Consider the following 68,209-nt stretch of genomic DNA (forward strand, 5'->3'; position numbering starts at 1 on the left):
TGTTCTCATTGGGGTCTGGAGTGTATGACAGCAACTAAAACAAGCTGAACAAGACCAAAACAGTATGGATAACTCTTAAATTCTCTCTTCTTAAAGAAGAAAATGCTTTCATGGAAGTGTTCCCTGCCACAAAGGCAGAATTAAACCCTTCACCATCCGATTTCTCCTTATACTTCTTTTCACTTCTTTAGGCTAAAAGAGCAGCACAAGAACCAAACAACAAAACCAGACCAAAGAGTTTGAAAGCCTTAACTCCAGCCCTCACAGGGTGATACAACAAAGCACAAAGCAGCCCTGCTCCCCAGGCAGTCACTGCTACCGGACTCGTGGGAGAGATGCACGGGACTGCCAAGGGTACATCCCACAGTTAAATCAATGCCTCTAAAGGAAGAAAGAAGCCAGATGGGTTAATGTGGAAGAGCCAAGCTGCAGAACCAGGTGTGTAACCCAAAACCAACTCCCATTGCCAAAGGCAGAATGGGAAGAGAACAGAGGCAGTTTTCTCTTTTAAATTTGGAAGGGAAAGGGAGAACGTAAACTCTTGTGGAGCCTGGGGATGGGGTGAGGGCGGCAGGAGAGACTGGTGCAATCAGTTTTCTTTCCTCTGCAAATTGCAAATAAGCAATTACAGCTGAGAATATTTTAGATCAAGTTAGTGGAACCTGTCATCTGCTGCTTGACCTCTGCAGGGATGTCATGTTAAATGAGGAGCACAGCTGAAGTTGTGGTGTTATCAAGCACCGGTCTATGCAGCCTCAGAGGGGGGTACAGATGACCTGTGCAATGCAGAGATACCCAGCTGACAGCACAGAGCAGGGGTTGTGTGAAGAGGGAAACGCTGCCATGTTCACCTTCCTGCTGCACTGCTAACCAGAACATGCACCAGTGAAGGGCCGGCAGCAGAAATGCCAGCAAAGTTGACTTGAAGACATAACAGTAAATGGCAACTCCAGTGCTAAAGCCAGAGGGGAGCAGGGAAGATGACTCCCTGCAATCAAAGGACTGCACACAGGAAAGGTTGCAGGACTGCAACCCTCCATGCACGTGGAAGAGCAAGTGCTGCAGAGAGGAAGGGTGCAGGAAGGCAGGTTACACTGCACACCACCACAGAAATGATGTGAAAGAGAAGTGAAATGGCGATACCTCAGTGTTCATTTCTGTGATAGGAAATATTGGGTTTGCAAAGCCTGATGGCTCTATTTATTCCCCACTCCTAGACAAGCAGTTGCTTTACAGAGCGCTTTTTTCCACCAACCATAAATAAACTTCTGAGGCAAAGGAGGAAAAACATCAAATTCTTCTCTATCTGCTTGTGGACTGAATTTACAGCAGGTAATTCCAAAAGAGGCCGCCCTGAGCTTTTCTCTGCTGCGTTTCATGTCTCCAAACCTGCAGACCGAGTGAATAATCTGATTCCATTCAGTGGACTAATTTAGAGGTCAAAGCTGACAAGCCTTCAGACCACCCAGGGTTCCTCCTGGGAAGCCAAGCAGTGGAATGCGCCCATCACACAGGGCAGGGAAGAGCCTCCATCCCCTGACACCTTTCCATCTGCAGTCTGGGAGCTGGCAGCAGCTTTATGATGTGCCAACAGCTTTTCCACCTAGCTTAAGGCAACTGATGCTTGGGTACAATGGAACAGCATTACATTCTTACCCAGCCCCACTATATCTGTCCTCAACAGAAAGAGCTGTAAATAGGAAAGCTATTTCTTGTTTTACAGGAGCAAATAAAGAGCTGATTTCCATCTAGCAGAACTACTGCCCTACCTCCAAACCCAGCAACAGCACAAAACTGAAGAGTTTGGCTTCCTGTTCACTAAAATAAAAGCAAGCAACAGGTACAGTAAACATGAATACATAACCCTAATAGTGATAACCTGCAGTGCATATTTCACATGTGGAAAACACTGACTTCCTTTTCTCTATGAGTACACCAGCAGATGCATTTATAGGCTGATACATTCATCTCTATATTAAAAGCATGGCAAATAAAACCCCAAGCTTTTTACTTGGGACTGTGGGTAGTCACAACGCACACTGCTGCTAAAGTGCAACTCAGCACAGGCAGAAAGGAACACGCCAACCAACCTCGTGACCTGTGTCATAACCAAAGCAGCTCCACTTTGGGTCTCCAGCCTACCCAAGGAGCAAGCAAACCAAGGGGATTCATTTGCACTCCTTATATGGGAAACAGCATGGAAGAGCAATATCGTTAGCACTACAAAAAGACATTAAAAGGTACGTATAAATAAGGGACTCAGGGGATTTGCATAACACACCAGGCAACTCGAGAGTCATTTCACACCTATTTCCCTTAGCGCTGGAGTTGGGATGAATGCACGGAAGCACTTCGAATGCCACCTAAGAGAAACATAAAAGCTTGGTTTTGAACGGGTTTCTTGTAGCCTTAGAGTGCTTTGAAGCAAGCGCTGCTCGGACATCCCCTCCCTATAGGCGCATCCCTGCGCACGGCCGGAGGAGGAGCGCAGGAGACGCGCAGCGCAACGCGGGGCGGAGCGCTCAGTCGTGCTTTCTCCATTGGCTGCGCCCGCAGGAGCGCGGAGCCGCCTGAGCAGGCGCGCAAATAAAGACTGCACCTGGGGCCACCACCTTAAAGTGGGCAGAACTTTGCTCTCCTGCTCCAGCACTTTTTTTTCCTCCCCCCCCTCTTCCCTCCCCTTGCTTTATTTATTTATTATTTATTTATTTATTGGGGGGGTGAATGAAGCGCACCCTCCACAGAGGAGCTCCGTTCCTCTCTCCTCTCTCCCTTATAACACCCATTTTTCCTTCAGCCTTGCTGATAGGGCACGACAACCCTTGCAACCCCACTGCAGGAACGCTGGCATTCTGCTGCTGTTCCACTTGATCTGGAATTCTGTTCAATGGAAAGAAGAACAAGAAGAAGAGAATGCATAGGCCCCGAAAGTGCTTCTTAACCAGCTGGGCTCAGTTCCCATCTCCATAACCCTCCCCCCTTTTTTTCCAGGGGGCTTAAAGTTCAGTAAAACAGTTGCAAGCCGGGAGTTGTGCCTAATTAACAGAGGTGAGTACACAGCTCATGGACTTAGAACTTGTGGGCTTTGGGGGGGGAATATGGCTGGGAAGCATGATGGGTTCACAGGAGACTGCAGAGCTGCACCAACCCTGTTTGGTGGGAATGCTGCAGCACTTGCCCTTTGTGCTTTGGAAAGCAAGGCCAGGAGATTGGTTTTAAAAGGGAAGGCTGCAAACGTTTCTTGTTGTTAAGTAATAGCGAAGGTTTTTGAAGCATCAGTTGATAATACATGGAAGGATCCCTTAAAAAACACTTCCTGGACTGGCGAGAATTAAGCACTGTAATTCAACTAAAAGCCATGGAGTTACTCTGGCTTTACACCAGTGCAATGAATACCAGGCTTGAGCTGCCTAGAAGTTCAGCTTAGTAGCCTATAGAGAACATTTAATTAAACGTTAGGTTGAAGTTTGCAAAGTTCTTTGAAGTCCTGAAATCGTGCAGTGCTCTGTGGGGTTATAGATGCTGGAAAACTGGGGTAGCTGCATCCAGCCCTGTGGTCAGAGCAGTCAGGGCACTGAGCTTGTCTCCCCTACTGAGCGTATCTACTTTTCTCCACCTGTTGGGCACTGGCAAAGGAATCTGAAGGCCTTCCCAATCCCTCAGTGCTGAGCTTTGTAACAGACTTCAGCTACTGCCTTAGAAACAGGTTCTTCTCCAAGAGCAGACCGCAAATTTAACATGCAAGTCCCAAAACTGGCTCAAAATTAAGAGAATAAAGGGTCATTGCCAGACCTAACAGCTCAAATCAGGTACGGGTTGCAGATGTTTGTTACTTTGGGAACTCGTGCCCAGTTTCAGGCCTCACCTGGAAGAAATAATTTCATTCAAGCTTGATTTTGAATGCATTCATTGTAATGAAATAAGTTATTTCATACTTTTCTGGACAGCAGTACCATTTTCAGGCACTTTTGAGAAAGCTTCTAAGGTTTGTAATCACTGGACCCAATGCAAAGTGCTTTTAATATAGCAAAAGTGCTAAGAGCTTCGGTCAGTGCATCTATCTTTATCTCCCTGCAGACAAGAATATAGAAACACTGGCTCGCATTAAAGTTCAGAGAAGTCCAGTACAATCGTACCTGACCTTTAGCTAAAGGTCTGCCACTGCAGGGGAAGCAGTGGACCCGTGCTGCAGCTCAGGTGGATGCACAAAGCCCAACTCCCATGACTTCTCCCCAGCAAGAAGCAAAGACCCAGCGGCGTCTCATTAGAAGGCAGAACAAAAACGATATCGTTTTGGGTGCAGGTCTCTAGAGCTTGTATTTCGAGTTATTAGCATCGTTTTTATGTAAGATTTTGTTGGTACTTGTTTTTACTTGATAGCCTGAACTGCTCCTGAAACAAACCAATGCCAGCCTTGCAGCTCCTTTTTTCCTCCACCAACAGTTCCAGGCACGGAGTGGTTAACAGCTGGAAGCTGTGCATTAGGTGTTCAGGCCCCAAACCCGTTGCAACTTGCCTAATAAAAGGCATTTCAAATAAACCAGGATTGCGTGGAGGAATTTCAGTTGATGAGCTCCTGGTTCTCAGGACTTACCCAGAAGCTCTCAACGTGTCTTGACAAAGCAAAGGGAGGAGCCATCAATGCAAACAGGTTTAGATTTAAAAGGAAAAGCAAGAAAACACCCAAAGCTATTTGCTATGTTAAACCCTCTATCAGCACCTCCATGGCATGCTTTGGCTTTCCTACTGTAAGCACAGCCAAGCATTGCCATTTACCTCCAAGGCTTTGCCTCCTAACCAACCTTCTCCTAAAGCTGCAAAGCTCAAGCAAATTCAATCTGATGTTCCCTGGGTTCTCTGAGCACCAGGGAGCAACCAAAGCCCACCCTCAACATTCAAGTCCAAAAGCATATCCATCACATCCAAACTTTTGTATTAATCTTTGTTCTGTTTGCACCTGCTAAGTGGTAAAATGGATCTATTGATGATCCCATTCCTTCCTTAGAGTCCTAGGGGAGATGAAGGGTGAATATTTAACAGTCTTTCCCTTTCCTTTGCCTCACAGATGAGAAGCTCCTTGGAAGAGGACAGATATCTCCTAGAGGGTTTGGACAGTGCTTCGCTCAGGGTCTCAGATCTCCCCCCCATGATGCAGTTAACTCAGTTTGGCTGCATTGAGGTGCACATGAGCAGCACTAAGCTGGCAGTGCCATGTTTAGACACAGTTTTCCTGCTGTCTGCCCACTTGCTATGGGAAACCTCTGGCATCAGACTTCAGTTCTGCACCATGTTGGGCTGCACATGATATTCTTTCTGCCCTACCTAGGCTGGAAGAAAGCAGTAGCTTCATGTGTTCTCATTATTGCAAATAAGAGCAGACAGTTCTTTGCTGTACCTATCATCATTCTTATGGTTCTGTAGATTCAGATTCTCTGCTTAATACAGAACAGGCTAAAATAAAAATGAATGAAAGCAGAGGGTGGGGGGGATGGGTTGAAATGTATTGGTGAATGAAAGTTCCAGCCTAGAGGATTCCCATCAGCACTGACTGTAGAGTTTCACACCTCCTATATATGATTTGAGCATCACTGATATCCCAGCTGCACGTCCCTGAAACATATTGTGAGACACACTGAACGTGCCTACATTCTACAAGAGAAATGAGGACAATCCATGGGTTCTGTTGTCCTTCATTCCACCGGAGTCTGTCTCGTACCCAACCAGATTTCAGTGGAGTGAAGCACAAGAGACATGGAGATGAATCAGCAACAAGAGGAACTGCTTCCCAGTGGCAGAGAAAGGAAACGGCGTGGATGCTGACACAGCAGGCATCCAAACAGAGGCCAAGCATGCTGGCAAACAGGAGCGGCACACCGAGCACTTTAATAAGTTGAATATTTCTTCTGAATCTCCACTAAGAGCCCATTTCGAAAACGTACGTACTTTCTGCATCGTATGCAGAGATAAAAAAGACGTCTACAAAGACCACAAGCTGGTTTCCTGGAGGCTTAAATACCTTCTTAGCAGGATATTAAACACAAATGTGGATAAATAAGATGTGTAACCTTTGCTTTCAGTCATCTTCCCTCTAGGATTGTATAGACAAGTGCAGGAACCAGAATGGAACTGTCTCAGGGTACAAACAGTGCATTTCCTTAGGGATCCTCCTCTAAGCATCCACCTTCACCTCCCTCCAGCATCCCTGCTGCTGTATCTTCAGAGCATGGCAGAACGCCATTACAACTGTAGGCCTATTTATTTTGGAATAAAACACATGTAAATAAGATCCAAGTCAAGGGAGAACTGAGAGATTCTTCAGGTTAAACACAAGACTTTTCTTTTAAGGTGTCAGTGTTGATTACTCAAGAGTTTAACACACTTAAATTTGATACACAGAAACATCACCTCCAAACCCAATCACCTGCCAATTATAATTGCCTTTTTAAGGTCCTCATATCCCAGGGTTCAGTGGCCCCCCCAAAAAACGAGATCTAGCATATTTAAAGCAAAACCAATTGTGTACTTCCATGCCCTGCTTGGGATCCCCAGCACTTCTCAACCCCTCTTTGGTGCATTCAGCTTCCCAAGTAAAACAGGCCTTTGTAAGGCACTGGGAGCCCTACAAGGACAGAAATACAGCTGGGTATTAGTGATACACTGAGGTATATTTACAGCACTGACAGTAATATAGCACCTAGCCAGTTGTTCCTTTCTTCCTGCCGATGAAGGACACTTTGGCTGACAGCTTTCCATGCATTAAAGCAATGAATATAGAAGACAGCAGACAAACTGCACATTGCTACGGACAAGCCTTTGTCAATACACCGCGCACTTAGCACAACTCCTTTAAGAGATGACAGGTGCTATGTAAATGCAAGCTCGTTATCAAAGAGACCAAGGCTCATTGCTCAAGTTGACGTAGCACCACAGACAAGAAAAGCCCTCAAGTTACTCTTCCGAGTAGCTAAAAAGAAATTCAAGCATAGTACAGCTGAGGAAAATGCATCAAAGAACCACAGCAGAGCAGGCAGTGCTTCCCCTCCAGCTTCATGTACTGGGCAGGACATGGCACGGGTCAGTCACAGATGCAGCAAGAACATAAAAGACCCTCCGTTATCTCTGTCAAAAGCTGGCACGAACTGAAGGATGCTCAGAATGCCACGAAGCCAAGAGAGTTTATCTTGTCAAAATCACTGTCCTATTTTGTTTCATTCCACAAGGACAAAGATGGGCAATAATACAACTGAGCTGAGCTGGATACGCAGGGAGACAGACAGCGAGGGAAAGCTAAAGTTGCCAACCCATTCAGTAGTTATTGTAGTGATGAATCTAAACTCCCTACCTAAAATTAGTCCCATTCAGCAGAGCTGAGCCTCAGATACCCTCCGCTGTCTGCACTACTGACCATACAGCCCTTTGTGTCCCCTCCCATAAGCACTGCCTTGTGTCTGGTGTCAGCTCCGCAGCGCTCTGAAGCAGAGGGGAGGTTTGGATGAGAGGCCCTTTAGAAACCCTTTCCAAATGTAGATTTGATTGACTGACTGATTGAACTTAATTGCAGACATTCTCTTAATTGTACACTTAATTACTGACACTGTGTCAAAAGATTTCTGATGCAGCACCTGGAGGACAACCTTACAAGTGCCAGTCAACACCAGCTGCACCAGGCACCGGGGAGGTGCCACGTCGCCTACAGCTTGGAATGGGGAAAAAAAAAATAATCATAATATTTTAATAATATACAATTAGGTTTCACCCACCCTCGAGCACACGCGTGCACACACACACATAATCACAAGCCTCTTTGCAGGGAGGGCATCTAATGCAGAAGGAAGAGAAAAGGAACAAAGAGGGATAATTATAGGGCCATGCAGCAGTCCCACCCTTCTGTGGGCTCCCCTAATATCCATGGCGCTGTGAGCTGCAGGGGGAGGCTGTTATGCCATGGGTTTTGGCAAAAGCAATACAGCTGCTGGCCACTCATAGAGGAGCTCCAAATTTCGCGTGTTAAACTGTGATCAGAAATAACCCCCTCTTCAAAGGTTAAAACACTAAACATTCTCAGCAGTGCTTTGGGGTCACTGCATGGTCTTCCTGAAAATAGCAAAGCAAATAACAGCACTATTGCTGTTTTATTACTAACTTACTGCAGAACTGCCTGCTTATTGGAGAGGTCCCATACATACAGGGAGCCCAAACATGAGGGCATCACTAAAGGAGCAGCGCACCAGGGCTGCACAGACAGCTAGCAGAAAGGACAGGAGTTGTTTGATACCCACAGAAATGCAATTTGCTCATAACACCTGGAGCCTCGTTAATTTACCTGTGACATGTTGCTACACTTAATTGCCTTTGACAATTAGCAACATTTCAACACCTCCTTTAATGGCCCAATTATGAGAACACTTGTCTTCCGTGCGGTAGATAGAAGAAAATAGATGGGTGAACTTCAGCAGCAAAACTTCCTCTGTGTGTTTTGTTAAAGAGCTTAAAAACAAACCCCAAGGAGAGCATTGGTTTCCCTGCTCAATGCAGGCAGACTCAGCGCCTCTGGTTGTGCTTGTCCCACTGAGAGCAGCTCCAAGGACCCCCCTGTATAATTCATTACAGAGAAGAAAGTGCTCAGTGCTGTTCCCTCAATTATTTCCCCACTCTCGATGCTTTACTGATTACTTCCATATGCTAAACAAAGCGCCTTCTAGGTAGAAGGCAACCTGTTTCCATACGGAGGCAGCACAAGGGGCATAAGGATAAGAAAGCATCACTTCTATCCAACTACAGCTGTTTTCCTTTCGCACCTCTGCAGCCACAAACCTCAGACACTGCCTTCTCCAAAGCAGCCAGGAGGAGCCCCCTGTGCTGAATGGAGTCAATGAATAAAACAATGTTTTATTAAATTACTGTTACATTTTGATTGAACAGCATTTGGGCTACACGGGAGCAGACATATTCCTGAAAGTAATTGGTTTTCCACATCTGCTTTCCTTACTAATTGGACTAATTACTTCAGTGTAGGATCATGTTCACTACTCTCCAGAAAGCAAGAAGCCTTGATTTACAGTGAGAAGAGCAGCAATTAGAGGGAATTAATTCATACAGCAACATCTAAATAAATCATATTATGAGAAGACAGCGATGTAATTATTGTGACTGGTGGCTCCCTTGTGCAGCAGCATCGTCCTTAAGCCTAAATCAAGCTGCTCCATTCTCCAAGGAACCCACCACAGCATCTCCAGTTGCTCGGAGGATGTACCACCATGTTTCTTTTTAAGACCTAATTGAAGTGCACTGTCAGAAGCAACAGGGTCTGACACTGCTCGGGCAGGTGAGAAAAGCAATCAAGTCTTTCACAGCTCTGTCTGCTGGATCTTGTGTGTTCAGTCACCGTGGATAACAAATGCCAGCAGCAACTTCAAATCCAAGGTGCAAGAACTTTATGGGGGTAGCATCCTCCATCACAACACTTTGTTCTCCAAACCCAGCCCATCTGACCCATTAGGCCAATTAAAAGGTTTCAAGAGCTATAGGGTTTCAGAAGATGATCCAGCCCCATAATATTGGTGGTTTACTTTCCTCCTCATGTGTTAGCAACCAGGTCCTAACTCATTGACTGAGATGGACATCTTCCCTTTGCAGGCTGTGAAAGCCATTTATGACACACAGCCTCAGTAAAGTTTTGTTCCTAGCATCATCCTCAATGAATCACTGGGATCAAAAATCTTCCCCTTTAGAACACACAGTTCCACTAACGTTCCTTCTCCAGCATCTTCCATCTGGTTCTCCAGCAAACCTGCAGCAATAAGGCATAGAAGCCTCATGCTGCCTCCTGAGCACACAGACTAGCTTTTCTTCACTCCAGTCTTAATAGCGACCCATAATTAGATGTAGTTCTACTCTATAAGATAGTATGTCTCCCATTGGGTTGACTTAATGTGATAAGCACCCTATGAACTTGCAGCATATGCATATTTGATGCATTATCCTGGCCAAGAAATAATGGGGTGAAAAAGAAAAGGATCTGATCACTTCAGAAGCACAGAAAACAGAGAATCCATTGATTTTAGCCCTACACACCCACAGCAGAAAGATGGATGCAGAATTACCATAGGGGTCCTAAAACCAAAACCACAGCAACCACATGTGTGCTGAAAACAAAAGACATGCAGTAACAAATACATCCAAGTATCACAACAGTGTAAGAACTGTTTTGAAGGTAAGCGGAGCAGCTAATAATTCACAGCCATTATTCCTTTATCTTCATTCAGCTGAAGGTTGAGAAGGCTTTAAAACTGCAATTATCAACCATAGATCTGCATTGAAATAAGCTTCTCCACTGCGTTTCTAACTCCTCTTACCCTCCTCCTAAATAAAGAGGAGGAAGCAACAAAGAAAGCAACGTCTTTAATACAGCAGATAAAGATTTGTCCCCAAAGATTATCCATGCAATCAGATACACCAAAGCAAAAAAGGAAGAAAAGTAGGGTCGGATCGGACTAGATCTGCTAGTCGGGTCATTTTTTGAGTCAAACCACTAAGTTCCTTGCTTGGCCACAATGGAAAAATGACATTTTGTTGCTAAAGAAGAAACTCACTGTAGGCAGTGAAATGTTCTTACATCTTTTTCTCTCTTTCAGCCAAGTTTTGATGATGAGCCCCTGTGGGAACATCCCTTGGGGCATCAAGAAGAGGAATCCCCCAACTTTAATCCTGCTGACAACCCCTTACACAGGGCAAGCCATCAACAATCCATTTTCTAACGAAGGTATCATAAACAAGATAGCACCCACTCCAGGTCTTTTTGTTTTTCCCTTTTCTGGTGCTTTCTACCAGGCTCTTAATAACCGTGGATTAATGAACAATTACAAGGCTTCATTCTTTACTGCCGTGTAATTCCAAGAAAGGAAGAGCATCTTTCTGGAACATTATGCTTGAAAAACAAAGGAGAGCTTTGACTGTCAAGTCACTGATGTTCCCTCTCCACTTAAAAGCTTTCCAATTTACTTACAAATTATAGTGTTTTTAATGCAAATTAAGCACTAGAGAACATTCTTTCCTTCCCCCAGATTAGCAAGAACCAAATTGACCAAGAAAACCAAACATGGAATCCGGACACAATGAATATTTTAAATAATGAGCCTATTTAATTATTCTGATTGGTGAAGTATGAGGTTATTAAAATGCCTGTGAACTGATGATGGGGTTTGAGCATATGGTTTTGCTTCCCGAACACAGAAAATGTTTTCTGATACTCTTGTGTTCCAGCATCCTTTGTTGAATTAACTACGGGGATGAAATACAGCTACACATGCTCAGAGACCTTTGGGAAATATCTTTTGCTTCAGAAGCAAAAAAAAAATCACATCATGGAAGGCAGAAGCACTGCAGGAGAGTGAATGAGCCCGGATTCAACGCAAATTACCTCACTCACTCCAGCTACTTAGGAATAAACAAAACCAAAGCTCATTCATTTCCTTTTTCCTCCAATATGTCACTGAATTGATGCTTGCCCAATAGGTTTTCACTTACACAGGTGGGAAAACCCTGAAGCAGAGGAACTCAGAGATACACCGTGCTGAATCTGACCACCAAATACACCAAGTCCCCTATTTCTTATTAGCATTCAGGGTGAGCGTCATCCAACTTTGTGGCTGTTCTTTTAATTTTAAGCTCACGAATGCCCCTTCAGCCATCAGAACTCCACATCTGCAAGTTCAAACCATCAAATTACACCTTCTGTGCCAGAAGGAAACCACTCTTACATGGCACTTCCCACCTGCCTCTTACAAAGGAGAGCACACTGCAAGTGCAGAGCATAAAACAGCTGAAACATGACTTGCTCTGGGTTGTGTCACCTGCACTCCAGAAGAGCCAAGTTATATCCTTACTTTTATGGTCAGACTCTCCCTATTCAGTTTTTGCAGTATCCATTTACACGCTCCATGTCAGCTGTTATCACATTGCTTTCCTTCCCCAATGCACAAAAAGGGAAGCTCCCCTCCTTGCTTTGTGGTTGTGCACAAACACACGAGTGTCCCTGCCCAGACAGAAGGGAATGGGTGAAGAAACTCCCACTGGAGGTCCTGATTTCTCAGGATATTGAGCATCTGCTGCTTCTGCCATTGCACGCATCTCTGGGTCAGCGCAGTCTGCTTCCTGACAGCCATCCATATAGGAAAGCTTATTATTCTGAAATAACGAGCATGCTTAGCACAGAACGGAGCCCAGACTTGAGACCCACTTGCCACCCCATGATAACCCCCAGCACTTCCCAAGCTTCCTAGAAGGTTTTGGTTTCGGGTCAGCACAGAGGTCTCCCTGTGCCCATCAAAAGGTTGTATGGGTGAAAAGTTCACATTCCCATGGCAGCTCATTCACATCCTCTTGATTTCTGATGCCATCTGCTCCTTCCTGAGCCTCTTTTCAGGTTTAATTCTGGATCTTCTGGAGGCTGAAGGGCATAGAGGTGAATGAGCACATCAGGTTCTGTACCTCCCAGCTTGGTATCCTGTACTTTAACATCTCTAACAACCCCGAGCACAGGGTGACTAACACTGTCCTCTGATACAGGCTGATACAGGTCAGAACCCAATGGAGATACCCACTGTTCCTTGGCTGTTTAATAGATTCCCATTGCCCTGGTTTTCTACCTTCTGGTTTAGTCATGAAGCACCTGAATCCCACCTGCATCTCCTGCACCACTGTAAGTCCCTACTACCCCCAGAAAGGAAATAATTCAGGGCCCTACCTACATGAGATGGGAAAGAAAAACAGCCACAAAACCCACAAAAGCCAACTAGGCAAACAAAAAGGGAGATAAAAGCAGCTTGCTTTAAAGCTGGAGCTTTTTCTGAAAGCCTGCAGTAAATCTTTAAGATTATCAATAATGAACACATTCAATGTCTTTTCTTGTTCTTTTAAATCACTCGTTCCAGTGGAGAGAAATCAGTCTGGGGGGTTGCTTGTATGCGAGCTGCATTTATTATCAAGGGATTGAGACTGCTAGGGATGGAGGGAAGCAAAATGAGCATAGACAAGGCTTAGGAAAAAAAGCACACCACCACTTCATAGCCCTCCCTCCACAAATTTATCACAACACCCCAATAATGAGCAGCAGAATTCAACTCCCTGATGACATTCACAGTGGTAGATGCTGTCCCAAATTTAGTCAAGTGACAATGCAAAGTCTTTAATATGCAAAGGAGTCCTTTGTGTAACTCACCCTAACTTTGGTGCCTTGTCATGCCTTAGAGAGACTCCAGGAGAAGCAAATTGCAATAATCACAGGAGCAAACAAGTTGGACAGAAGCTGTCATAGCAGTAATGAAATCTTCCATTGATTATCATGTATATATAGACATACATCACAGAAAACTACACGTAGTTCCATAAATTTCTTATAGGCTACAAGAATCCAGCCCTACGGAAACCACATACCCACTGCATGTCTGAATTACAGTGAACACTGATGTCACTTCATCACTTCTCCTTTTCCCACCTGTCTCAGACAGTCTATTTGTGCCACATTGTTTTCCTCAGCAGCATGAAAACCTCAGCTCCAGCTCTTTGCACGTGTCAGACATAAGCACCTTCAGTAATTAAGAGGACTTCTGCACCAGATTATTCCCAAGCCACAGCAGAAGTGAGGTGCCAACCCTTAGGTTATTTAAAGCACAAGCTGGGGCTCGCAATGATGGGATGGTCTGTGCAATCATGGAATTGAAACAAAAAATAAGCTGTGTTTTAATGTTGTTTTTTCCCCCCTTCTAAACTTATTCACTTCATGATTTCCATAGATGCAGCAATACCCCATGCCACCCTGCAGTACACAATGCATGCATCAGAAGAGCAGACATGAACTGTTATGGGGGCAAACCCTACCTGGAACAGGGATACAAAGCCAAGCAGACCCTCTATACAAGCACACAGCACTATAGAACCACACCATGCCACCTCCCTGCTGTGTGCCACCAGCACGAGAGAGAAGATGCTCCCACTGCTTTATCTCACAAAGCAGCACGAGGACACACAAACTCAGTACAGCACCCTGACCATCTCATGCAATAAACACACTCCCCAAAGCAAAACCTTGCGTGGGTTAATCTCACCTGCAAGGAGATGTCAATTGTCTGTCGAATATAATCAGGGAGGAGAAATCAATGGACAAAGAGCAGCACCTCTAGAGAACAATTCATTATGTCTTAAAACTTACACCTGCTGCCCTGCTGGAGCCATCCGTCTCTCCTTTGACTGCAGACAGAACCAAGCACAGACTTCAATCACTGCTGATGTCCACTTGATTCATCTCATCCTGGATGTTTTCCATCAGTGTTTGAGCTGCTGTCAGGTTATCAGTAAATATTTTACAAACACACACACGCTACAGACATACCCTGATAGCCGAGTGAGTGCAGTTTGCACTGCACGGCTACCAGCACATCCAGACCCATCTTTGGGTCATTAAATGCCACACTCATGCAACTCCCTCCACCACTGTTGCACTTTCACCTTCTCACGTTGCAAAGCAGAACACAGCAAGGTAGGACCTTTCCTCCTCTCCTTCAGCACAGAGGGGGATAAAGGACACACCACTTCCAGTCTCTAATCATGTTAGAAAGTCCTTTTGGCTATGCATGTTACTTTAAAAGAGTACGTTCTTTCCTCCTGGTGGTTTTTAATTGATCACATCTGTAACAGGTAGAGCTGCTTGGCTAGTGAAGGGCCATATCAAAGTGTCCCATTTGTTGGCGATTTCCCCAGGGCATCTTTTAAACCATTCGAATTTGCAAACAACTTTATTTCTTATTAACACACATTCTTAATTGCTTTCCTGGGAAAACAGTTTGAGTTGTGCAGCTCCAGGGTTTTCAAGCAAGCATTTAAGGAGAGCTTTGCAACAAAGCAAAGGCAGGATTCGCTGGTTCTGGAGCAGTACAGGTTCACATTTAGGTGACTGTCTCCCCAACTTTGGACACATCCATCAGGTGATGGGTGAAGCACGGAGCTCATTAAAGCCTTTGACTTCCTATCTGTTAATTCATAATGCTGTAACATAAAGGATGGGACCGTATCTCCTCGGGACACAAGAACTATTTCTAAACCACAAATCACACGCAGGGATTATGAGTCATTTGGAGACTTATTCTTAATCAATTTTGCATATAAAAACCTACGTATTTCTATTAAAAAGACATTAATTTCCTGGAAGATGAGATTTGCAATTCCTTTGTCCTGAAAGACAACGGTAAACAATGTTCCACTGACCTCCAGTGGGCAACGGGGGGAAATACACCTTCATCTCTGCACAGCAGAAACGCTCTCCAATGGCCTTCAGCACTGACATTTGCACTTGGATGCACAGAGTGCAGCACCAGAGCTGCTCTCATATCTCAGGTGTCACCACCTCCCACCATTTCTCCTTGCTTTCCCTGCGTTATCAGTTGTGCATTTTACCTGGTTCTTTTACGTAATGGAACAACTGAGATTTCCATATGAAACCGCTTCCCATTCCTCACTGAAATGGAACTTCACAGAAGGGCAATTCTTCATCATGGGAAGAGAACACTAACACCAGTGCAGAGTCTCTATTTGCTACCGTCTGCACAATATTAATGTAAAAGATAATTTATTGGCTTGAATCAATACCTCCATGACTCCTCCATCCATCAGCCCCCCTTCATCTGATAGAAGTCCTTCCACGTCTCATTCTCCCAGACTGATGAGATCACAGTGCCTCTTTCCAGCGTGACTGATGGTGTGTAGATATGCAATCGCCCAATAAATCACCACCTCTGGATCAAAGACCCCAGATCCTCCGCCACATGCCAGAGATACACACAAAACACCATAAAATACACTAAGTTAATTACAGCAAGGTTTTTTACCACTTCAGACATGGCTGAGCATCACTTGGCACATACAAATACCTTGAAAGACTCAGCCAAAGCCCCCACCATGCTGCAAAATCAGGGTATGAAACATGAACGTTCAGTGTAGGGACTGACCATTCATGGGAGCAATGTGGGCAAAGGGCTCAAGTGTTGCACTGCAAGAAGCCTTAGAGCTACACATAGAAGCTGTTATCCCACACAGTGCCTGCTTTGGGACTTGAGACAAGGCTTCTGGCTGTTAGAAGGCTGCTTACACCTTAGGACTTCCATCATATGAACTACAAGAACAGATCAAGCAAAGTCAGCTGCTCAGAGCATCAGTGCTACAAAAACATGCGTTTCTAGCTGTCCCAAGGCAGTGGGAAGAGTGCATTTCTGCTTGCTATCTGGTGAGCCTTGCACAGGTGCAGGTCTGTGCTCCTATCTTGGCAATCCAGTAGGAAGAGGCACAGATACATACCACACACCTGCATCCACAGCAGCAGGGCCACTAAGGAAACAAGCCCATTGAAAGCTCTCATTGCACAGCCACAAAGTTCAGGTGTTATTTCAGGAGAATTTGACACCATCAAGTTGCAAAGAACAAGGACCTTCCTGCCTGTTCCCACCCCCAAAGCCACAAAAACCCATGCACTCTCCAGCTCACACCAGTGCCAACAAGCACACAAACCCCAACCTGCTGACCTGAGGAACAACAGCACCCACAACCTCTTTATCCGTGATTACCCACTCCAAACAACAGCTTTCCTCCAGGCTCTTTTACCTCCTACACAGCACACAAACACCCAGAGATACAATAAATCACAGCAACGAAGCAGGAAAACAAAGCAGAAAGCCACAGTACCTCCTCTTGCTCAGCTCTTCCAGTCCTCCAACGCTCTCAACTGCTCCAGCTTTCCACCTCCACACCCTCTTTGTTAAGTAGAGCTTCCACAGGTGGCACTGATGGAACCTCATCATGTCAGGGCCTTCAGCTGTGCCCTGCCCAGCAAAGCTGATTGCACTCCAATTAACTGGGCTGTACCTTTCGTTCTTGCTGTCCCTGCTCTGCCCTTATGTTTCTTATTGATAAAGTGCTATGTGGACATTTGCATTTCTTGGAGGGAAGAAGAGGTGGAGAAGAAAATCAAATTACTTTGCTTAGTGATCTTAATTATCTGCAATAATTACCTTCAGTCAATTCTCAAACAAGAACTCTCTGGAGAGCAGAACATTTTAGTTTGGAGGGAGGAAATGGACTGGAGTCCAAAGGAATGCATTATGTAACTTATTTAGATGTACCTAATTAACCCTCTGAGTGAGGAATCCAATCAAAGCTTCCCCATTACGCTTAATAAAAGCAATTTAAAGGGGGGGGGGGGGGGGGGGAAGAATAAAAGAGGGGTCTGAAGGAACTCTCTATGACTCAAAGTTAAACTTGAGCAAGGAGCTGCACAAGAGCATGCACAGCTCGGTGTGCTCCTCTGCTGCAGCTTTTCCCAGCTTCCCAAGGCAGAGAACCATCCTGCATGCCAGCCAATGGCTACAGCACACCACGGGTCTCCTTGAAGGAGAGTGCAACAGCGGCTGCAGTACAGCTGGGATAGCTGCTCTGCACAAGCAACACTTTGCTCTTGCATGTCTTTGTGCACAGTTCAGCCTCCCCTCGTCAGCCCCCAGGGCAATTCAAGGACTTAAAAAGCAGGATCCTGTTTTAAGGGTTCAATCAAAGCAAACAAACTGCTAAAAATACATTGGCATCCCATCTGTTGCCAGGCAGGGAATTTAAAGCTCAGCAGTCAAGGGGACAGGATGAAAGGCTGCAATAAACACCTTGAAATGGATATCTGAGAAATTCTGCGGCCTGGGGAAAACGGTCTGATTTTCTCTTCCTTCCTTTGCACAAACACACACACAAAAAAGTTCTTCTTAATTTATTTTTCCTATGGGAGAAAAGAGAGCACTGAGCGCAGCCTTCTGCAGCACAGGGAGGGGAGCAAGCAAATATTGAACCTCCGTGTTTATCACCAAAGGTTTCATGGGCAGGATGGGAAGCATGGGCTGATCCAAGCAGTGCCAGCCCAGCACCCCATGACACCATCCTCCATCTCCTGACAGCAAAAGCCTTCCCAAAGGGAAACCTTGGCTCGAGGAGTAAATACTTTGCAAAGTGACGGCATGCCAATGGGCTGCAGTGCACTTGCATTGCTGCAAGCAGAACACACAGGCCTTATGGAAGTCTCTTTCCATGGGAGAGGCAGTGAGCAGTGGGAGCCTGCACTGCTGGGCTGTAGTTCTATGAGGAGCAGACGTGATGGGGGACAATTAATGAACACCTACTGTAATGTGATAACACTTAATTGCACAGAGAGAGGATTTGGGGCTGCTGGGTGATGCTCAAAAACCATCCTGCAGCCGGTACAGTTGGTGGGGCAGGTCTTTGTGCTGAACCAAAGCCATGATGAATAAATACCTCTCATAGCAGCGAGATGCCTGGGCAGAGCATCTGGGGATATGTCTGCAAACTCAGGAGTAGGTTCTGCCCATGGAGCTGCCATCGGCTCCTGCAGGACACCCACTGCACCAACCTATCACCCATCACCCCCATCTATTATGATTGTTTTTAGCCAGAGGAGGAAGACAACAGGAAAAAAAAAGCAGCATCTGATAAACTGCAGGCTTCATTTTTCAGCTATCTGGAGAAAATATTAGCATTTTACATCAGAAAAAAAACCCATGTGGGAATGGTTTCAGGGCCTCATTTGCATCTCCACAGGCCTTCCACTGCCAGAAGGACCCCCCCCCTTTCCTTACACGCTCAGCTTTCCTGGCCCTGCTCCCTGTGCCTCCTGCAGCTCCCAGCAGCTCTGGCCTTTTGCCTTTCTTCTCCTGCAAACCTGGTTTTATGCAGCACAAGAAACAGACAATCTGACCCCACGACTGTGGGGTTTTCCTATTAAAAATCTACCTCTGCTTTGTGCAGGAGGAGCTCGTTTGCTTCCACCACCGACCGCCTTTTGGTGATGCTCACCAATGGCCTCAAGAGAGATGCCCAGAGCCCGCATCACCATTCGAGCTGTGAGATCATTACAAACCAAAAGACTGAAAGCTTTAAGATGCAAAAGGAGGATCCAGGCCAAGAAACGCATTTGGGAAGCAAAATAAACCAGCTGTTTAAAGTCAGGAGAGCCTGACAGACAGTGATCAGCAGAGCCCTGTATGCACAGACAGGTTTGAGCTGAATTAAAGCACCAGGAGGGCTGCTGGTGAGCAGACGGGCAGGGTTCTGCCATTCCCATAGCACACTGCTTCTCTGCATGCAGCCCTGAGGGTCTGAAGCTGCTTCTTAGCACTTCACCCTGGCTCTGCTCCTTCCAAGGCAGCCCCGTGGGCAGCCCTGTCTATTACACCTTGCTCTTGGGTAGCGATGCTCACAAGGCCTCTGTTTTCCTCTCTGCGGTTGAGAACCTGAGGATGGACACCTGACAGCTATTTCTGGTACTTGGCAATATAAATAATGAATGGTTTCACACTGGGAGGAATCAAAAGGCACCAGATGACTCCGGTAATAAATCAGGAGAAAGGCAGGTGGTCTCTTGTCAGGCATCTCCAAACCGATGTGCAGCTTTATGAGGAGGGAGGTGGCTTAGGAATAAAAGCCATCAAAGTAAATCTCAGCTCCTTAGGAGTTGTGGCACTTTTCAGTGCCGCTGTAAAGCACTGCCGTGCTTCTGCTCTTAGAGGAACAGCCCTCAGCAAAGGCTTGGTTAAAGGGATACGCAGTGAATCAGCTGCTCTGCTCTGAGAACTCACAGAGGGGGGGAAAAAGAAAACAGGGGCAAAAGAAGGAAAATAAAAGACTGCTACGTGATGAGATGTCACTGCCTCAATTCCCAGCTCAGAGGCCGCCCTGCTGTCACCTGTCCTGCGTGCTGCCAGGTGGTGGGGAAGCATTTGGTGCTGCTGAAGAGCCTTGCTTGTCTGAAGATGACAGAGTACCTTCAGGGCAGTCTGTGTGCCCATAAGGATAACTGCCATCTCCTTAAACACAACAGAGAAAGGAGTGTTTCAATAGGCTTTGGATGCATTCCCCGTGTCACAGCAGACCTTGTTAGCTATTGCCAAGTGGCCAGAAAACAGATATTCTCAGTAATTACACCTAGCAGGAGCTGGGAAGACAAACACTTCTCCAAACATCACAAAAGCAAGGGAAAAGGCTTGGGAAAATATACTGATGTGTGTCTGCGGTCAGATTACACACACATAGGTGAGAAAAGCAAAGGCTATGGAGCACTGCCAGGGGCACGGGTTGCAAAGCAGCAGCTCCCTATCAGCAGAGCAGCTCAGATCAGCCCTCCCACACACCGAGGGATGGACTCATGAAATGTTTTGTCATTTAGCTTCAACTTATCAGCAAGCTGATGAAAAACAAAAAGGGAAGGAGAAAATAAGCATAAATCCATCAGGCGTGTTGTCTTACCAGCTCCTGATATGTTTTGGCTACTTATAGAGACTAAGAGGAGTCTTGGGAGCAGATGTGAGACGCAGATCTTGTTTGCTCGCCTGTCAACACTCAGCGAGCAAAAAACAAACAGTGCAGGAAGCAGCCCCCGCTGTGCACCACTCCGTGCTGGGGGGCTGCTTTGCATTCAGAGGTATGGGAGCACATGGAGCTTACCTTAAGCTGTGGGTCAGCAAAGCAGGATAAAGGAGCATCATGGTGGGGTTCTGCTTCCTTTGCTACACCTGTAATTGCAGATGGAACAGAGATAAGTGATGTGAGGACACGCTCTGGCCTGGGAAGGGAAAGAAAGCGAAGCATTAACACACACAACCTCAGGTGGGACTAGGCCCGCCGCTGCAGTTCCGGCTGTGCCCACCAGGGGGCGCCACGTGCAATGGTTTGCAAAGCACCCACGGAAGCATCCAACCTCCACCTGTGAATGAGCCTCCCTGCTGCAGCCAGCGCTGCGCTTTACTCTTAAAGCTACAAAGGAAAGCAAATAATGCTTGCAGATGCCACTTGGGAGCACCTAATTGCATTGTGCAGCTCTTCAAGGAGCTGGGATGGAGCAAAACCCCTCCCTGACCACTGCTGGGCAGTCCTGGCTGCGTTGTTTGCACGAGTCTTATTTAGGTGGTTTTGCTCCAAATCGGTGCTCTCATTGGCTGTGCTGCAGTGCTCTCTGCCGGCACCAGCTGGGGATTTCCTGCCATGTCACAGTTGAGCTGTATTTGCTTTCTGAGCTTGTATTTACCATTAGGGTGTCACGTCTCTGTCTGTCTCTCTGTCTGCAAACTGCTGTGCTGATGCCTCCTGTTTGCCCTCTCGATGACGATGTTCTGAGGCATTCATTTGCTCTCCACACGACCAGCAATGTTCCAGATCCCCTCTCAGCAGAGGACGCCTGAGCTGAGCCCCACCAGCCCATTCTTCCCAAGGCAAACCTCTGTGACACCACCCAGTGAGCAAACCCAGCACTGACATCACAGTGGATGCAATGCCCTCCCCAGGATCCTGCTGTTCCTCCAGGCCCCTCCATGCTTTGCTTTGTGCTCAGTGCAAGCCTGGGGCTGATGGTGCCCTCCCAGACCGTGCTGCTACACACCACACTGCTGCATCCCACCTCCTCACTTCTGATTCATGCCATTAAAACCAAGTTTGGTGCTGACTCGGAGCACCTTTGCTTAATAACTGCTATTTTAACACGAGCCCATGGAGAGCTCAGCACAAGGCCCTAATTTCTGTCCCAGATTTCCAGCAGGCAAGGTCAGGATTCACCACGTAGATGGGTTTCTTTGCAGAGCTCACATAGGGACGTGTTCCCTCTCCTTCCCTCTGACTGTTGGTGCTTTTCTCAGTTGCTCTGAAGGCTGAGTGCACCCTGAGTGCTGACTTTGCATGGAAATAGATGCTCATGCACAGATGGTGATTCATCCTCAGGAAGGGCACTGAATTATGGCCTTAACAGGGTGATTTCAGCAGGGGATGTGCTGCCCTGTCCTGGTTCTGGACTTTACACTTACAGAGTCTGCCAGCAAATAAAGGGAGGGTTCCAAACTGCCTTCTTGTTGTGATTAAACAAATGAAACAATCATATCCTAAGTAATGTGATCTGATGTTGCCCTAAAGCTGGTCGTTCCCGATAACAAACTAAACTTGACCACATAGATGGCTCTGCTGTGAGTCGTTTTAGGCCATGCTGTGAACCAACATTTTGCAGTCAGCAAAGTTGGCTTTGTCCTACCTACAAACTCCAAACTATAGGAAGGATTTAAGGTTTATATGGTGAATATTTCCTGTACTCATGTGCTGAACTTCTCAGGCAGGTGACAGAGGTTCTGGGAGTGAAAAACAGAGGCAATTATTGGTTTGGAATAGTCTAAAGTGCTGTTGATGGAGATTAATTAGAGCAATTAGTGTCATTTCTCTCTGGGGTTTTGCACCGTATAAGGATGGTGGAGAACAGCACCCTGACCTGCCCAGCTGGAACTGTCCCTCTGCTTGCAGCGCGCCCTGCAGCCCTTCAGCATCATGAGAAGCAAACGGGATGTTTGTAATCCCCAGAAGTCATCCGTTTGATGAAGGCTAATCGCATTTGCATTCCTCCCCCTCTCTCCCCCCCCCGGCTCTGTTTCAATTCCACACCGGCTGCTGGAGGGCAGCGGAGCAGCCCAGCACCTGGCCGTGCAGCCGGGCAGCGCTTTCCATCCCTCTTCCCTCACCAGGTAGCACCGCCGCGATGCACGGCGACGTGCGCACACATGCACACCCACAAGCTGCTTATTCTCGTGTCAATTGACTCCCTGTAAGTGCTGCCTAGCTACCGGCACGGCGGAGCCATCTCCTCTCCTCCCGCAGCCTCTGCCTGCTGCCACCAGCAGCCCCTAATCCCCCCAGAGCTGAGGAGCAGAGCGGCAACGCCAAGGTCCGACCGGCTTCGTTCCTGCTGACTTGGGTAAGCGAAACCTTATTATCTTCATAACCATTCCCAGGCTGATCCGTGCAGCAGAGCAGGCGGTGTGTGTGGCTGGCTGACCTGGCTGTGTGTTTTGAATGAATGGTGGCTCGGAATAGGAGGGAGGATCCCAAAGGACCTAAGAGAACCGGGCTGTTTGTTGGTCCGATGCCCCGCAGCGTTCGTGTGTGATCCTGAGCAGTTCATAGAAAGCTGCCGCTTGGCATTTTCACTTCACAACCACCGTAAGAACCCGAAACGTTCCTATTGATAGATGTCGTCTTGCAAGTGGGTCGCCGAGGAGTTACCGCAACTGCTTTTGAGTCGGTGGGGAGGTTTTGATGTGGATTTGCCTTTAATGGCGAGCTGTGTTTTCACTTTCTCAGTCTATTGTCCCCGAACACAGAGGCCTGGCAGCTAATTCATTCACACGCAGACTGCCTGGTGTATATTATAACAAACCCTTTGGCTCTGCGCTCTCCTCCCTTTTATATATATACACACATATATATATCGCTTTAAACTTTCTAATTCCAAAGGCAGAATCATGAGAGAGCCACATATCTTCCCCCTCCGCATGTAACTTTGTCACAAGACTATTAATCATGCCTTACAACCATTTCGTTAGTGCAGTGCATCCATTCAGGAGCCCAATGCTTGTCTGAGGAAGGATTTGTTACCGTGAGATATGGAGCCGAACACATTTCTACAGGAGATATTTAAGCAAGGTCATAATAACACTCGTTACATTCCAAGCAGCGACGTTGTCATTGCTGGATCAGACAGAGAATGGCAGCAGTTGTGTTTATTGACTGAGCCTGTGCTAGAGCCCAAAGGTTGGCAGTGATGTTAGAACTGCTGCTCTCAATGTGCACTTATCAGACCAGAGTCCTGCACGTGGTTTAGATGTTTATGCTGGGAGAAAGGAACCAAATGAAAGCAGTGTTATGGCCTTCTTATTCATCTCAGCAGGTCCTTTTGTACGTTAGTTTAAATGAACGCTTCCATTTCGTTGTGCAATCTTAACACCCTGCTGTTAAAGGTAGGTGGGAACGTGGGCAAAACCAGACCCGTCTGTGGGTCGGGAGCTGAAAGCAGCACCAAGTCCTGGTGTGTGCAGGGTGTGCTCCGTCCCATTCCCTCTGCACATCCCACTGCTGGTGGATATCCTCCCACAGGGCAGGGGTTGTGCTCAAGGAGGGGCATGGATGGGTCTGATGCACAACAGGAGGGCAGGCAGCCCCCAAGCACAAAGGCTGCTGGCCCAACTGTTGCTGTGATGCCTTAACCAGACTGAGAAAGATGGGAAAAGACAGGGAAAATCCTGCATCCCAAAGTGCAGAAACACGGCCAGGATGCACAAAGCCTCGCGCCAATGGGTCCTGTGAGCAGCAAAGGTAACAGTACTGAAAAGAAGGTGATCTAGTGCCAGGAAGGGGGAAGGTGGGCAAGTATTTATCGCCTGAGTACGTATGCAGCTTTACATCTTGGGCTATTCAAACATTGGATTCTTTTGCTCTCAAAATAGCACCACTTACTTACTCCCCTTTCTCTCAGCAAGGCAGCGAGGCAGGAAATGACTTGTTCACATTGCTAGAGCAAAACTGAGAAAGCAGGAAATCAAATACACGTGTATGAAGACAGAGAGATTCATCCAGCCCTCCCTGCAGACAGCAGCACAACCAAATGCTGCTTGCGTGGAGAGACAGAAGGAGAAACTATAAGACCAACAGATGATTCACGGGAGACTGAAGAAAACACTCTGCTGTCTTCCTTCTAGAAGGAAAATCCATTCTAAGTCAGAAACACCTTCAGTCTGAAGCTGGACATCTTTGCTCGGAGTCCCTTCAGTGTGAAGTTCCAGTTCTGGGTGGGTGGGATGGATGGGTGACTGCAAAGTGGGAACTCCATTGCTGAGGCTTAGAGGAGGGTTCTGCTGATGGGTCATCATTTTTATGGAGAACTTTTGGGTTTTGCTGGTTCCAGACGTAATGTTACAGAAATATTCGTTGTTCTGAGAGTTACTCACCTGTCAGAATACAAGTAAATAAAGGTCAATGCGCAGCGGCCTTTGGTGATTTCACAGACCAGAGCCTTCAGCTCTATAATGTTAGACCTGATCTTATTAAGAGTGCTCAGACACTTGTATAACATTTCATCCCCCCCAGGCCCCCTATAAGCTCTCTTAATTCTCCCACCACTCCGGTGAGCTCACACAGCATCTCCTCTGTGTGACAGCAACGCTTAGAGAAGGGAGCTGGGATACGGCCAAGGGCAGACAGCCCTCAGTGCATCCAAACAGAGCACACCTCCTGTGACATCCCATAGCCAAACCCCAATGATGGGTGTCCAGCCACCACCCGAGGGCTGGGGATGCTCTCACCCCACACCCTGCTCTCCTCTGACTGCCAGCACCAGTCACAGCACACAGTGGGGAGCAGGTAGCTGGAAGGTCATGACTCAATTAACAGCAATTAGACAACAGCGGAGTAATCTGCCCACAGCTTATCGACAAAATGTTTCCCAGCAGTTCCCTCTCCTGCAGTCACAGGCTCTTTTTAACTATTTCTTAAGTAATCAATTAGATCAGCGCTGATGCTTCTGAGTTGCTCGTTGCACCTAACTTTAACCCATTAAGCCACGGGTGCCTTCGTTAAAATTAGCAGCCATACTCATTAGTGGGATTTTTAGCACAGTAGGAACATTTGTGATGGGCAACATGCACCAGAGGAGGGCACTGACTGGGTGCAATGCCCAGCTGACCCAGTGTTATGCTGCATCAGCAGCTGGAGCTGGACATAGCAAGCAGGGCACCAACAGCTGGTAAGTAGCAAAAGCAGCATCAAATTCCACATACTTCAAAGGTGTTGAAAGGTCTTGTATGGGAGATTGGTAATCACAGCCTGAACCTCTGATTAATCAGCTGAGGCAAGTATGGGGTCAGCTGTGGGAGCACAGGTGAGAGTGATGGAGCTGTGCTCCCGGGAGGGGTGGAGCTCGACTCCATCCCCTCTGAGACCTCATTTAAGGGCTGACTCCCACTGGAGCAGTATCTCTTGGAGATTGCTCACCAGGGAGGACTGCCCCAGCTGCTTCAGCCAAGGCACCACCATTGGTGAGTTTTTCCTTTGCTTATTCACTTATACCTTCTGTACATTTTGTTTCCATCTGTACATTAAAAACCAATACAGGTCTGAACCCAGGTGAGTGCTGTGCATGGCACCCTGAGCCAGCCTTGCTTGCTGTGCCAGCCCCCACCGCAGCCCTCAGCTCTCTGCCCCTCTCCCTCACAGCGTTCCCTGCTTCCACTCTGGAGGAGATGGGTCGCAAGGAAGAGGATGACAGCAGCTCCTGGAAGAAACAGACGAGCAATATCAGAAAGACATTCATTTTCATGGAGGCACTGGGATCGTAAGTACCCCCCTTCCCCCTCAAAGGTGCAGCAGCCCAAGCCCTGCACTGCCCTCCAGTCACAGCCTGGCTGAGGCTTTGCTCTTTCCCTTGTGAATGCACCAATGTGCTGCTACTGCAAGGTCAAGCAAGGTCAAGGGATGGCTCTGAGAGGTTTAATAACGCCTTGTATTTATCTCATAAACCCTGAGTCACTTGAAGGATGAAATGAGAGCGTGGCTGCTCGAGTTGTACGATATTTCCCTGGGAGTTAACAGCTTAATTTGTCTATTGGTGTGAATGAGACAAGAAAGCATTTCCAAGGTGGTGGAGGAGGAATTGAATCGCCTCCAGCAGGAAATTCTGCCATGCCCAGGTTTTCCATGACTGTAGAACCCACAGCAAGGCTTCCAAACATAACTATGCCAGAGCTCAGCTGGGTTTTAAGTTATCACGTTCCTGGTCAGCCTCAGAAATAGCTTTCCTTATAGGATGAAGGCAGGAAGAAAGGCTTGGTTTCTCCTCGCCAACTTGTTGATTCATCATTTTTTTAATAAGGGGCATAATTATTATAAACTGTTTGGGACAGATTTATAGAACAGATGCCCCATCATCTGATTTGTAGGTTGTTCATTTCCTACTATTGCATTAATAGGATCGTTTAGTATTAGAGTTTAGGGGTTTTTTTTTGCCACACGCTCTGCTTCAGCTGGCCAAGGAAAGCAAATGGATCCCAGCACCAACTTCACCACCAAACCCATCTGTGCAGCGCCCTGTGTTCTCTGTTTAGGAGATCATAGGAGCTACAGCTATTCTGCCCTTGGTTTGTTACAATAGCATCCCACCAGCACACTTCCACCATGCTCACCTTCCTCTCTTTACCCACCACTTCCTTGCAGGGTTGTAGACTCAGCAGCTCGTCCCATTTAACCGCCATGAATTAATCTGTTGCTCATTTGATGAGGATTATTGAGGACTGACCTGGCAGAGCATGCACTGTCACTGTCCCAAGACACGTGTTCTGCTGCCTAAGTAAAACCTCTAACAGGATTGCAGGCTTAGGACATGTTGCAGATACCCACTTCTGGCCTGAACCCTCATCAGGATCATACCAAGCACTGCAGGCATCCTGAAGGACATCGCTTAATTCCATTGCAATTCTTTGTCCACTCCATGATAAACGATGCAAACATAAACTTTTCTCTATAGGGAACACTTGGGGGGTTTCTTTAGTGCAAAATCTTGCATTGTTTTTCCTAACTCTGGAGTTGCTGATGTACCTTCAGCTTTGCAACCAGCATCCGCTTGGTGTTTAAACCATTCCCAGGTTGTTTTCTTTCCCTGCTTTTCCTATCCCTATCTGCCAGTCTCCCCCCATTCACATTTATCTTTGCAGAGGTGCATTTTCCGAAGTTTTCTTGGTGAAACAAAGAAGCACTGGGAAGCTCTTTGCTCTGAAGTGCATCAAGAAGTCCCCGCTCACAAGGGACAGCAGCTTGGAGAACGAGATAGCAGTGCTGAAAAAGTGAGTTCATACACACAGGTTGTGATGTAAAGAACTAACGCCCTTTTCCCAAGGTCTCCGGAGTGAAACCAATGCAAATAAATAGTTCTTTCTGATCAATATGTAAATGAGTATGCTAATGGAGTCACTTCTCTCACCCACTGTTGGGTTTGTAGCCCCAGCACAGCCCCAGGTGTGGGAATGCAGCGGGTTGTGCAGGCACAGAACCAGCTATCACCGGTATTGAAAGCAATATGACTGTTGGGTTTTCAGCTGGTAAAACCGTTTCATCTTTGTCGGGTTCGTTTCTGACCCAGGTTTGTCTTTGCAGAATAAAGCATGAAAACATTGTGACTCTGGAAGATATTTATGAGAGCACAACCCACTTCTACCTGGTGATGCAGCTGTAAGTACAGCAGGGCTACAGCGCACTGCAGCTCAGCGCAGCCACACCAGAAGCCAAAGATTTGCTAGTAATGCTTCTTGGTGCGACTCAGGAGAGCCTGCTGGATGCTGAGCTGCTGCTTGAGAGCAGCTCTGCTGCAGGAGGAGCTGTGAAGGGCCTGAAAGCTCATGGCTTGTGTGGACGAGAGCACACGACCGCCTGCCTGATTTGCCACCTTTTCTTCTGCAATAGGGTGTCAGGTGGAGAGCTGTTCGACAGGATCTTGGAACGAGGGGTCTACACTGAGAAAGATGCCAGCGTGGTGATCCACCAGGTGCTGACAGCAGTGAAATACCTCCATGAAAATGGGATCGTCCACCGTGACCTGAAGGTGCAGTCCGTCCCTCAGCCGCACGCTTCCCGAGCTCCATCATCCCGTAGCTCTCTTTTTTCCACCATGAATTTCAACCTCTGGCTCTCTGTATTCACAGCCTGAAAACCTTCTTTATCTCACTCCCGAGGAGAACTCCAAAATCATGATCACAGATTTTGGCTTGTCCAAGATGGAGCAGAATGGCATCATGTCTACCGCCTGCGGCACGCCGGGATACGTCGGTGAGCCAACTGCTATGGTGGGCTGCCAGGAAAAGGGTTGTGTGCCCTTACAGCATGAAAGGGAAAAAATACACAGTCATCTTAATAACAGCACACCAGTCATAGAGGCACTGCGGGACCCCGCAAAGAGTGGATTACAGATGGGTTTAGGGATATTGTTTCATGTCAACCAAACTGCATTGCCTCCATCCAGCTTGGCAGAGTCTCCGGGTGCAGGAAGAAGTGCTCAGTGGGTCTTTCTATTCAACAGCGTGGATACAAAAGGCAGACAGCAATTCAGCTGGTATATAAGGCTGTTGCTGGCTCCTGTGCTGAACTCTCAGAAGCCAACTGTACAAGGATCTTCTCCTTTTCCCACAGTTTACCATTCCTTGCAATTTACATTTCTTTTTGCTTTCCTGCAGCTCCTGAAGTCCTCGCTCAGAAACCATACAGCAAAGCCGTGGACTGCTGGTCCATCGGAGTCATCACCTACATCCTGTGAGTAGCAGCAGGCAGCAGCCCTCCCCTTCTCCATGTTTCCCAGCTCGTGCACTGCCTCATGCACCTCTGCAGCATGAAAGTGTGACAGGAGGCAGTGCTGGCCCCCTCCTTCCTCATGACAGCACCTCAGTGTACTCCTCCTTCACACAGATCCTCCAGCCCATAGCAATGAAGGGGGTGGTGGGAATCAAGAACTGAAGCGGCGATGAAAGGAATCACATTTTCTCTATTATGTGCCTTATCCTTTGCTTTGTTTTTCTCCAGTAGCCTGCGACTATCATTCAGTCTTCCTCTGCACGTTTTGTTTCATTTCCTCCCACATCATGCAGCTCAATTCCAGCTGTTGCTTTGTCCTTTTGCTGCTCGGTTTTTAACTCTTTTCTGCAGCTTTCCCCATGTGCTTAGGGACAGATGGATCCTTTTAGGGACAGAGCCTCCTGTTACTCACTCCCTCATGTTGCACACACGTGCCCGGCCCTAACAAGTCATACCAAGCTCATGTGGATGCACAGCTGAAGGACTCATGCCCCTCTGCTCTGTTCCAGGCTGTGTGGGTACCCCCCTTTCTACGAAGAGACCGAGTCCAAGCTGTTTGAAAAGATCAAGGAAGGCTACTATGAGTTTGAGTCTCCCTTCTGGGATGACATCTCCGATTCAGGTAGAGTTCAGCAGCACATCACCTTCACTTTGGCTGTGAACAGACATGGGGACAGCCCACAGCAGAGCAGAGCGGCGATGCCAAAGCTGAGCTGTGTGGGCAGAGAGGGGAAAAAGGAGAAGAAAATAGGAGGCTGCTCTTTAGAGCTGCTTCTAAAGCTGCTCAGTTCCAACTTTTGCATGATTGCTATCAGCAGGGGAGACATTCAGTTCACATTCACCCCATCTCAGCTGAAATGAGGTACATGTGCAGGTGACATCTTTCCATCAGGAGCATTGCACCACGCACATCTCCCTCCACTGCTGTAATGAAGCGGTACAAACCCCTCTTTCCCACTCTGGCCTTTGTGATGGTTTATCTACGAGTGTTTGACCTCTGCTATTAGAATCGCATCCTGGAAATGGGGAGAAAATAACCTTTCCTCTTTGCTTCTCGTCCCTTTCCAAACAGCCAAGGATTTCATCAGGCACTTACTGGAGAAGAACCCGGACACGAGGTTTTCCTGTGAAGAAGCCCTACGGCACCCATGGTGAGAGGTGTCCCCCAACCTGGCAGTGCCATCAGCACACAGAACATAGAAAACAATGCATAATTAAAGATGCAATTGGCTTAATATTTGTCTCCTTAAACAGAGGCAAAGAAGAAATCCCATTCTGGGCTTTTCCGAGCTTTGAAGTGTGTGTTTGTGTTACATTTTGTTGCTGTTTTTCCTTTGGGTTTAATTATTGCTGATTGAATGTACAAAGCAGTTAGTTGCCTCCAGAATGTGGAATGACTTACAAATGCCATCTGCCTACGAGCCCATTTTCTTCTCTCCCCATCTGCAGGATTAATGGAAATACAGCCCTTCACCGTGACATATACCCATCTGTCAGTGCTCAGATCCAGAAAAACTTTGCAAAGAGCAAATGGAGGGTAAGTTGTTTGCCATTGGGAGCCCAGAGCCATTTCAATAGCAAACGCTACTTGCTGCCATCTAGCAACAAGCAAGGTTCCATCACGGCTAAGCACCCAAAATCCCCCTAAAGTTGCTTGAAAATGGTATGCAGCTACTCTTTATGGTATGCATGGACCAGTGTTCTCTACTGCAACCCACACTGGTCTGTCAACCATGGACATTACACTATAGTGCCATCGCAGAAGCCCTTGCCAACAAAACAAGGGCTGGGGAAAAGGGCTGGAAACCAGCACATCTTTTTTGTGAGCTTAATCCAGCTTCTCCTCCTTTCAGCCCTGGTACTTTAATCTATAGCAAAAGAGCTTTTCTAAGCATTAAGATGGAGAGAGGAATAGCGTAGGAACCACTTGAATCAGAGTGTTTTAAATACATTCAGAATTCATCTTGAGTCTCCGTTTCACACTGTGGGGTAATTTACAGCTGTTCCCCCCCAGTTTCCTTATCTAGTAAGAGTTGTAATCTTCAAAAGCATCATCAGTTTGTAGCCTGTGATATCCACAGTGTTTACACCAGGAATGAGCACTTTCAGCACGTTGTGCAAACATTCCAGCAGCACCAAACAGCTCAGCATTACCACCCTGCTGCTGCTGCTTCATATGGACAACGTCCATCTGGCACTGCTGGGTGCTTACTGTGGGCTTTTTCCTCTTCCTCCCCAGCAAGCCTTCAATGCTGCAGCCGTGGTGCACCACATGAGGAAGCTGCACATGAATGGCCACGCTGCAGCTGGCAGCACCCACCCAGTTATACAAGGCTCCGAGGCACCCAGACCCAGCACACCCAACGCCATGCAGCCAGCAATGCCCAGCAAGGATGAGGACATATCACTGCCCCACGTCCCCTGTCCGGTCCCTCCTGCTCTGCTGGAGCAAGGCACAGGAATGAGAGAGGACAAGCTGCAAAACCTCCCAGTGAATGGATTGCCAGACAACCAGAGCCCACCAGCCAGATCGTGTGGCTGCAGCCCAGTGTGCACAGGGCATGAGAGAGCCAAGGCATCCTTCTGCTCTGAGACGGTGCTCCTTAAAAAGCCTGCAAAATCCCAGTAGGTATCCACATCATCAGCCATAACTTCAAAGTGTATGGGGCTAAACCTGCTTGGAAGTTGCTGCCTGGCACATAAGTTGCCAGCTCCAGGTGGAGCAGAGAGGAAGGAGGATAATGACAGAAGCAAACATTGCACCAGTGCCCAGCTGAGTGTTTTTCAGTGCTTGTATGAGCAGCAGGTGAGGCACAGTGCCCAGGCTGCACAGCAAGGCTTGCACTGAGCTGAGGTGGTGGGGGGGTTTGGTTGCCATTGCCATCAGATGATCTACGGTTAGAGCTGCTGATGCCAATTACTCAGCAGCTGCTGGCGGAGTGAACCCTGCCTTTACTGCAGTGTTGACTTTTGCTCCAGCTCTACTTTGCTTTCAGCAGCTGACACTTTATATTCACAAACACAACTTCCATTCACCTGCAGAACGATCCTAAATACTGCTGTTTATCTTTTTTTCTCTCTCTCTCTCTTTAAATCTCTCTCTTCCAATTCTTCCATTTCCATCCAGCCATTTCAAATCAGAAGTTCTCGTTCCAATGAAGACAGGTAAGCACTCCTCCCACTGTGGCACTGGGCAAACTGGAGTTTGTTTGATCATGTGATGAGGAAGGCAGCCAGCGGGATCCCCCATTGCCAGCGGTAAGTGCGCGCCATCCCACCACCAGCTGCTTGCAATTAAACTCATTACAGCTTGCAAATGGGAAAGGCACAACTAGCAAAGTGACTGTACGGAAACAAATTGATTTTGCAGGTATTTTGTAACAGAAAAAGCCCTAATTAAACCATCTCTCGAGGAAGAAGTCATCCTTTGACTTCCATGTGGGCCAGCCCACTGGCTCTAAAATCAATTGGTTTCAAAGGCAATTATTGCCTAAACAACCCATCCCTGGCACAGATTTGATCCAGCTGGGTCAGTTCCAGTTGCTTTGTTATCAGGGAGCATGGCATGCCAATGATGGTTTTGTAGGTGAGCAAGAAATAGCAGAGAAGTAAGAAAATGAAAGTTTCCTCCCATATGGTCATAGCTCAGATTAATTCTGAAGTTAACATTTGAGACACGTTGTGTGTTAAGCAGTAGGAAATGCTGCCATTAGATTCTGGCTGAGATGTTCCATAAAGGTGAGCATGTGCCAGCATAAAACTACACCAAGTGAGCTGCGTCCTATCATCTTTTATGACCTTCTCTACTGCTGAGATCACACGAACAGAAGTGTAACATACAAAGGATCAATAGATGAGACAAATGCAAGTCAGATCTACTACAGACTCCAAACAGGTCCATTCCAGTGATCAGCCATGTAACAGCCCTTTATAAATGCAGCATACAAAAGGATCTAAGCTGCTCCTAACCCCCTGTGCTTCTGCCACCTATTAACAGAGCACATTGTGAAGGCAGCAGTCTAGTGAAACCACGTTCAATTCCCAATTGAAATTCTCACTCTTGCAGAAACAGAAGGGCTGTTTTACTCTTTTCTGCACTTCAAAGCCAGACATCAACAGTGCAAGCAAGAAGAAAGGATGTTGTGTCCCGCTATGGGCTGACGGGCAGCAGCGTCACGGCGAGCAGCGATGCAGTGATGAGCAGCACAGTAATGCTGGGAATCCATCAGCGCAGTGACCTCGGCGTGCTTCTGGATCGTTAATGCTGGAAGAAGGCACTTAAGCAAGGGAAAGTCTGAGGCTGCTGCAAGCATATTCAGTGTACATTATCCATACAACATTGCTCAACGCTGTAAGCTTTTGTTTTCTGTATACGGTTAAGTTGTCCGATGCATAACAAGTGCACTGCACAGCATAAATCCTATAAACCAAAGCCATGCAGAGTTTTATTCAGTGGCAGCTCAGTTTATTTTTACAACCTGCATCCTTCCCATTCCTTGGATTTCGGTTCCTCCCAGGCTTCAGCTCTTTGCAGCTCGGTGACAAGCAGCTGCCCAGGCTGCGTGGTTCTCACTTCAGCTACAAAAGGAGACAACCTGCTAGCAACCTCCGTATGTCTGATAATAACCACAGCGAGGTCTAAAATCCCTGCTTCCGAGTCTGTAATTGCACAATAAATACTTGCTTAATAAAGCTGACTTTTGTTTTGTAAAGTGCCTGTTGGTTATTCGTAGAAATGGTCTATTAAATCCCTTCTGAAGCCTCACTCAGGAGCAGCTCTCGTAGTAGGTGACTCGCTTATGGATGGCATCCCGGATCCTGCCCACCTTCTCCTGAAGGCCTGACAGCCTGGCTGACTTGGCCACCAGAGCTCTGTTGCTTTCCTGAATTTCTGTCTCCAAAGCTGAGGAGAGAGGGCAGGGAAGGTTTTTGTGACATCAAAACTGCATCAAAAAGGCATTGTGTGCAGTCTGCCTTCCTGGGCTGAGCCCTTCCTCCCTCCTGCACCCCCTTCTCCCCCCACAAAAACCCCAACCCCTCTGGCACCCAGAAGCCCCAGTGCAGCTGCCCATCACCTCGAGCTTACTTTCCATCCGGAGCATCATGTTCCATGTTTCCTCAAAGAGAGCTTTTGCCTCCAGGTCTATGCTCTGTACACGGCTGCCCTGTGCTCCCAGTGCAGGGCTCTCCCCCTGCCTGCTCTTCAGCTCCGCATACATATCTTTCACTTGTTGGAAAGCCTGAGTAAATTAAGCAGCACATGTAGGATCGAGCAAATAAACTAGTGAAGATTTACCAATGTTGAACCCATTTTAAATACTAAAGAGATACCGTGCTAGAGCTGTGCTAGAGCTCTGCAATTACGATAACATGCAGATGCCCAGTGGGCTCACAAAGATGTTTGCTGGCATCTGCATGGGCTGCTCTGCCTCTGGTGAGGTCTTCAAGACTGAGAAAGCCAGAGGGAACATGGTGCAAGGCCACAATACCTGCTGAGCCCCGTTGGCCTCCTCGCTTGCTGTTGCCGCTGTCTGCTGCGCATCACCAGCCCGCAGTCTGTTCTGCCCCGCTGTCTGCTGCAGCCCAGGCAGCCCTTCTGCCAGCACAGCCAGCTGGGCTGCCACCGAGCCCACGTTCTTCTCAGCTGGACCAAGCACTGCCTCAATCTACAAGCAGAATGCTCAGTGTTAAGGGGGAAATTGCAAACAACTTTTTCTTCTGTACAGCGAGGCCCCACAGATTTCCTTCAGGCAGCAGGCCTGGAGCTCAGAGAAGCAGACAAATGAGACCCAAAAAGGAACAGAGATTTTTACACAAAATATCCCGTTTCTCCACTTTGCTGGTACACGGCTGTACCACACTGCAGAGCAGCAAAGCAGCTGTGAGCAGGAAGCAGTGCTGTTCTTCAGGAAGTCACTGAACATCACTTACTTCCTCTATGCGCTCCTGAATGAACCGAAGGGAAGAACCTGAGCCCCTGATAGCCCCCTGGGCCTCCAGCAGCACCGTGTTTGCCTGCCTCAGATTCCCAACAACCTCTTCCACATTGCCTTCCACAGCATTCGCCCGGTTCCTGGAGAAACACAAGAAACAGCCAGGGTGAGTGTAGAGAACTGCATGGACTGGATGTTAGGGTTACAGGGGCAAAAATAAGCGAGCTGGAGAAGCAAGACAATGTAATGGAGAAGGCTGTGGTCACCCCACACACATCCAGACACAGTGTAGTACAGCCATAGTGCAGATTTCCATTCAAGAGAAGTGTTACTTCCATTTCACATCCCCAAAGAGAGAAAATGAACTGAGAAAGGGAGAGATCTAGAAACAACTGCTTTGCAATGGTGCACGAAAAAGAATTAAAGGGAAATTAAAGGGAATCAATTTCACTGAATACTATCTGCTTTTCACTGGGACTATTCAGACTGGGGGACAGAGCTTCCCATAGTGTCATGGCTTTTCATCAGTATTCCACATCATAACAGAAGCCAGACTGCTTTGTCTCATCAATTCCAGCAGGCTAAGCAGGTGTCAGACACTATAAAGGAGTTTACCTACTTATCCCACTCACCTTCTCACTGGGATATTGCTGAAAGTCAACACATGACAAAGCAAATGCTCCAAATTTGCAAGGGCGCTGTGTAATTGCCTTGGAAGGGGCCATGGGATAATCCTCCCAGCTTTCACCCAGAAAACAAATAGCCCATTTAATCCCCTCGTGCTCTCTTGTGTGATTAGAATGTGGGTCACCAATATCAATAACAGAGCAACCCCATCATCTCCCCTTATATGATCTCGAGAAACAGAGAAAATTCTCTGTTACTTTTGGTATAAAGTTTCTTGCACTAGGATCCATAACAAGACCAGCCAGATCCTCATTTGAATCAAAGCATCAGAGAAGCCTCTGTAGAGACTGCCAGTGCATCCCTTTAGCCACCTTACACACACAGAAGCACAGTTAGATTTCACCCCAGCTGAGCATCAGCACATTCACTCTGGCTCAATGACCCTGAGCAGCCAAAAGCCTTCAGCCAAGCTGACCTGGCCTGTTCTGCCTCCTGCTGCAGCTTCTTGGCCTTGGCAATGTCCTCAGCCGTCTGGGCAAGGATGTTCTCTGGGCACTGCAGCTTGGTAGCCAAATTTTGAATCTCCTTCATTTTTCTCAGGACTGCAGCAGCATCCGTGGGGAGACGTAGAGAGAGAACAAACTCACTGATCTCCTGGATTGTTGCAGGGTCCATGTCTTTGTCTGCATGCAAACAGAGGAACGATGTCAGACACAGAAGTGAAAGGCAGGAGGGTAAAGGCAGATGTCCAGCATGCTCTCACACACCATCTCTTCCTTACAGTCAGCTGCCAGAATCTACTCTGGTTCAATCCACCAGCTCATGTCCCCATCCTTAAAGACAAGCTCAATACGAATGTGATCTGCCCCGTGCTGATGGAAATGGAGCACCAAATGAAAAGCACAGAGGGACGAAGGCACAATTGTGCCCCATGTTTCTGCAGAGCAGAGGCAGGGCTTGCACCACTGGGTAGATAAGGCTGTGTTTCAACACAAGCCCTTTTTATTGCACAAATTAAAGTTAATAAACCTGAGGAATCGGAATCAGACAGAGCCCAAGGGACATTAGCCCAGTGATTAGCTCACAAATATCTTCCCTCATCATTAACACCAGGCAGCACCAAGTGACCTGATTTTCTTATTCAGCTAATGCTCGTGAGGCTTATTACGTTATTACAATCTGTCTGTGGACAATAAGTCATCCCACTGGTTTATAGGACAGTGAGGAATTCTCTCATGATCAGCAGTCTGTTCCAGAGAGATGCCCATTTATCTCCACGCTGTGAGATGGCACATTGCTACCTGACAAGAAGTTCCGAACTTTCTGGATGAATTGCTGAGCACGTCGGACGTCTCCTTCGATCTGGGTTCTTGTTATGCTCATCTGTTCCATGAGCCGCAAGGCATTGCTCTGAATCTGATTAGCAGATGCCTCCGTTGTTTTAATCTGCAAAAAAAAACACCAAAATCCTGATGGAGTCATTCCTGCTTGACCTGGAATCCCAACAGCCCTCCCTAAACCCTGAGTGAATTGAGCAGGTCACTTTGAAATCACACTATTTCCATTTCGAACGCGTCATGGTTTTCAAGGAGCGTAAATGTTAAAGACTGAGGGGCTGGATTCGTAAAGAAGGCTCCCTAAAGAGGCTGTACCATTTAGCTTTTGGAAACCCATTTGAAATGGATTTTGAATGACTTTGAAACCTCGTTTAATCTGCACGAGCCCTCGGAGGCTGTAGAAAAGAGGTGCAGCAGTACAAACACAGGCACAAAACATTAGGGCAGCCCTGCAGATTCCAAGGTGTTTTCACATCTCTCACCCTTCTGTCATGTTAATCCCAATGCTATGGGGAGGCCAAGCTATGGCTTCTTAGTGATATTCCCACACCACTCCTCGGACCCACCAGCACTCACCAGCTGTGCTGTCTCCCTCAGCCGTGCACTCAGGCTGTCCATCTCCCCTGCAGCTTTCCCAGCCACACGCAGGGCCCCACCGGCTAATGGCCGGGCACCACGGCAGCTGAGGCCGTCCCCGCAGGCCATGCCACCATCCTGTGGGCACAAAGAGCCCTCACATTGTGCTGGGGTGCATGTCTCCGCTCGGAAACCACCGCAGATCTGGAAAGGAAGGGGAGAAACAGGGTGGTGAGGCTCACACTTGGCTGTGAGGCCTTCCAAAGTCAAGACGGAGTCTCATAGGGCCCTCCATTTTGACAGGGGGCGCCATTTTGGCAGAGGCCGCCATTTTGTCAAGGGCCGCCATTCTGACAGGGGCCATCATTTTGATAGGGGCTGCAATTCTGACAGGCTTTTGCCATGAGGTTGAGGAGCACCGAGTGCTGTGCAGCAGGAGCTCCTCAGAGGTAGCCCAAGCAATGGTGGTAGCTGGAACACACCTGCTTGTCTCCATGTTCCTTTGCAGCATGCTGGCACACGGAACAACCGCTTCATTGACCCTCAGAGAGAAACCCTGCTCAACCTCTGTCATTTGCTTTTAGACAGTGGGTTGAGGAGGTCTTAGCAGTGTGTTTGATTGCCTGGCACCTTGTCATGTTGCCACCCAACAGAGAGGGCACTGCTGCAGGGCACGGGTAGGTGCACAGTCAGTGCAAGCACCAGCACAGCTGAATGCTTGGGAACATGATGGTGCCCTGCAAAGCAGAGGGGAGGCTGGTGGTCTCCACAGCAACCGTGCATTAGGAGGCACTGAAATGGATCTCCATGGCAATAACAAAGCAATGAAGGAGAAAGAAAAGAAACCTCATCCAGAAATTAAGTGGGTCTGTGAGACAGGAGAACTGACACGTGAGAGAGTCCTTGGAGGAAACATGCACATGGTTGTGGGGGGGATGGAGGGAGCGCTTGGGTGTCTGCTATCCACAGCAGGGGATGCTCTGATGGTTCTGCTCTGATGTCCACAAGCAGCACTTTGTTCAGAGACTTGCCCTGGACGGCAAAGTCTTCACTGAATCATTGAGACTGAATAAGATCCTCTAGTGTGATCCATCACCTCCATGCCCACTTCATCTGGGCAATTAAGAGCAAAGATGTGCAACCACAGGGTAAGACCTCTGCCCCTCGAGCTATACAAGACCCCATTGACAACTGCAAGCAAAGAGAAGCCCTTTCTTTTTCACCTTATTCACAGTAGGAGTCAGATTGGGAGACGAGGCCATCTGGGCCCTGAGAGCCAGCAGTTTGCTGCTGTGTGTGGCAGCTGCTGCCTCCAGCCCTGCTGCATCCCTGCGGCTCTCCCTGGACGTGGCCAGCAGTGTGGCAGCAGTGTCAGCAAGGCTGCTGGCGTTGGTGGATGTCTGGTGTGCAGATCGGATGGTCCCAAAGGCTCCTGCAGGAATAAAGGCGGTTAATGACACAAATGCCTCAGTGAGTCATAAATGCAGCAGAGCTACTGAAAGGAAGGCATTAACTATACCCTGTGAGTGGATGTGTGCACAGAGAGGAGGGGGACACAGCTAGAGTGGTTAGTCACGAAGGCACAAATAAAAAGCTCCTTTTATTTCCAAACGCCTTTCAGCCATTCCTGTACATCGAGCTGCAGAGCTTTGCTGAAGGACTGATCTCATGTTTAGGACTCTAAGACTGAAACAAAACTAAAGCAAAAGCTATGCTGATGCAGGGCTGTGCTGCAGCTATGTCCGAGCCCTTCACACCACCAGAGCAGAGCCCCATGCTCTGTAGCATGGCACGGAGGAGGCAGCAGAAGATGGCGCTTGGAGAGCCTTACCTTCTGCAAGGATTTAATGGCAATCTACTACCAGCAACATCACAGGGCATAATTAGCTCTTCTGAGCACCTGACAGCTAGCTGCTGGATCTCCTCCGCCCCTCCATCCCTTCCATCTGCACACAGACATTACTCCTGCAGCCAACCCCAGCTCGATGACACCTCCTCCCTGGGCTCAGCTCGTGGGGCTGCATACTGAGCTGCCCAGCCCCAACAACCACAGGAGAAAGCCCCAGATTGGTCAGAGATGAGGCAGGGCAGAAAGCATCTCTTGTGCAGGAGGGAGAGAGGATGTTTGTTTGCTGTTTGCTGTTCCTAAAGATGGCAGACTGAAAACTTCTCCATCTCCCCTACCCGGCCACTGGGAAACCACCAGGTACATGGTTAATTGAGGTTAATTGTCAGCCTCAAATGAAGAGATTTTAGTGTGTCAGTGCTATATACCTGACAGATCTGTGCTGCGGCTGGTTTCAAACTGGCTCTTCTTGCTCTGATATTGGGCATTGATGGTAAGCAGGCTGCTGTTGAGAGCTTCAAGCTCGTTTGATAGAGAGGCGGTCACATCCAGAAACTGAAAGTTGGGGTTAATGCCTTGCATTTGTTCCCTGAAAAAAAAGAAAAAGCAAAAAACGTGAATTTGAGCAGAGAGAAAACTGCAGGAAGGCAGAGAGCAGGACCATCTCAGGCTGGAATACTACAGGTGTGCCAGGTGGGACTGCAGGGCAGTCTTAATATGTGGAGTTATAGAAGCAAAGTGGTGCATCTCTCACCTGATGGCAGTGAGCGCACTGCCCAGCTGGGCCAAGTTCTGCTCATTGGCAGATGAGTGACCAAGGATGCCCTGTGCCTGCTGCAAGCTGCCCTGTGCCCTTGAGAGCCGGAGACCCAGGTGGGAGCCCCCAGGTAAACCCGTGCTGGAGTTGCTCAGGCTGGCCTGCTGCAGGCGCAACTGCAGCCTCTGGATGTCACCATCATAGATGTGGAAGCAGGGATGGCACGGCTCACAGCTGGGGTAGGTGCTGCAGTGGTCCCGTTGGCACTGGTCACAGCGAGGGCCGGTGATACCTGGGCGGCAGAGGCAGTGGCCTGTGGATTTGTCACATCCCACGTCCTCGGTGCCCTGGAAGTCACAGTTGCACTCTGGGGGATGGAAAGGAGAAAGGAAAGGTGTGAAGCCCATTGAAAAGGGAAAATAACAAGTAATCAGATCCTGCTAGCTGGATGGCAATGCAATGCGCAGTGGGACCCACAGTGCCAGGGACAGAGATGCTAAAAAACACCATGCCAAAAGTGAAGGTGATGCTCCCTACCTGTGCAGCCTACCCTGACGTCTCCAAAGTGCCTATCCGGGCAGACCTGCTCCTGCTGCGCGGCAGAGCACGTCCTCCCCGTGAAGCCTTCCCTGCACTGGCACTGTCCTGTGAACTGAGAAAGGAAAAGGACATCAGGGAGGAGTCTCAGCACTGAGTATGCTGCTGGGAAAGCCTTCCCTGGTGAGTGCAGAGCCGCTCCCCAGCCTTTCCATCACCTGTCAGCTTCATCTCCTACCTGGGGGCAAGAAAACCACAACAGGAGTTCCCAGCCTGGGAGAAAGGTGAAGCAGAGCAGAGGAAAAGCAGCACCTGAAGCAAAAGCAGCAGATTATGCTCCACAAAGCTTCTTAACAGATGCAGGGGCACAACAGGGAGCACAGCTCCGTGGAGGCGAGATGGAAATAAGGCGTTTTGTCACCAGCCTGCTGTCAGCCCATGTCCTTGGATGTGGCTGCAGCGATGCCAACAGCAAAGCCATGGGGCCAGGCCTGCAAACAGCCTCAACTCACGAGCGCTGCAAAGCTTTAGGTTTTGTTTCCAAGACAAAGCAATCGCCCACAACCAACCAGTTTTTGAGCTCAGGTCTCCTCCTTGTGCTGTTTGGAACCTATCTTTGGCTCTTTGCTTTTGTTACGGCGTTTTTACATTTAGCTATAATTTTCCCAGTTGTCTGTTAAGGCTGAAGTGACACACATGCTTTCCATTGACAAATGAGGATAATTAACTTGCCGTGCCTGTGTGAAGATCTCTCATTAGGATTTCCTTGCTAAATAAATATCAAGCCTTTTAGAGCAGCTTAATCCTGCCTCCATAATTACCACCTCCTTTCATTTTCCTGAGTAGCCTGTCATAGTGCCTCTAGGAAACAGGAAGAGGAAAACAAGAGCAGATTGTGCTAGGAGGTGCACTGCCCATTTGCAGAAGCTCCCCAAATTGGGACAGGCGCTTTCAGTGCTCTGAGCAGGCTGCAGTGCTGTCCAGCTTCTGTTGGCAGTGATAACCCAACTGCATTGAAGCAGGCAGAGAAAACAGTAATAGATATTGCTGGAATGCTTTCCAAAGGGAACGCCCTGGCATGCAGACAGCTGCTGATCACCAAAGGATGCTCAGAGCAGTACCTGGTTGCAGTGGATGCTGTGGGAACCACTGGGGTTGCACTCACAGGGTCGGCAGCCTCGACCACTCGCCATGTCCCAGTGCCCAGCTGCACACTGGTCGCAGTCAGTGCCCACCACGTTGGGCAGGCAGGAGCAGCTCCCCGTCTCATCGTCGCAGGGCACATTCTGCCGTGTTCCCAGTACGTTGCAGGCACACCCTGAAACAGGGAGAAGTTCTTTGGATTAAAATTGGGTGCTGAGCAGAGGACCGGATTCTCGCACAGCTGGGAGGCTGCTGGCTGAGACGTGCTCTCCCACTCCTCCTGTTGCAGCAGGGGTTAGCATAAAAGTGCATCATTCTCTAGTACTGTGCTGCCTGCTCGAGCCTAGCGGCCAGAATCAGGAGCCCCACAGACCTCTATTCCCAGTACAGTGTCCACCCCAAGCTGCGGCTGCCCTCTGCTGCACATAGCCTGGCTTGCCTGCATTGCATTGCCTGCAGCACCCCCTGCAGCTGCCTGAATCAAGAACAGGGCACAGCCCTGTGCATTGTTCTCCCTGTCTCTGTGGCCAGACACATCCTTGAGACAGGCCACAACCTAAGCAAGGAGCTTTACAACATTTTGCAAAGCACAGCTACACCTTAGAAACCCCAAACCCAAGCTGCTTGGGAAGCATGGCCCTTGCAGAAGACACTGAGGGCAAAGGTGCAGGGGCATCAGGGGTTGTCTCACAGCATACTCACTGCGGCAGCCCAGGGGGTTGGCATGGGCCAGCTGGGCAAAGCCTGGCTTGCAGAGGTGGCATCGCTCGCCTTGCACGTTCTCCTTGCAAACACAGCGCCCCGAGAGCGGGTCACAGACAGAGCCTGGCACCGTGCCGTCCGGGTCACACTCACAGGCTGGAAAGGTGCGAGAAGTGGCACTGCTGAGCTGCCTTCAGAGCAACCAAGGGGTATCAAGGGGGGGGATCACTATGCACTCACGCTGGCAGGCTTCTGGATGGGTGAGATCCTGGCGCTGGTTGCGGAAATAGTTGGTTTTGCAGCGCTCGCAGTTGTTCCCCTCTGTGTTGTGCTGGCAGTCATCACACACACCTCCGCTCACCCCACCGCTGGTGTGGAAAAGCTCCGGGTCGAAGTGACAGGAGGCTGAGTGGCCGTTGCAGTTACAACCTAAAAAACAAGCCCCAAACAACCCATCTGGTGCTGCAAGCGTGCAAGGCCCTCCTGCAGCATAGGACACGTTGTCACTAGAGGGTGCCCTAGACCCCTGCATGGCACCTCTGCACCCAGTAACAGTCCCAGTATGGAGCTGAGGCATACTGGGCAAAGCAGAGGAGTGCGAGTGCACCCGTGACATTGCCTGGCTGCAGCCTCAGTGAAGCAGAATGCTTTGGAAAGCCGTTCTATAGGGACGGCTCATACTCAGGAGGAGGAGGAAGAGGGGAAGGCTGTCACCATACGCTGGCACTCGTGGGGGTCGTTGTCCTCTGCAGGTGCCCAGGGGCGGTCATTGTAGAGAGCAGCACAGTGGCCACAGTTGGGGCCAGCAGTGTTGTGCTGGCATTCGCAGCGCCCGTGCACCTACAGCAGAGAGCAGTTACCCTTTGTGAGCTCAGAGCTCAGCTCCTGCAGCCACCATGCTCCCAAACTCCTCACAAAGCCCCTCCGCCTCCCTCCCCATACAGGACATGAGTAACAGCCTTCATTCTTGTGGCCACCATCCCAAAGCTGCATGCAAAACAGGCACTGCTCCCCCCCAGTTACATGCAGCATTGTCCCCAGGCTGTTGTCTACATCACGAGGCTCACCATGGCCTGCAGGTCCCTCGAAGGGATGCAGCGGTCAGCGTGGCCATTGCAGAAGCAGCTTCCCAGCACTTGCATTTCTGTCACCGCATAGAAGCTGCTGGGCGAGCGGTAGCTGTGGTGCATGACTTGTGGGAGCTGCGTGAAGTTGATCCTCAGGTTGGTGAACTGCCCCAGCTCTGTTGGGGACAGACACAGTGAGGGGACAGCAGCATCAAGCTGCCATCTGCAGAGATGCCTCAGAGGGCTCAGCACCAGCACCCTGAGCAGATGAAGGACCAAAGGTTGATCCTTAGCACGTCAGGTGCAGCCATTGGGCACACAGCAGCTCGAGGCTTTGCTTGAAGAAGAGCTGCTCCAGCCCAGCATCCTCCAGCACCCCATAAAAAAACCACAGGCTGCATCTTCCCTCCCTTTCTCGGACACAACAAAGGCTGTTCACTTACTATTGACAGACTGGCTGTGAGAGGTACTAATGGTAGATGCCAGGTCTCGGACACTGAATTTCACCTTAGAAGGAATAAAATAATAATAATAATTAAAAAGCAGGAAAAGCACTGTGGGGCCAAGCACATGCTGGAGAGCCTTCCATAACCCACCCAAGTACCCCAGACCTCACCTTGCCCCCATGCATGGGGTGCCCATGCTGGGCCTGCAGCGGCTGGCACCGAGCATCCCCCCAGCTCTCAGGGGCACCACGGGGGATGTGGGGGAAGGCAGCAGCACAGTCAGAGGCCAGATACTGGTACACCTCCCATGTCTTGCCAAAGTCCGTGGAGCGCTCAATCAGCATCGCAGCAGGCAGCGGTGACTGCAGCATCAAGGAGAGAGGGACATCTACAAGGTGGTGTTGTTAAACTGGTTCCCACCCAGGGTTGAGGAGATCTTCATCCTCATCATCATCCTCCTCATCCCTTTCCCTCCAAGACCTTGTGTCCCATAGGTCTCCATCAATTTTTGAACCACCAGGAGCCCAGCAATGCCCATCCACCCACAACTCCCTGTGAGCTGCATTACTGCATACTAACCCTAAAGTCCAGCACGATGCTGCTGAGCTGGAACTTCTCATCCAGATCCAGCTGCAAATAGACATGTTCCATGCCTGTGGACACAGTGAGATGGCCTCAGATATGCAGAACTTCAGGAAAACAAACCATTTGGCTGCATAAGCCGAGCCATCTATTCCCCTCTTTCCCCTAATTCAACGAACCCAGCACTGCTGAGGACCAGCACTCACCACTCTGGGATTGCCACCAGCGCGTGCGCCCAGCAGAGGACAGCATGTTGGTCACACGGTGCCCATTGCGGGCATGAGGCAGCCGGGAGTCACATTTACAGCATCTCATGTTCCACTGCAAAGAGAGAAGGCAGGTGGGATCCCAGACAGGACACAGCCCTGATGCAGACCCTGCAGGCACTGGGTAAAGAACCAGCACAGGGGGGACATCACCAAAGAGCGCATGGCATCAATAGAGCTGAGTTATTGGAGACCTGGAGAACCTCCATCATATGCCAAGTGGTACCCAGGATCAGAGTGGTTACCCTCAGACTCCATATAAAAAAGAGGAAGCTCGTGAATGAAGGAGTTAAAAACTAAAACTGAAAATTGCTTTGACCCAAACATATTTCAGCACCAGTTTGCCCCTCGCCCATGGCCGAGCAGCTTTGCTTGAGTGAGCAGAAGGGCTCTCCTCTCACATCCCAAACCCTGCGTGGGGCTCAGCCACCTCTGCACTCTCCCCTCCAAGAGCAGCAGCAGCAAACAGCTCAGTGGGTGGAAAGTCAGCGGGTGGGAAGTCGAGCGGCTCAGAGTTCAGCCCTTCACTTAAGCAACTCATTCAAGTAGCAAACACAGACGTGGCGTGGGCAACAGAGGGACTGGGGAAATCGGGATCTCCAGGGAGCAAACAAACACCCTGCTTTTGACTAACCAAGCAACACGCTGTGCTGGTGCTACTGAACGGCTGCCGGGTACGTGCAGCACATGGGTGGGCTCAGAAAGGGATGGAGAGGGATTGAGCAACAGGCAGGGAGTGGGAAGAGATGGCGAAGGGGGGAGGTGGCATGGAGAAGCAGATGAGCTGGGTGAGCACGTTACCAAATCAGGGGGTCCTTGCAGGTGGAGCTGGGATGGTTGAATGGGAATATTGCAGAGTAAGCAAACACAGACCTACAATGCATGATCCTGCAAGTTCCCTGGCTCTACCACCTCCTCCCAGCTCTGCCTATAGGAACCAGCAGCACCATCCTCTGACCCAGAAGCACCATTCCCTGACCCAGGCAGAGGAACTCACTGCAGATAATGACAGCTAGCAGCAAAACATCAGGAAAGCCAGAGCAATTATCCACTGAAATAACCTAGCAAACAACTGCTAATAATGATTAAACTTCCCAGCAGCTCTGACTGTGATTAGAACAGGGGGAGGATGCGTTTCTGCAAGGGGAAAGGTTAATGTCAGCTAAATTATTCATTAGGAATTACTCATGCGTGCTTACTGAGACCATTCACACAGCCACACACACAAGCACATCCCACAGCTACAACCAGTGCTGGCTGCAGTCACACTCAGAACACGGTGCTGAGCAAAGGGGCAGCTCACACCCACCACGTCTGGGGGCTGTGCAGCAGTATTTGCCAGTTCACAGTTCATCCCATAGGGCAGCCACAGACCTGAGTGTGGAAAGTTGGCTTTCCTTCCCTCCCCTCACTCCCATCCTCCACCTTTATTAAGGCCAAAATTAACACTGGAAAGCAAAAAATTATTTCATGTACTTTGAGCAAATTGTGAAATTCCTCTGTTGCACAACATGAGGATTCACTATTACTGGCTGTGCATGTGTCTCAAAGTTCCCTGGGGCAGAGGGAATGACCACAAACGACAGCCCAGCTCTGCTCTGAAGGAAGGTTTCCTAGGAGCACACCTTCCCTCAGTTCTCCCCCTCATATTTACCAGCACAGAAACAGCCTCAGTGGATTCATCAGAGCCAGGACTGGCAGGAATAGAGCAGGGCCGTGAGAGTATGTGACAAAATGGAAGTCAATAGGTCACAGTTTGTAAACTTGGTCCCTTTCCATCCCTACCCAGGAGCAAAGGCTCCCAGCTGTGTGGCAAACCAGAAGCACCAAGAGCCACAGTGAGTTCTGGTAGCTGGGTCTGATTAGAAAGTGCTCATTGACTTCAGTGTTGCCCTTGGAACAGCCCGAAATTCAGGTCATGGAGATCTTGGGAATGAAATCTGTTCCAGTCTTCAGAAAGGTAACTCATGAGGGGGTCATTTGAGAGGAAAAGCAAACATGCTGAGAATAGACAGACTCCTGTTTTCCAAGTGAGTGGTGGAAAACAAAATCAGCTACGCAGAACAAAACGGCTGCTGTAAAGATGACCATATACTACATGGAAAAGCAGAGCAAGACTGCAAATCGGGATGGAAAGTACATGTGGATGGGTTGTGCAAGTGGAAACACACACGTGCCTATGGGTGATCAACACCTGCAAAGTCCAAAGACACTCATGGGACATTCTGTATAGTTTGGGGATCAAACTCTTCCCCATCCCTGTGCCCTGCTGCCACTCTGCCTCATGCTACTCTCTGCTCTCACCTTGTGCTTGGGGTGTGCCTGGCACTGGCTCTCCTCCCACCCTTCCCCCTCCTCACATCTAAGGGCAAGAAAGCCTCAAATGATCTGGAGCTGATGGCCTCTGACCAAAGTATGTGAGGTAGCTGTAGCTGCCATTTTAATATGAGTAAAGAGCCCTTGAAATAAAACCTCCTGGCGGAGGTGCATCACTCAAAATAAACTGAAGCCATTCATCAGCATATATGAGAAGCTGCTGCTCTCTGGTCATGAAATAGAGACCTTTAGGAACTGTGGGACCTTGGTGGTCCTGTGCCAACACAGCTCTGTGGGTCAGAGCACTGTGCCAACCAGCTCCAGGCATGCAGCCTCCCACACGGCAGCCTCATGTCTCTTGTGCAATTAATATCCTATTGCGATAGTAATCACTGTCCCAATTCTATTTGGGGAACAGAGGGCAGGAGGAATTTATGTGTATACAGAGAGATGGAGCATTAATCAAAAATAGGGTTGGCAGCAAGAGTAAGTTATATTGGGAACAAAGACACCTGTCAGAGCTCTTATGCAATTCCCTTTTCCAGCCCCACTAATTCCCTGCTAACACCAGCACTGAGCACCAGGCCAGCCGAGCAGGGATGTCCTCCATCTGCTTTCCATGGGAAGATGTTATAGAAGGACCAATGGATGCGTCAGTGCAGCTGAAACCTCCTGTGAGCAAACTGCGTTCATAAAATGGGACTGTACTTCAATGATGAAGCATAGGTGTGTGCCTTAGCCATAACCCCCAATGTCATGCCCGTACTTAGCTGGTCATAAGCAACACCGTGAGCTGAAAGCACAGAGCATCCTGCCCTCAGCCTGGTGACCCCAAATTCATTAGTGATCACAGGGCTGGGACAGCAGCAGGGCAAACATCTTAGGCATGAGGGCTAAGGAAGTGAACTTCATTCCTCCTGCTTGAAAGCAGGCATGTGTGCTCCTGTTTTCCTCACCCACTCCGTCCTCACATCATTTCCCTTCAGAAAAGCTTCACTTAAAGCCAGCCATGATGACAGCCTGCAAATCTGTGCTGCACGAGCTGCTCCCCAGCCCACGTGTTGTAGAGGCCCTGCTGCCTCTGACTCTGTCTGCGAGGGGTGACGTGATGTCTGAGAGCACATGTGGGAATCTGCACTCGTGTGGCAAGGAAAGATACAGAGAATGGAGGAGGAGAAAAGTGGGAAGCTGCCTTCTTCCTCTGTGCACTGCTGCAGGTAGAGACACATCCCTGCACCAGGAACAAGGTGTGTCTGAATGCCAGAGCAGGATGTGACAGCACAGAGCAGCAACCCGTGGTTGCTGATATACCTTCCTCAGGGCAGGAATGAGAATTACTTGATGCAATGCATTGTGAAGCAGCACCCAGCACCAGAAGGTCTGCTTTGAGCTTGGGGATCTCCTCGGTCCCTATTCCAACACACCCAAGGATCCCAAAGGAGCAGTCAGCATGGCTCCGACCAGCACCAAGCCAACTCATGCAGGTGGAAGCAAATGTAATCATCAGATGGCAGCAGGAAGGCAGACAGAAGCATTACGCTTCAATATACTCGCTTTCACAAGCATCAGGCTGTGTTTTCTGGGAGCAGCCAAAACCAGCTCAGTGCTCAGGCACCATGGGGAGGGATGCAATATAAGAGGAAGGCAAACAGTCTCTTCCCTATCTTATGAAAGATGTCACAGTGATTTGCAGAATGGTTTGGCTACTACAACTGTAGTTCTTTAGTTCTGAATATGCCCTTCAGTTGAAAGCATTTCCTGGCCCTGAGGACACAGGCATCTCCTAAGCAGCATTAGCCCAGCCTGACACAAAGGCCAGGGCACACTGCTGCAGAGTGAGTGCCTTCATGCTGTCCTTGGAGGGGGTGGCCAGGCCAGGAGCTGCTAATCCATGTGAAAACCACACTGAGAGCCTCCCCTTGGTTACCCATATTGCTACCAAAGCGCTATGTATAGCATCCAGACAGAGAGATGAGCTAACCAGCCTTGAATCACACCTGTCTTAGTCTTTCCACACGCATCAGTGCCTTTAGGACATCAAATTCAGGGACGCCTATTTTTCTTGTTAGTTTTCCTCTTGCCTTGGCTTTCCCTGCCACCTTGAACAGCCATTTCCTGAGCTCAAAGTGATTTCCAAGCCAGGCCATTGGTCTGTTTGGTTTCCTCCCCCCTCGCTTTTCTAATCATCGCCGCAGTCCCTTGCACTATAAATGGCAATCCCGGGTCTCCAAGGGATGGAGCAATCAGTGGTGCAAAGTATAAAGGTTAGAGGGATCCAGAGCAGACAACGGAGCAGGGGGGGTGCAATTGAGCAGCACAGGAGGATTGCAAAAGAGCCTCCAGGGTGGCGGGCAGACGGCTCACACCAGCCAGCTGGCACCGGGCATCAGCACCCACAGCAACCCCTCATCCCGTGCCCTCTGCTGACATTGCAAAACCCACTCCAAATTTGTACCTATTTGGCACCAACACACGAGCCAGGCATGTAACGAAAAGAGTCAGAAGAGTCAGAGAATGCATTTGATTATTGTATGGGATGAGAATAGGGGGGGGAAAAGTGAGTTCAGGAGGCTCATTTTGGCTTTAATTAGGAAATGCTCAGCATGAGGATGTCTCCAAAGATAGAAGCTGGAGTATTCCTAACTTGTAGCAGCCATCACAGCTGCAGGACAGAAACGAAGGTCTCTGATTCCAGCAAAGGGAAGGCACTAAGTACACAAAGATCCTATTCTCAAAGCTAGAAGTGATGAATCCAACTCAACATACCAATGCTAACCATTCCAAATTCCTTCTGACCTCAGTACTTATCAGCATAAGGTGCTGATTCCACTGACAAACTCGAAGGAATACAAAACCTGGATGTTTTAGGGACCACTTCTCCGCCTCCCACCATGGGACCTCACCCACGAATTCCACTCCAAACAGGTATTTGTGCTCAGCCACGTTTCCAGACTAACACAGAGAGGTACAGAGAAGCACCCACGTCACAGACATCACACCCCCTGCCTGAGCAAAGAGCTAAAAATGCTGCAGAATGAGCCATTAGCTCCAACTTTGGATTTTGGTTACAGCTTTGGAGCTTGGGAACGTGCAGCTGCAGCTGTTACCCTCTGAGCACCACTTCCTACCCCCACACCATTTAATTGGAAACAGCAGCTTGGCTCAGCAGCTCTTCCAAGCAAAAGCTCTGGAATGTTCCCATTTCTGACAACTGAAGGATGAATTTAGCTTACAGCTAAGGAGGCTGCTGACTGGATTTTTGGTTGCAAAAGCTTCCATTCTGCCCATTGCACAGCTTGTTCCCTGCTTGTGCTCAGCTTCTCTGCCCTGATGTGGTACAGACCCCAGGGCTGGAGGGGGCACAAAGCATTCAGAAAGAGAGACAAACATCCCAAGTAGATCAAAGACATTGTAAAGGGTAGGAAGGATGGGTAAAGGCATCAGCATCCCCACACAGGGCTTGGAAGCAGAGGGAGCAGCACGTACCTCTCCATGCGGTGTGCAGTACGTCTCAGGCTTGGTGAGGCCACAGGTGGAGGAAGCCATCAGATGCTGACCCCGTCCCATCAGGATGTCCCCCCCGGGGGGGTAACAGGCCCCATGGGAGCAGGCTGGCTGTGCTACCTGTGGCTGTGGGCAGGCTGCAATGGCAGGAAAGGAGCACATAGTGACTCAGCCAGCAGGATGGCCTGGAACAAAGCTATACCTGGGCATGCCAGAAAGGGTGAGGGTTCATCCCTGAATTGCCTTGGTTTTTAATAGTACACAGTGCTTCAAATAGCTTTTCATAGCTATTGCTCCTGAAACTCTTCTTGTAGGACACATCTCCAGAATCCCAATGTCTCTGTTTCAGGGATGCTCAGTTCCCTGCTCACTGTACTTAACAGCCCACTCTGGTTTCCCTCCATGTACCCACAGGCCCTGCAGGAGGTTGCTCAGCACAGAGCATCCCTTTCCCAAAGGATTACTGAACGCCAATCTCCCAGCTGCAGTGCTGCTCATACAGTGCTTACCTTAGCAGCATTTCTTAGCCTCAAAGGGAAAACCTTCCTATCATTCCATTTTCCTTTACAAGGAGTTTAGCTATCCATAAACTCACCTTGCTTAAACCATGGCACACAAGGAGGCTCTAGGCAATATAACTCAGTGCGGTACTCATATACGAACCCAATTAAAAGATCAAGGCCATTTCCAATAGGTAGCAAACACTTGTCAGCTGACCCTCCTATTTTTCTATAAACATGGAATGTTGAGCCTTACCCAGGAAGACAAATAATGCCCACAGCCAAAGCTGGCAGCAAGACTCCATCATGCCAAGGACAAGGACACACCTAGAGAGGAATTTGCAGTGTAAGCAAAAAGACCAGAAAATACCACCTTAAGCCTCATCCTGGGCACTTTGCACTCCTTATCTACCTAATTCTAACTGATCTAACAGGTGAAAGTCAGGAATAACGTAGAGGGAACCCCTCAGACTGCACATTAGAACAGATGAGTACAAGGAATTGCAGCCCTTCACCAAACAGGTGAGGCACACACAGGGTCCCCCTGAGCTGAGTACAAGACAATCCCCTTCCCAGGTGCTATCTGTGGATCTTTATGATGTTGCTGAGGTGAATCACACAGACAAGAATGGCTCTTTGCTGTCTGCAGAGCTCCAATTTCTGCCTTCCTGGCTCTGGGGACTCCAAAAAGCCATAGGGATACACATAGCAGTAAGCAGTGCCCAAAGAGCCCACAGCTACCCCACGCTGCTGCCCTTCAGCCTGGCCATCCTGCATGCTATCTAACACGGCTCCAGTTGGAAGATCCCAATGGCTGTGAGCACTGATAAGGGAGCCAGGCAGCCAGCAGCACACTCCACTCCAGGAAGTTCCCTCTGCTGCTGTCCTGCATGACCAGAGCCCCATTCCCAGTCTCTGAGGTGCCCCATGTCCCCCACCACGTACCTGCCTGGTGGCGAGGGCTCTCCCCGCTGTTCCCAGCAGCTGATCCTTGCAGTCACACCAGTCTCCAAGTGCTGTTGCTGTCCTGTTTGGCTTTTAACAGGCGGCTCCCTCACCTGGAAGAGAGGTGCCAGTGGGTGTAGCAGCGATAAAGGCGTGATTCAGGCACTGCAGACATCCCCACCCAGCTCCGGGGAGTGCAGCTGCTCCAGACACAGCGTCACTTTGCAGTGTGACAGTGGGGTGAACAAGCAGGCCTGCAGGAAATGGCATCGAGTGCCTTAAGGGGCTTCCCTACAGCCCCAGGGATGTGCCCCAGGTATGCCCAGGGCTCAGGTGGGTGCTGCACCCAGGGGCTTTGCTTCCCTTCTCCCCATTGCCAGGCTGCAAGGCCAGCAGATCGAGGTGCCCACCCCTCATGCACAGGTTTGGTGCACCCAGCTCAGCACCCCAACCTGAGGATTTAAAGCCTGATGAGATTCTGTGTGAGCTGCTGCTGCTCTGTGTATTCACACACCAGGCATCAGCCCACGGATGACCTGCAGCAGGGATGGGGCTGTGCAGGCTGCAGCACGCACCTCTCCTGTCTCCAGCAGCGGAGCCCCTCGAGGCACGAAATAGTTCTCAACCTCATCTTACACAATCTACAGAACTACAGTACAGCAAACTCACCAGCTGTGACAAAATAAGGCAAAGAAGAGCCACGTTTTCCAAGAAGCACAATTCTCATTTGGGTACCGAGAGAAGTGCCACGATTTCCATAGAGACTCTGTATTTATCACACCAGGATGGCTTTAACAGCTCCTTGGGAGCCTGCAGGAAAGTCACCATGAGAGCAGCCCATGCATGGGGCCTAATGATGACCTCTGCTGTGCTTGGAGCTTCAGTGCTACCGGTGCTTTACATGGCACAGCTCTGGGCACCCACAGCACTACTGAACTCAGAGGTATAAAGTCCACATTTACCTCCTCAGATCCCCCAAAACCACGCAGACCTCCCCATGCTCTTGTTCTAACGATTGTTTTTTTATGGTCTAAGGAGGAAAACCTGCAGGAAGATTTGCTATTTATTTTACTGACTCAGCCCAATATCACATCCTGTGCCTCATCACACTGTGCCAGGTGACCCCGGAGCTCCGTGCCCAATGCATTGCTGGTGGGAGCAGCCTGCCCATCTTCACATGGAGCTCATAGAAAAGCCGTGCAACAGAGCTGGGAAAAATAATGCCCTACGGCTACAAAGTGTTCACTGTTGGTTCCTGCCGAGGTGTGCCCGGGTGCAGGAGCAGAGCTGGGTGTGCCTCCCTGAGCCACCGCTCAGCAATGCGGGGCCGCTGCATTCCTATGCCCAGCAACGCTCCTCCACCCCAGCAGGGGGATGGGGGGATGTAGTGGAGAACACCGGAGTATATTGCAGAGGACCTGAGAAGAAACTGCAGCATAGAAAACTTTGAACCCAAAAAATCACTGACCTAGTTTAGATCTAACCCAGGGTTACCCCAGTGCCCGTTTGCTTAGCCTGCACAGGGCACTGCCCCGGCTTTGTTTCTGCTCCAGTCTGACATGTCCTCTGTGTCCCCATAGAGAAACTGTCCCACTAAGAGGCAGGGAGGGACACTGCTGGACAGTGAGACCTCAGCACACCCACAATGGCAGAAGGTCTGCAGTAAAGGCAGGCTCTGAGCTGTGTCCCCTCTGGCACTGTAGGTGGTGGCTGCTGAAGTCACACTTCATTCTGCTCCTGATGGCCACTTTACGCCTCCCATACCAGGGACATCCCCATTGCATGCCATGACCCCACAATGGTAAACACCAGTATTTCTCCCCTCTTTACACACAGACCAAACCCAGAAGCACTCTAGCTCAGCGTATGGCCATGCTCAGGGCATCCCCAGCCTCCACACCGCCCCCCCTTCACACCATGGGATTTGGGTTAAGCCTCGGTGCTTACACTGCCCTGCAGAGCTCTTCCTCCTGATGACGTTCAACTCTTGTCGTTTTCCCGGCTATAATGCCCGCTTTAATCAAAACTGCAATTAAACCTGACAACCTCCCTGTGCAGACTCTCCTCAATAAGATTAGGGACCGGCTAAAATTAGTCTAATTTAATGTTAATCATTGATCTTTTTATCCACCCTTAATCCAATTTAAATGTCCACACAACGGAGACTGCATAGATGTCTTTAGTGCAGTTGCAAACAACACTGAATTAAACATTATTTAATTAAACCAGCACCTTGCTGCCATCAGAGCTGTTTGCAAGTGATCATCAACCACTCAGTTACCCAAACCATCACCCTGAGCTCCTGCGGCTCCAGGTATCAGCAAGGCGTGATTGCAGATATCTCCTTCTGCATTTAATATGAATACAAAGTTCCCGGGTTCAGGAAGCAAAACAATCCCTGCCTGCTTTGTTTGGTTGCTTTTCTTTCTGACTTCTTACTTTTTAAGCCCTGTGGCACCTCTCAGACCCTCGGCACTGAGCTTTGTGCCTGGGATTACAGCCCGCACCGTCCTGCAGTTTGCAGTACTGGGGGCAGGAGCACGACCTTGAACTTGCCCTGTCTAATTGCTGTCTCCTCTGGCTATCTTTCCTGCAGCGCTCGTTTGTCAAAGAGCTGCAGAAAGGACAAACGTGGCTCCAGCCGAAGAATCAGCTGCAACCTTTGCTGCCAATTTGGCAGAGAAGATAAGGGCTTTATTTTAAGAAAGAGGGGTGGAGGGGGAATAGACAGTACGAAGGAATAGCCTCTTTAGCAACTTTTACAGCCAGTCTTGCAATAGAATTTCCTAAGTGCGTTCAGAACTTGCAAGAAAAACCACCCCAAATTTCCCCTGAAGCCCAAGCACCTCCCAGCAGCACCACGGGGACGGCTGCACTCCTCTCTCTACGTGCGGGATGTGAGCATGGGGCTGACTCACTGCTCACACAGCCCAGGGATCAGCTCAGCAAGGAGGAAGAGGGAACGAAACCAATGCACCCAATGCTTTCCTTGCTGAGGAGCCCAGCATCCGCCTGCCACCCGCCCTCATGCGGGCAGTGAGTTGCACATCAGGTGTGCCAAGTAGAAAGGGGTGGAAAGCAGCATCATGCGACTGCAAACAGGCTTGGCAATGTGAAGGTCCTTTGGGGTCCTTTAACCACGGTGATTTTAGGACATAATTTAGGCACCTCCACCTCTCACCGTGGGCTTTACCCTGTATCAGCATCTCCTCCTGCACCAGCTCACGCTGCCCACATCCACACATTGCCCCAGCAGTGCCCTTCCAACCACCTCAGCTCTGCAGTTACCAACCACAGGGCGCAGCTGGGATGCTGCAGACGTGCACCAGCGGGGCCAGCAGTGCAGGAAGAGCAGAAGCAGCTGATGTGATACACTGTATGGTATTGATGCAATGCTATCAGGCAGTGAGCCAGGGAAGCAGTGTGACAGTGATGTGCTCTTTTTTTTTTCCCCTGTAAGGAAATAGGCTGTTCTTTCTGTGAATCATAAGGGAGGTTAACATTACAGTGTGGTGCTACAGAGTTTCAGCATCGAGCACAGGGAGGACAGTGTGATCTAACAAGCAGCCTATAGCTTTCACTGCAGGTGTCATTGCCATTTATTCCCTTATTTGAACAAATCAAGGTCCTGCCTCACACCGCATCTCACAGCTGTTAGTGGCTCCCTTTGCCAACCTGAAGTAGCCTTTAAAGTCTTTAAAGCATCCCATCCTGGGTCACATCTGTTGGGCTGTACCCAGATGGTTGTACTCAGTTCCCAGGTTGAATGTGGCTCTGGGCAGCCTGGTCTGCTGGTTGGTGACCCTGCACATAGCAGGGGGTTTGAAACCAGACGATCACTGTGGTCCTTTTCAACCCAGGGCTATTCTGTGATACTATGAATTCACTGTGAAAATGGGCAGCGTGAAAACATCAGTCCTGCTGAACCCAACACCCCATTTCCAACACCTTACATCCACCAGCTCGAAGATTAAGCACTACTGACACATTCAAACCCCTCAGCCCCAATAATACACATCCTTATAGAAGCAACCACAGAGCTGCATTGCAACGCTCACAGAAGAAGCCCTCCCGCAATGAAACGAGACCGGGGCTGTTGGGGGGGGGGGGTGAGGAGAGGGAGAGGGGAGGAAAGCGTTTTGCAGATGGGTTTTTTTTAGGCCGTCCAGGACCGCAGCCAAGGCCGGGGGGAGGAAGGGGGGGAGGCGGGGGTGCTGCCCGTGCTCACAACGTGCCCGCCCCCCCCCGGCACCGCCCGCCCCCCGGCGCCGATAAAAGGCAGCTGCAGCGGGCAGCGGGCAGAGCCGGGCGGAGCTGCGGGCAGCACGTTGAGGAACATAAGATCTGAGCACCGCAACCGCACCGCGGCCTCAGGTAAGGGGGAGCGACAGGAGCGGTGCTGGGACAGCGCGGGGTGCGGGCCTGATCCTGGTGCTGATCTTTAAGGCAGCCTCTGGCTAAAGCCAGAATTCTCCATTTGAACGTAATCGCGGGTGTCTGCTACGGGGTGAGCGCTGAGCTACACTAACGTGCCCCTCTCTTGCTCTCCTCTTGCAGAACGGAGCTCTTCCTACGCTGCTGTGCAAAGATGGAAACCATGCATGAGCTGATCCCCTTCGCCAAAGAGATGCTCAGCCAGAAGCCCAACAGGAAGATGGTGAAGCTGTACGTGCTGGGCAGCGTGCTGGCGTTCTTTGGGGTGGTCATCGGTCTGGTGGAGGCAGTGTGCAGCCCTTTCACCTCTGAAGGGAGGATAGAGGAGGAGGAGGAGAAGAGACCGACCCCATCTCGAGAGCCAGCGCTTCCTCGGAAGCAGGAGGATTTGGTGTTGGAGCAGAGCAAGAAGTCATCAGTGGTGCAGCGGGGGATGGTGACCAGGCAGCATGCATCCTAAGGGACCCACTGCTCACCTGAGCACACAGATCTGCTGCCCTGATATCCCTGGAGATGGTGATCCCGGTGATGGTGGTTCCAGTGAGAAGGACGAAGGTTTGGCTGAATGAAGGAGGCTGCAAAGTGCAGGACTTGAATGAAAGGAACGGTTTTATTTGCTGCCGTGCAGCAGTAGGAAAAAATACCTTTTGTTGGTATGAAAATGTGCAAGGTGCACAGCATGGTTTCTTATTTTTACTACAGACGCGTTTTACAACGTTTTGCAAACTCAATAAATGTTTTATATGGTACCAGTGCTCTCTGGCTGCGTTCATTTCATGGCATGGTTTGCAGATGAGTTTTGTGCTCTGCAGGAGCCCCTGGCCCCTTTGTGAACGGCTGTGGGCAATAAACCAGCCCTATCTATAGAGCTCCTTCCCCTGGTCCGCCAGCTCAGGGCAGAATGTTGGAGTTGCCCAACTCCCGTAGCTGCTGCCTTCCAAAAATGGGTCACTGTGTGGGGAGGAGTTGGCTCACAAGCCACGTTCCCAAAGCTGGAGGTGGGGATGCTCCTTCCGGGGTTATCTGGGTTTGATGGCATAGATTCAGGGCTATGTCCACGTGTACCCAGAGCTGCTGAAAAACCCATCCATCCCCCACAGCCTTCTAACAGGCCTATGGGCACAGCTAAAAACAATGCTCTGCTTTGGCTGGGATCCTCCCTGAGCCTGACAGCTGATTGTGGAGAACACTGTTTGCTCCCAGTCCTTCACCTGCCTGAAACCTTCCCGGGGTAGTTCTGAGCGCTACAGATTCTTGCTAAGTCACTAATGTTAAACTCTGCAGAAAAGTGCAGCTGAAAGATTCTGACCGTGCTACAAAGCAGTGGAGAAAACATCCTTGACAGGCAGAGCAGGGGGAGAAAACCCCTGTTTGCTCAGTGCCAAAGGCAGTGGGGCAAGGATGGAGGGGGAGGGAATGCATAGAAATTAGGAGCTATAAGCAAACAGTTGTTAGAAACAGCAGGAGGGGCTGGAAAACAAAGCAGCACTTTGACAGCCACAACAAGCACAGGGATCCTCCCAGAGCTGCAAGTCATGGTCAGGATCCAGACAGAATCCACACAAAACTCCTCAGGCTTTGATCCCAGAGCAAAGTACCTTTTCCTTGTGGGAAAACAATGAACAGGGTCCTGTTTAAAAAGTAAAATAAAAACCTTCGAGAATGATTTGATTTGGGCTTTAAAAAACCCTTTGGACTCTGGCGAGGCAGAGTGACCCAACACCTCACTGGCACCAATGGGAATGTGGAGGCAAAAAGGGGCAGAGGGTTGCAGCCTGCAGCACCACCCAGGCCAGGCTTCATCGTTTGTGTGTCCCCACAACACAGCCAACATCATGACATGGGTCAGCCTGAGATGAGGATCCTGCAGTGCTGGGGCTCACCTCGTGGGGCTGTCACACCACGGCCCTGTCCCACTGCATCCCGCTGCCCTCGCCGCCTCTCCATCGTTATCCAGTCACGGGTTTATGAGCTTAAAGCAAAGAGGTTTGTGGCACAATCAAAATAGCTGCTCCTAAGGCAGCTCACGGGATTAGACAGCTAAAGAGCCGTGCCGGCGGTGCTGCAGCCAACTTGGTAGAGCTTGTCCTGCTTCTCTACCTCCTATCTGCCCCCCAGTCCATGGGGCTGAGCTGTGTGCTGCCTCTTCTGCAACAGTGCTTTGGGCTTCAGCCAGGGCTGCAGATCAACCGAGCATCGATGTACAATGACCATAAAAATCCCTATCTGAACTACACGGTGACAAACTCAGTGTGTGTATGAGATTGGTAGTCCATTAACATCACTGTAACTGTGATGAATGGCAGACTCACCAAATGCAACAGACCAAAGCGCTTCTGCAGACATCCCAGCCCTTGCAAACCCCTCCAACAAGGCAGTTTCCAGCCCCATTCCCTGAGCCCTCAAACCCCCACCCTGATCCCCAATGGCACAACCCCCCAACAGCACCTGCCACAACCACGTGTGATCAGCAAAACGCATCCACGTGGCCCAGGTGTGAACTGCAAGGGGGAAACTGTGACCGGGATATAACCATGTGGGATGTGAGCTGCACAGCCAGTGCTGTGAGGACATCTGAGGCAAGCGGCTGCAGCAGCACAGGGAGCATCTGAGGTTGAGTTAAAGCCAGGCACTGAGGGATAAGCTCTCGAGGAGAGCCACGCGTTGCCCAAGGTGCAGCACATCGCCGGAGCCACCCAGGGTCAATTTCTATTGCTCTGTTTCCTTTAAGACCTGTCTGAACGCAGGTTGCTCTGACCTATAGATGGAGTGCATTAAGTCCTTGGGCAAACTGCAGCTGGCACAAGATCTGACACCTATCTGCCTCTGCCATCCTGGCAGCACAGACACGCAGATCTGATTTCAGCTCAGGTCCTCATGGCAGAGCTGGGCACTATGAACACAACAGCCCTCCTGGGCAGGCCATTGACTTCAAGGGCATGAGCTGAATGTCTTCAGCACGCTCACCTGCTATTTGAAGTATGTGCTCTGGATGTTTTGAGAGCTGCCAGGCTAAATTTAGGGGCCCAGATAAGGATATCATCCTCTCCTACCCAACAGCAAGGGCATCAGGAACATGGAGAGTGGCCAAAGTGCAGGGCAGACACAGAACCAAAGCAATGCATGGAGGCAGAAATTCCTGATCATTTGGTTACACAGGAAAAACAAACAAACAAATTCAGTGCTTAGAAATGACTCAAACCGGATAGGATTTGCTCTAAAACGGCACAAAGTCGAACCAAACTGTCCCACAGTCATCACAGCACATAATGGGGACACCCCTATCTGTAAAGAAAGACCTTTATTCATGGTAAAGAATGCAGGGAGAGCGGAGTATAAGGAAGAGTCTCATATCTACAGGATAAAGGAAAACGAGGGGAGAAGGAAAACAAGGGGAAAAGTTGGATCCTCTACATTTAATAAAGGTTTTCCAGTGGGTTAAAAACAGCCAAATATCCCTCAAAAGGAAGGGAAAAAAAAGCTGTATTCCAGTTCCTGCCAAGTGCCTTTGAGTTCCCATGGTGCGTGCAGGAGCCTGCCTCAGTCCCAGCACTGGAAAACACAGCTGCAAGGGGCTGGGTGATGCAGGAGGGACACACAGCAGGAGGGGATATGCAACAGGAGGGAGCAGGCAGGAGGATTCAGGAGGAGCTGATCCCTTTGCAATGCTTCCTATAGGGTCGGCCAGCAGAGCAGCCAGAAGCAGCTCCATGGGCTGAATTCAATGCCTGGGATCAGAAAATGACTCCGCAGCCTCCCTGCCCTCCTCTCACTTTCTTCTCTCCCCACCCTTTAGAAGAGGTTAAAAACAAGTTCTTAAGCAAAACAAACCCAGAATAAGTTCTGAGTGGGAGTGAGGCGCAGCGATGCCAGGTGATGAAGGGGGAGGAAAAGTCCCCACAGGCAGCAGAGCACAACTGGAGTCGGGGCTCAGCAGCATCCACAGCAAGGCTGGCAGCTATTGCTTACCACAGCATCCTCATGCTATGTAACAACAGATTACAACAGCAGCTCCCCCCACTCACAGCACGGATGAGGTAGGGCTGAGGGGTGAGATGAGTGCCCCAAGGGACTCAGGAAGGGGCAGAGCTTCTGCAGTGCTGTTATGGGACCAAATGTGGGCGAAGTGATTCTTATCAGGGGAAAGTTGGGTCTGAAGTTAAAGAGCAGAACTGGGAGCAGCAAAGGCTGCAGGGAGAGCACGGTGCCCACCTCCTATAGCACTCCCAGCCCTCTCACACAACATCAATGGCACGGGGTTTGCTGCTGCCTGGACATAGCAAAAGAGCAGCGGATGTGACATGTTTTTCCCTTGGACTGCATTCACTTAACAAATAACAGCAAAGCTCCCGCAGCGCTCCAAGCAGGCAGCACAAGGACTCTAAGTTCTCAATACACAACACTCAGTGCTTGGCCACAGAGCTCTCAGTGCTCCCCTTGGAGCCGGGGGGTGCAGCCCTAATGGGGTTCAGCTCAGCCTTCGTAAGGAGCAGAGTGAGGTGAAAAAGCAAATGCTGCCTCTGTGGTTTCCTCCTTGGGATGCAGAGAGGTGCTGCCCTGCGTGGAGGGTCCCATCCAGATGGGTGCTGCAGCTGCATGCATCCAGAGCCAGAGGGCATTAAAAAGGAGCCCCAGCCACCTGCAGCACTCTGCCTCTTGATGTTCTCCGAGTGAAACTTGATGCTGTTCAGCAAGGACACACCTCTTCCAGGGTGTTGTGCAAAATTCTGCATTTTAACGTAGGGACAGGAAATATGAACAGAGCCGGGCAGAGCCCGCAGCAGCACCGCCAGTTAGGCCACAGCTCCCCAGCTCCGTGGGAGCAGCTCGAAGTGTTTGCTTCTCTCACCAACCCCACTGTGACTTCCCAGTGCTTTGGGAGCCGCGGCTCCCGCACCAACAGGTCCTGAAGGATTGGCACTGCTGCTGCCTTCGGGAGCAGTTCTGCAGTGGCTGTTTTCCTCCTTTCTCTTCCTGCTCCATTTCCTGCGATGGGTTTGTTGCAAAAGATTCTCATCCCCGTTTTGGGACTGGTTTTGGCCTTCTGTTTTTATTCGTCGAGGGAGAATTTCAAACCTGGTGAGTATCGAAAGGGAATCGGTCCATAAGTAAAATATTAAAAGCCACACAGGAGCATTTGGTACGGGGATGTGCAGAGGTTGGACCAAGCCTTTGTGGCAGGGCTGAGGACGGAGAGCAGTTTTAGCAGAGATCTGGACTGTAATGGAAGAAGCAACACGCAGCTCGCAGGGGAGCAGGGAGGCAGGTGCTCCTGAAGCAAAGAAGGCTTTGAGTGCTCTGCATTCAAGCACAAACTAAAGCTTCCGGATATGGTCTTTAAGTGTTGGATCGTAAGTTCTGCAGCATGCACTGTTGGGGTGTTTTTCATTGCTGGGGTGTTTGTATGTTGCATCCTGATGCGTTAAAAGCTGTTGAAGGAGCCAAGAACTGTGTTTCTATGGTCAGTTCAAGCTGCAGCTGCTCCTGGGTACAGCATTTCCAGGGGAGGGAGAGGATGTGTGGGACAGAGCATGAAGATCTGCATTCAGTTTGCCATTCAATGCTACTTGAAGGCATTAGGGGACTTTCTTTTCTTTTCAAATAGGGTTTGGATAAATTAAACCCCTGTGCCTTGGTCCCCAGAGATGCTGAAAGGGAAGCGTGTGATCGTCACCGGAGCAAGCACCGGCATTGGGGAGCAGATGGCCTATCACCTGGCACGGATGGGAGCCCACATCCTGGTCACAGCGCGGACGGAGGCGAAGCTGCAGCAAGTAAATGGCAAGCTGGGCACTCACACATGCACACACAGACACAGGAAGGCCAACCTCACATCGCAGGTATATACGTAAATACGGGCGCACGGAGCTGCAGCGGCACAGCCAGCAGATGTGTGCAGTTCTGCTCACAGGTGTGCAAAGGTAACGCTCTCCAGAGCTCCTGCATGCACAGAAATGTCCCTCCTGCAGGCATGCACTGCACGCCCTGTGATGTTTGAATTGCTCTGCAAAGTACACGTCTCCATATGCACAGGCTGCAGCCACACACCCTCATTCCACTGCAGTGATCTATCAGCTCCTGCTCACCCTACACACGTGATTCTAGCACAGACTGCACCGATAAGGAGCCAAATCACCTTGGGCCATGCATTCACCAAAGGAATAAACTTCAAAGGGAGCCTGAGAGATTCAGAGGCTCCCAGAAACCCTGCAGTGAGGTTTGGGGGCTGGGACGTGTTTTGGTGAGCTCAGCCCCCAGCTTGCAGGGCCTGATGCGCCGCGTTGCATCGCAGGTTGTGGAGCGGTGCCGGGCACTGGGGGCCAGCTCAGCACGGCTGGTCAGCGGCAGCATGGAGGACATGGCCACCACCCGGCAGCTGGTGGAGGTGGCCGAGGCTGAACTGGGTATGTTTGCAGCTCCCCAGCACGCCGCTTTGTTGCTGTGCATTGAAAAAGCATAAAGAAGTGGGGATGGGAAGAGGTTTCCCCTCATTCTATGCCCTGCAGCCCAGCCTGCATCACTCTAGCAGAGCCTAAACTGCCCTCTAGATTTCATCACCGTGCCCTAGTAACATCCTGTCCTGATATCACAATCTTGGGTTCCATCACTGCTGCTATCAGGGGTGAAGCCACGCAGCAGCTCACAGCGGCATCGCTGTTGTGGTCATGGGTCATCAATGCAGAATGGCAGTGCTCAGCTCAGTGCTGTGCCTCCCCCTCCCAAAATGGGCCCATGTAGCCCAGGAGAAATCTCTCTTTGTGCAGTGTTATTTGTGTTTCAAACTGTGTGTATGTGTTTGTGTGGGGGGAGGGAGTCACAACAGTTCTCATCTGGGACAAGTTAGATGAGTCCAGCATGTTTTTATTGGCAGCCACCATCCAGGCAGTCCCAGCTCCAGAGATGGCCATAGCTTTGACCCAAAAAACCGAGCCCAAATGACACTGACCCCAAAACATTCTGGTTTCATTGGTTCTGCTGTCAAGAAAGGCTCCATCCTGCCCACAGCAGCCCCCCTCCCACCCCAAACTAACACCCACTCCTCTGCTTTCAGGAGGCCTCGACATGCTGATTCTTAACCACGTTGGCAAGTCGTACTTCAATTACTTTGATGGGGACGTTGGGCACGTCCAGAAGCTCCTGCACATCAATTTCCTGAGCTACGTGGCCATGACAGTCTCTGCCCTACCCATGCTGAAGCGGAGCGGGGGCAGCATCGTGGTGGTCTCTTCCATGGCAGGTGAGTGGGAACGAGGGCTGGGAAGCGGGATACCACAGTCTCCAGGTCTTTTTCACATTTCTCAGTGTTCTGATGCAATCCCACTGCCCTCACCTTGCTCCCAAAGGAGCCTGATGATTAAACCCCACACCCAGCAGTGCAGAGGAGCTCATGTAGCTCCAGTTCTACAAAGAAAAAGGGGAAATGCTGTCATTTCTCACTGCGCTGTTCCTCTGATGACTCGCTGTGGTTTGCCAGGTCAAGATCCTGCAAATGTTTGCAGAGCCTTTTCTAATAAACTTCTGCTAAGTCAGGAGATTAAATTAACAGCAGCTGCAGACCCCGCACTGCTGGCTGCCGGGAATCGGCTCCGCTCAGCACCCAGAGGCAGGAGATTAAACTTTGCTCCATGGCTGCTGCCTGTTGCTCACACCTGAGCAGTGCTGTGAGATGTGCTGCTGGACTTCAGACTGTAGCAGAGCTGGAGGCTGACAGGATTCCTCTGTAGTCCTGCTGCTCAGGTGCCAGGCTGACCTTTCCCCTAACATTAAACTCCCTTTGGCTAAAATCCTTTATCCGATGAAGTGCAAAACACGGGCTTACATGATACAGCTTTCCATGCTTTAATGGAACTTCACTCTGTGTCCAGGTAAAGTTGGGTTTCCCTTTACCGTCCCCTACTCTGCAACTAAGTTTGCCCTGGATGGATTTTTCAGCTCCCTGAGGCAGGAATTCAGCATCCAGAGCGTTAATGTTTCCATCACCCTCTGCATCCTTGGCTTCATTGACACTGGTAAGCTCCATCCATTCCATCTGGCTGCCCATCATGCTAACAGATTCATGCCCTCCAGTGCCCCCACCTCCAGTGCTGCTTTTCCTGCTGTAGTGGGAGTGAGTGCAGCATCACCTCTGCTCTCAGAGGGCTCCTGCCTCTCTTGCACATGGTCACAGTGGGGATGGTGGGGTTGGACTTGGGGATGTTAAAGCTCTTTTCCAACCTTAACGACTCCGTGGTTCTATGAGAATCAGCCACTGTGCTCAGGCTGGGACAGACTAAAATTCAATGAGTTTAAATGGAAACACCGGCCGTATATCTCCCATTAATCTCACCTGATGCGGTGAGCTACAGGAGTGAAAGCATCGGTGGGAGCGACTTGAAGCTGCTTCTGTTTTCCAATGCATAAACTACATCTAACTGTACCAACAAACAAGGCAGCCTTCCTCAGCTCCCCCAGCTTGCTCATTTCAGGCAAACCCATGCAGAGGACAAGCAGTGGGCAGCCCGAGCCCTACTGAAACCTCTCTTGTTCCTCGACTAGAGAACGCCATGCGTGCGGCCGCCGATGTTCTCCTAACGTCCCCGGCTCCCAAAGAGGAATGCGCCCTGGAGATCATCAAGGGAGGAATCCTGCGCCAGCGCGAGGTGTATTACCGCTACGCATCCACCAAACTGCCTCTGTTGCTGCGGGATTGGGCCGCCGAGCTGCTGGACCTGCTGGTGCGGCAGCGGTACCGCCCCGAGCGGCTGCGGGCAGCCTGAGCCGTGCCGAGCAACTGCAACGCCGGGCCGACAGCCGCCTCTGCTGGCCGCAGCCGTGCCTGCAGCCCTCCCCATCTGTTACCTTTCATTACCGCCTCGCCCCGAGAGGAGCCGGCTGGGACCCCCGGCTGAGGATTCCCGCAGGTGAACCCCTTCCTGCTTGGAAGCATCCATCCTGGTTGGAGCCTTCCCCAGGCCTGAGCAAAGCAGTAACTAACTGATTATTAAGTGCAGCTTACTAACCTTGTTGTGTGCTCTGTGGGTTTTTGTTGTCTTGTTTTTTAACCTCTTTTTTCCATTCCTAAACACTGCTGCAAATGGGTATCATTCCATTGACTTGCCTTTCTCTGATCACTGAATATTGCAATAAATCATTATTTCATTGGAAGAACAACAGTCTAGCCTGGTTTTCATTCAGCTTAAAGGCCAAGTTCAATGCAAATCTATTCACCAAGTTAACTCTTTGGGGGTACAGTCCCTTACACAGACACTAACTGCAAAATGCCCCCGGACACGCAGTGCTGCTTTGGTGTTGTTCTGCCCAATATCTGTATGAACCTGCATCACAGTGGTCACTGCTGACCAACAAAGCCTCATGGCAACAGAGAGGAAAGGAAAACTGGGCTCAGTTTTAGACATGAAATGGAAGAAAGCAAGCTGAGAGGCCTGAAAGGGGGAACCTGAGGGGGGACAGAGGTATCCCAGCCCCACCAGCAGTCACCAAACAACATACCCACATCTCCATCAGGCAGCAGCTTCCCAGGGTGGCCTCAGAAAACACCCTGGACATTGACAGGAGGAGAAGGGTGCAAAGAGTCAGCCCAAAGTCCAGCACAACGCCCTCTATTAGGTTAATCTTTGCTAAACAGCAGCGAGCACAAAAGGAATAGGCACCAGCAGACCTGCAGGGATCAGCTCAGAGCAGCCATTGCTCTCCGGGGCCACGCGTTTGCTCCCACCCGAGTGCTGGCAGAGGGATGGGGCTGCTCCTGAAGGTTCTCATCCCCTTGCTGGGGCTGGGGCTGGCCGTGTATTTTTACTCAGGACCTGGGAATTTCAGCGAAGGTAAGTCATTGAAAATGCATGCCTAGCAGTAGGCAGCCGGGCTGCTGCCCAGCCTACACTGCTTCGGGGGCCTCCAAAGCAGCTGAAAAAGAGAGTGCAGGAGGTGCAGGCAGTGGGAGCCCTCCTCCCCATGCAGGAGGAGCACAAGGGGTTGCATGTGGGTCCGCCAGGCTCACATTCTTGCTCTCAGCCAACGGATTTGTTTTGGAAACACGCAGTTAACCTCTGTAAATATTTATTCATTTTCTTTGTCAACTCCTGCCAATGGCAGAGAAGCTCCATGCTGGGCCGGAGCCTGGCTGGGGGATACAGCAGCAGCTGCATCCTGCAGCAGCACGGAGGAGCCGTGCACAGGGATGTGGTACAGGCTGTGCACAGCCCTGAGCTCTGCATCCCCTCCAGAGATGCTCCGGGGGAAGAGAGTGATCGTGACAGGAGCCAGCAGTGGCATTGGGGAGCAGATGGCGTATCACCTGGCACGCATGGGGGCTCACGTGCTGCTCACAGCGCGGACGGAGGCCAAGCTGCAAAAGGTGGGCAGCAGCACTGTGAGCATGGCTGCAATGCAAACCCCTGTGGGCAGGCAGAAGCTCAGATAGCCACCCATCCCATGCTCACAGGGATGCTAGATTGCAGGCAGGTTCCCCAGCTCACCACCATAGATTGTATTTGCACAGTATTTAGCTACTGCAGAGGAAATGTCCCTCTGAGGACTCTCCCCCAAGCAAAGGGAGGAGGGTTGTCAGCCACCCCCAACACCCCAGCCAGTGCCTCTCTTGCTGCTCCCAGGTAGTGGACAAGTGCCTGGATCTGGGTGCTGCATCTGCCCGCTATGTGAGTGGCTCCATGGAAAGCACAGCCTTTGCTGAGGAGGTGGTGAAAGAGGCTGAGAACACCTGGGGTGCGTAGCAGGTGCCCAATAACCTGTGCCACATTTTGGGGCCACCCTGGCCACCACAATGCAGCCTGGGGCTGAGATGCTGGCTGCCAACACTCTGCTTCCAGGAGGCCTTGACATGCTCATCCTGAACCACATCGGCCACAGCTATTTTGACTTCTTCAACGGAGACGTGGATCACGTGCGGAAACTCATGGAGACCAACTTCCTCAGCTACGTGGCCATGACCACATCTGCCCTGCCCATGCTGAAGGAGAGTGAGGGCAGCATCGTGGTAGTCTCATCTATTTCAGGTGAGCACACAAGGGCCTGTCTCTCCCTGCCATGTCCCTGCCTTGTGCCCTCCCTGCTTATCTCTGTGCATACACTGCAGCCAGTGCACTTCTGATCACACGTTATACATACATTTACCATACAGGTATATATGCATGAAAATGAGAACAGTGCAGCCCACAACAAAGGTCTTTCGTGCCACGTGCTGTGCTTTAAACACTCCTGCATTTCTTTCCTTCCCTCAAGTGCTTAACATAGATTGCTCACACCACAGACTTGTAGCTATGGGAAAGGCAGGGGCAGGCAGAGCCATGCAGCCCTGCACCCACCCAGCGCAGGTGAGCTCTGACCCTGTGCCTCTGCCCAGGTAAAGTTGCCTCCCCCTTCACTGCTCCCTACTCTGCGACCAAGTTTGCCTTGGAAGGATTTTACAGCTCCTTGAGGCATGAATTCATCATAGA

At 49.8% G+C, this 68,209-nt stretch overlaps 5 protein-coding genes and 1 long non-coding RNA gene across 7 annotated transcripts in view; 4 read left to right on the top strand and 2 right to left on the bottom strand.

The window, feature by feature from the left end:
* Positions 1-12,227: 12,227 nt before the first annotated feature.
* On the bottom strand, positions 12,228-16,779 carry LOC140261884 (uncharacterized). The gene is made up of 3 exons (XR_011905791.1): positions 16,732-16,779; positions 13,220-13,306; positions 12,228-12,448 (listed from the first exon to the last, which is right to left on the bottom strand). It is a non-coding gene; the product is annotated as an uncharacterized lncRNA (long non-coding RNA).
* Positions 16,780-22,309: 5,530 nt separating this feature from the next.
* Positions 22,310-33,953, top strand: CAMK1G (calcium/calmodulin dependent protein kinase IG). 2 transcript variants are annotated; one of them, XM_072356093.1, is made up of 13 exons: positions 22,310-22,825; positions 26,119-26,236; positions 27,612-27,740; positions 28,051-28,125; positions 28,357-28,495; positions 28,596-28,719; positions 29,124-29,199; positions 29,748-29,860; positions 30,311-30,389; positions 30,688-30,775; positions 31,478-31,863; positions 32,366-32,496; positions 33,305-33,953. In XM_072356093.1, exons 2-12 carry the CDS (start codon positions 26,145-26,147, stop codon positions 32,457-32,459), a joined length of 1,395 nt encoding a protein of 464 aa, XP_072212194.1. In that variant the 5' UTR covers positions 22,310-22,825; positions 26,119-26,144; the 3' UTR covers positions 32,460-32,496; positions 33,305-33,953. The 2 variants fall into 2 exon arrangements, with proteins under 2 accessions (XP_072212194.1, XP_072212193.1); XM_072356092.1 differs by lacking the exon at positions 22,310-22,825 and adding an exon at positions 25,009-25,940.
* A 51-nt stretch (positions 33,954-34,004) lies between these two features.
* Positions 34,005-51,682, bottom strand: LAMB3 (laminin subunit beta 3). The gene is made up of 22 exons (XM_072356091.1): positions 51,634-51,682; positions 50,860-51,014; positions 44,998-45,112; positions 44,789-44,862; positions 44,380-44,571; positions 44,207-44,270; positions 43,764-43,939; positions 43,416-43,536; positions 42,937-43,125; positions 42,697-42,852; positions 41,973-42,169; positions 40,852-40,966; positions 40,312-40,681; positions 39,986-40,146; positions 38,935-39,143; positions 37,712-37,915; positions 37,100-37,244; positions 36,274-36,481; positions 35,170-35,311; positions 34,728-34,904; positions 34,325-34,478; positions 34,005-34,141 (listed from the first exon to the last, which is right to left on the bottom strand). Exons 1-22 carry the CDS (start codon positions 51,680-51,682, stop codon positions 34,005-34,007), a joined length of 3,510 nt encoding a protein of 1,169 aa, XP_072212192.1.
* Positions 51,683-56,584: 4,902 nt separating this feature from the next.
* Positions 56,585-57,352, top strand: G0S2 (G0/G1 switch 2). The gene is made up of 2 exons (XM_072356128.1): positions 56,585-56,696; positions 56,880-57,352. The coding sequence occupies exon 2, from the start codon at positions 56,911-56,913 to the stop codon at positions 57,214-57,216; it is 306 nt and encodes a 101-aa protein (XP_072212229.1). The 5' UTR covers positions 56,585-56,696; positions 56,880-56,910; the 3' UTR covers positions 57,217-57,352.
* Positions 57,353-61,549: 4,197 nt separating this feature from the next.
* LOC140262018 (11-beta-hydroxysteroid dehydrogenase 1-like) lies at positions 61,550-65,806 on the top strand. The gene is made up of 6 exons (XM_072356094.1): positions 61,550-61,835; positions 62,400-62,530; positions 63,049-63,160; positions 63,808-63,993; positions 64,622-64,765; positions 65,292-65,806. The coding sequence occupies exons 1-6, from the start codon at positions 61,748-61,750 to the stop codon at positions 65,510-65,512; spliced, it is 882 nt and encodes a 293-aa protein (XP_072212195.1). The 5' UTR covers positions 61,550-61,747; the 3' UTR covers positions 65,513-65,806.
* A 559-nt stretch (positions 65,807-66,365) lies between these two features.
* The window catches only part of LOC140262026 (11-beta-hydroxysteroid dehydrogenase 1-like), a 2,708-nt gene continuing 864 nt past the window's right edge, over positions 66,366-68,209 (top strand). Inside the window, exons 1-5 of the mRNA XM_072356110.1 lie at positions 66,366-66,577; positions 66,980-67,110; positions 67,367-67,478; positions 67,583-67,768; positions 68,116-68,209. The exon at positions 68,116-68,209 is cut by the window's right edge and continues 50 nt beyond it. Of these exons, the coding sequence (XP_072212211.1) occupies positions 66,490-66,577; positions 66,980-67,110; positions 67,367-67,478; positions 67,583-67,768; positions 68,116-68,209 (611 nt within the window). The 5' untranslated portion in view covers positions 66,366-66,489. The remainder of the gene's footprint in view (positions 66,578-66,979; positions 67,111-67,366; positions 67,479-67,582; positions 67,769-68,115) is intronic.

The sequence above is a fragment of the Excalfactoria chinensis genome, chromosome 23 (assembly GCF_039878825.1).
Source record: "Excalfactoria chinensis isolate bCotChi1 chromosome 23, bCotChi1.hap2, whole genome shotgun sequence".
NCBI classification, from domain to species: Eukaryota; Metazoa; Chordata; class Aves; order Galliformes; family Phasianidae; genus Excalfactoria; species Excalfactoria chinensis.

Bases quoted from the DNA above. Each gene is read 5' to 3' on its own strand.
- CAMK1G (XM_072356092.1), top strand. From the start codon at position 25,760: ATGGGGTCAGCTGTGGGAGCACAGGTGAGAGTGATGGAGCTGTGCTCC. The intron at 28,126-28,356 runs GTAAGTACAGCA...CTTCTGCAATAG, and splicing joins TTCTACCTGGTGATGCAGCT to GGTGTCAGGTGGAGAGCTGT. The intron at 29,861-30,310 runs GTAGAGTTCAGC...CTTTCCAAACAG, and splicing joins GGATGACATCTCCGATTCAG to CCAAGGATTTCATCAGGCAC.
- LAMB3 (XM_072356091.1), bottom strand. From the start codon at position 51,682: ATGGAGTCTTGCTGCCAGCTTTGGCTGTGGGCATTATTTGTCTTCCTG. The intron at 43,940-44,206 runs GTAAGTGAACAG...TGTCCCCAACAG, and splicing joins TCACAGCCAGTCTGTCAATA to AGCTGGGGCAGTTCACCAAC. The intron at 40,682-40,851 runs GTAGGGAGCATC...TCCATCCCCCAG, and splicing joins CGTCAGGGTAGGCTGCACAG to AGTGCAACTGTGACTTCCAG.
- G0S2 (XM_072356128.1), top strand. From the start codon at position 56,911: ATGGAAACCATGCATGAGCTGATCCCCTTCGCCAAAGAGATGCTCAGC.
- LOC140262018 (XM_072356094.1), top strand. From the start codon at position 61,748: ATGGGTTTGTTGCAAAAGATTCTCATCCCCGTTTTGGGACTGGTTTTG. The intron at 63,161-63,807 runs GTATGTTTGCAG...CTCTGCTTTCAG, and splicing joins GGTGGCCGAGGCTGAACTGG to GAGGCCTCGACATGCTGATT. The intron at 63,994-64,621 runs GTGAGTGGGAAC...CTCTGTGTCCAG, and splicing joins GGTGGTCTCTTCCATGGCAG to GTAAAGTTGGGTTTCCCTTT.